Here is a 72089-nt window from a genome sequence, read left to right on the forward strand (position 1 = left end):
GATTTAAGAGCACGCATGTCCTGTTGCAGCTGGGACACATCGTCTACTAAGCTGGCCGTCTTGACGCCTTCTCGTTAACCCTGGTAAGATCCGCTCTTATTAGATTAACTTCAATAGACACTGTGTCCAGTTTGGAGTTCAAAGCCACCATTTGCTGTCCCAGGGAGGACTTAGTACTGTCTACGGCCGCCATGACATCGTGTAGCGTGATTTCCGCCTCTGGATCCGGGGACCCCCCGGCAGAGACAGCAGAGGACCCAGAGCTGGAAGGTGAGCCCTTCGGTATAGTGTACCAGTCCAACTTATTAGATTGCACTGTCTTCGGGGCCCTCGGTCCCCTGGAAGAATGTCTCTCTCCATATGGCTTGGACGCCATCTTCCGTGGTGATCACTAGACAGTCCGGTCACCAGAGCGACCACTTAGCGCCGGAAATTCCAACACTCCAAGTGCTCAGTCACAGCCTTCTCCCCATCAGGGCCTCCAAGCGAGCCTTTCACCAGTGGGGGACCTCCGCGTCAAACACTGTTTAGTTTAGTTTGGTTGGTAGTCACTAGCTCCAAGACACCTCCCTTGCCATCACTCCTCCCTAGGGCCACTGCAATTGTCAGCTCTGGGTGCGTCGCAGATCCGTTTGCCACTCCCCGGGGGGGGTAAGGGCCTCCCCTCAGTCACTTGGCTGCAATCAACTCTGTCCCCACTGATGGACACGGAGGAGAGTGTCCTCGACTTCACCGGGGCAGTCTCGCTGTCCCGCCGGGTCCAATTCAATAATTGGCTGGTGACCGCTCACTGGGGAAGAGTCCGGGGGGGCCCCACAGTGTGACCCCAGTCCACGCCTACCCCACCAAGGCCAGGACGCATCCTTTTGCTGTGTACCGTTTCTGTTTTTTCTGAACCCCGCCTTTTTATATTGTCCCTTAGCCACGTTGTTTGATTAGACACTGTATTTTTTGCACTGTTTGTGTAAACCTATGAGCGCCATTATTGTCTTATGATTGTTTGTCTAACTTTGTTAATAATAATAAACAAAAAAATTCTACTTCATTGAAATGTTGTATATATGGGTATCATGTGCCCAAATAATATTGGGCTGTCTTTTCTTCTCTCTCTTCTCCTTTTTTTTTTCTTATATGTCTCCTTTTTGGGTGGTTTAATTATTTGAGTGTTATACTTGAACCCTTGTTTGGATTCCAGTGTTATTTTGCCCCTGGTTCAGGTAATAGAGTTGCCCCTGTTGTATGTAACTAATTTGGTACAGCCGTAGGCTGTGAGGGCTTCTAGCCTTGACATTACGTCTAATTTGCAATGACTAATGTTAATCTTCCAACTTTTTCTGAGGAATACATTTAGAAAATTAAGAGTGGGCCTTCACTTTTAGGACCCGCGGACATCACATCAGTTGTAAGTGAGGCCCAAGCATTGCTGGTTGATTTGGAGCAATGTAGAAAGAAGCATGTTCCCACTACTCTTCATGCTTTGATGATCACAGAGTATTTGAAAAAGGATACAATCCCAGTGGGTTTGCAAGTACGTGTAATTTTAACTAACGATCTCAAGTTTAGAAAGATGTTCAGCCATAAAGGGGTGACTTGTTTCTGCTATTGACTTGTCCATTGTATAGATACGATTTTGGAATATAGTAAAAAGGAATTGGAGATCATTGCCGATCTGGAAAGGCGTCTAAGTGAAGGCAATGTGGTTTCTAATGGGAAAGCAGCATTAGAAAAAGTTAATAAAACCATTGCTGAATTTGAAAATATAAGCGCACAAAAAAAATCAACACGACTCAAAAGGATATTGCTAATTTTGATCAAGTGAAGGCACATCCAGACAATCTTGACAAATTTTATTCTCAGCCCAAACAACAATACTCTGATAACTATCAAACTTGGAGTCGTTTCAGGAGAAATACGGCTATTACATTCTCCGATTCCTCTGCAAGTTCTGCTGAGGAGTCTGACACGGGCTCTAGCCCAGGGCAGGGACCCTCAACCTCAGCCTACAATCCTTTTTTAGGCCAGCGCCCCGTGGGAGGGGTCGTGTGAAAACCAGCACTCCGCCCCAACAATGGAATTTCCAGGTGGGAGAACGACAAATCCGCCAGAAATTCTATCAGTGAGGCCCCCCTCAATAAATGATATAACCACAGGTGAAACAACAATTAACACAATTCTGATTTTTTATCTATCGGAACATATTTTATCCTCTGCCAAAATTACTTACTAATCGAAGGACTTAGTTTTGTACCTACTGAGAGGACTTGCCTTTTTGACACACAAATTGAATTATTGCATTCTTTCAGAATTTGCGCTTGAAATATTTTTTTCGTGATACTGAGTATAATGAGAGTTTTAATCCCTCAAAATTGAGACCTCCTTCAACATTCAATCCTCTAGCAAATAAAATGCCAGTTGAATTGCTGGTCTTTGAGGCCATGCTTTTAAAAGATGTTTTGTCTTTGGACAAGGGTTTTGAGTATATTCCCTACAATATCTATTTTTTGGAGCGACAAGCGTTATATACTCTGAAAACCAATCAGAAGTTAATTATAAAGCACGCCGATAAAGGCGGTGGTATAGTGATTTTACCTATTGACAAATATAAGGTAGAAATTCAAAGACAGCTCTCTAATGTAAATCAATATACCATGTTGAGGTCTAATCCTCTCCCTGAAATCCAAAGAATCATCCTGACGGTGACATCTGAGGTCAAATTGGCTGGTTTCTTGAGTAATAAGGAATTTGGTTATCTTAACATCAACGCTCCACAGACCCCTGTCCTGTATACCCTCATGAAGGTGCACAAAAATCTTACTGACCCTCCAGGACGACCCATAGTCTGGGGCTGTGGGTGGGTAGTGGAACCACTCTGTAAATACATAGATGTTTTCATCAAAGAATGGGCCCTCAGCACCCGTAGCTATGTGCGAGGCAGCAGTGATATTATTACTCAGCTGGAGAAAATGCACTTTATGCCTGAATCTGAATTATTGGTGTGTTTGGATTTTAAATCCTTATGCACGAATATTCCTCAAATGGAGGGTATTGAGGTAATCAGGCGGGCCTTGGACACTAGAGGTGGTCCTGCAAGTGTGCCCACTAGTTTCATTATTGATTTGTTGACCATCTCCCTCACTCGGAACTATTTCGAGTTTGATGGGAACTTTTTCCAGCAAATCAAAGGAACTTCGATGGGGGTTTCTTATGCCCCAACTTTGCAATATTGCATGTTGATAACTTTGAAGGACTTTCATTTATGATCCTGCCAATAATCCTTACTTTGAAAATGTCCACCTTTGGTGAAGTTATATTGACAACATTTTCTTTGTTTGAACTGGCAATACATAAAGCCTTGCAGTTTCTTTGGACTGGCTTGATTCACGTTCTTTGTATCTTAAATTCACGTCTCATTCCAGCAATGAATGTGTGGACTTTCTCGATCTTACCATTGTCCCCATGAAGGTAAATTAGCCACGAAACTTTACACCAAACCCACTGCCCGGAACACATTGTTGGAATACATCAGCCACCAACCCAAAACTTTGAAAGAGGGCCTTCCCTATGACAGTTTCTGTGGATTTGCAGAAACTGCCAATTCCAGGGAGGATTCTTTTTGTGAGGCAGACATTCTATCTAAAAAGCTGCAACATCTTGGCTACCCTAAGAGTCTTGTCAAACGTTCTTTAAAGAGGGCCTGTTACAATCAACGTGAATTTTTATTCTCTCCTCGGACACACAAAACTATTGAACTTATACCGTGTGTTACAACATTCAGCACACAGAGTAGCAAGAAAAGTAAAAAAAATACGGGCCTTTAATTCAATCCACTGGCATCACTAAGGAGTAACTCCTATTCTCCTTCATGAGAGGAAGGAATGTAGGTGACAATTTAGTTTGTGCTGCCTCACCCACTATTGATCCACCTCATTTGACCACACTATGGGTTCTTAATAAGATTGTAGGCCACTATCGTTGTGGCAACTGCCTTATGTGTGACTCAACTTTTAACACCAAACAGTTCATACACAGTGCAATAACCTACGATTTGTGTGACCACACTAATCGCAATTCACGAAATGTGGTCTATGCCATATTGTGTCCCTGTCAGCTCATTTACGTGGGGCAAACTACTCAACAAATTAATGTTTGTTTGTCTCAGCACAAAAGCTGCATTAGGTGCAAAATTGAACATGCGCCCCTTATATCTCATTGCATTAAACACAACCATATGCCTTCCGAACTACGTTGGCAGGTGATTGAAATGATTAAGAAACCATCTAGGGTTGGTGACATTGCAAATATATTGAACAAGTCAGAATGTCGCTGGATTATTCGATGCGACAGTATTAACAAAGGTCTAAATACCCTTGAGGAGTGCAATACCATAATATCTGGATGTGTTCTTTTGTATTTGTATATGTTCATCTGTTGTTCCAATAGGTTGGGTTTTGACTGTTGTGGTCTTTTGACGGGAACTATAATGTATGTAAATGCATAAATGTACACTATGATCCTTTATATGACTCTTGTGAACCTTTCTTCCTTGTTTTTTGAATGATCATTAAGTTAATCGAGGGTTTATTCTTTCATGAATGCTATCATTGTGTAAACTTATCCACAGGAATAGGATATTGTTGTTTGCGCAGATTTTCAGGTGCCCTTATTGTGATCTTTTGCAATCCTGATTACAAAACTCTGTATTTCACAATTATTATGTTAAATGTGTTAATTGTTTGAATTGATCAAAAAATTCATCTGAATGGAGCATTGCTATTTTGTTAAAATCTTATGTGCTTAAATTAGATTTTTCTTATACATCTAATTCGAATGATTTGCTCTTCACGATCTGACAATGAATTCAGTGTGTGTTGGATCCATTATGTTCTCACATTTGATCTTTCTTATATATGTTGTTTTTCTTATATATGTTATAAAACTAATCATCACCCTATGGATGTGATTGTTTGACATATAATGCTAATGATTTGCTCTTCACAAACTGCCAATGAATTTAGCGCGTTTTTGGATCCATCATTATTTACAGAGATTGATAGATTCTGTATTTATTTTGCTCTCTCTGTCTTGGTCTATAAATTCTACATTTGTTCTTTTCCTTTCTTAAGTGCTTGGTCGATATGGTCTTTAGATATTCCTACAAGGTTAGTTTAGATTGCCTGCTTTAAAATGCCAGATGTATTTTGATCCTCTGGTCACCATGAGATCGACAGTCTGCTTTCTTTGCCTATAGACTAAAATCCTAGTCCACTTTCTATGCCGCTATAAAATGGCCGTCATATTTTTGTCCTCTGGCCACCATGCTAGTCCGCTTACTATGCCTATAGGCTAAAATCCTAGTCCACTTTCTATGCCTAATAGCTAGGGAATATAAGAGCTCAGCGTCAGTTTGGTTTCACTTTTCTCCATCTGTTTTGCGGCTGAGTTCTTGACCATTATGCTGGTGGGACCAGGCAAAGCCAAGAGGGGCAGTGAGTACTATTCTGGTTTATCTTGCTTTAGTTTTTCTTTGCGAACTATTTTGTGCTCCTTTTGTTGCTATCTGTAATTGACTGCATTAAGTTGTATCTCTCCCCTTATAAAATTCAGGAGGGGCTGGTTCTTCTCATTACTTATTTTCCGTGCAATTATTGTGCACTCTATCAGTATGGCATACTTCGTTATGATTATTGCAGTGTGAACATCCTCCCTATGAGGTTGTCGTATTCATACCCTCTCTGTTTTCTGTTTACTCGGTACCTTTTGTACATTTCATTTACATTAATATAAAAATACTTTTTGACATAATTATTGCAGCATGAACATCCTGCATTATGAGGCCACTGCGTTCCTAAATGCTCATTTATATTTTATTTATGCTGAGTTTAGTGTCTGAGTGACCTTTGTGTACTAGTACATCCTTTTAAGTACACATATACTAAAGGATAATCCCCTTGACAGTACGTCCACCTCCTGACATTGGTATTTATACTTATTCAGATTAGGTGAGCCCGGTGCCTGTGATCTCCAATGCCAGCCCAGTTGTTTAATTCTTCACTAATTACATCTACTAGTCGGTATAGTATGTTTTGATTGTCCACTTCAGGGCAGCACTACTGGTTATTATGCAGTTCTTTATTTTAATTTTATTTACTTTGCAGTTTTGGACCCGTGGAGAACAGCTCATTTAGTCCTGTCTCCTTCAATAAGTTTTGAAGTCCTCTGAACTACTTTATCATCTTTGGCTCCGTGAATTGTCATAATTCAATGAGGCTGTCAGTATTTAGTTTAGGCAGCTCATTATATTGTGTGCCGGGTTGTCATTTTCTTTATCTTTCCTTCATCTTTTTCATTTTGCAGTTTTAATACAGAACGGTTCTATTGATATCCCTATGGAGTTTTGGCTCTTCATGTGATTTCTCATTTGTATTGGTTCCTGGATAAATCATTTAATAGGTTACACTCATTTAGTTCTCTCTTTGGAAATGGATTGTCTGACTTGACTGAATCGTTCATCGCACTGACTCTGACTTTACGCCGGTTGTGGGTCTTTGGGTTTTGGCTTATCCCTCATTTTTCTTTGGATCTTTTTCTTTGAACATTTATTCTAAACTTTCTTGCACTATATTTTCTAAATAGTGACTGTTGCTATTATAAATATTCCTGATACCCATGTACATATTTTCTTTTTTAGATGTCTTATTGAAAATTGCTTGGAAGCTCCTAAGTTTATTGTCTTTTCCTGATGGTGACCTTCTAAGTTCACTTTTGGTCAAACCACCATTGGCGCTTTAATGTGGTCTTAAATGAAGAGGATGCATTCTTTTGTTGTGTGCTGTTTCAGTTTTTTCTGAACCCCGCCCTTGTATTTTGTCCCTCAGCCACTTTGTTTGATTATGCAGTGTATTGTTTGTACTGTTTGTGTAAACCTATGAGCGCCATTATTGTCTTACGATTGTTTGTCGAACTTTGTTAATAATAAACAAAAAAGTTCTACTTCATTGAAATATTGTATATATGGGTATCCTGTGCCTGAATAATATTGGGCTGTCTTTTCGTCTCTCTCTTCCCCTTTTTTTCGTATATGTCTCCTTTTTGGGTGGTTTAATTATTTGAGTGTTATACTTGAAGCCTTTTTTGGATTCCAGTTCTAATGATATGGGCCATGTTGCTGGGATGTGTGCAATAACAATCATGTGTGTTCGAATAGAAGAAAACACATGATAACAGCTCGTGGTTATCTAAGTTTGAAGATTTCCTAAATTTCAGTCTACATGCATATTGAAATTCAATGGGTCTGGAGAAGTTCGCCTCCAATATTTGTGGCAGAAAGTATATCAAAAAGGATAATAATTATCCCCTTCCTCTATTTCTGGAAGGCTGCATAAACGGACATCATTCTGTCTCTCTCTATTTTCAAGTTCAGTTCTTTTCTGTTTAAAGTTCCAAATATATGTCCCCCAATCCGTGGACTCTTGTTTCTAAATTTTAATTCTTTGATAGCCATCGTTGTGGTTTATTCAACTGCCACAGTTGAACCAACTTCTACGGTGACTGTCAAAGAACTAAAATCAATGTGACCAGAAATGCCTATGATTCGTTAACAACTTGCATTTACAGATATTACACTATCTGATTTAGAAACAAGAGTCCAAGGAGTGGGGGACAGTGATTTGGAGGTTTTAATGTTTTGCCGTTCCTGCATTAACATATCTAGGGTTCATTTCTTGTCTGTGGGTTTACATTGTTTTTTTTTTTCTTTTTGAGCCTGCCTGCCTACAAAAGCACCTGCTTGTGTGATCATGGTCCGGACATGTGTATAATGTTGCTTAAGGATTGCAGACAGCCTTAACCATAAGTAGTAAGTAAGGTGGACTTAAATTGTATGCAATATTGTATAATATAGTTGCAGATATATTACAGATGCACGGTTTCATTTGGAGCGTAGCCCGAATCCAATATGGTCGCCATGTTTAGAAGTGTTAGAAGATGATCTGGAGTAGTTTGCTGTATTAAGGCAAGTGCCCTTACAACAATTTTGTTGCCCTGGTTTTTCTTTTTACTCCAAATTGTTTGTTGAATGATGGGCCTTTAGTTACATTAAAAATGGCGAGTCCTCAAACTATAAAGGCTGCATTGGCAGAGAATAAATCACTCCATGCACAAGGCAATCAAAAATCAGGGAATTAATCTGCAATATAAGTTCTTGAGTCTGAAATATTCCCAGCATGACCAGTTCTACACCAACATCATTGTTTTAACCAACTGTCGAGGTGGCCCATCAATGCATCTGTTGGTACCAGTACCTCTTCAGTTTCTATTTCAGCTAAGTTTCAAACAAGTTGTATTGTTGCAGATAATTTCCAAGAAAAGAAAGAAAAAAGAGAAAGTAAAATAAAATCTTTCTCCAGCCACAATTATTCTGCAGTACCTGCGGATATGGACTATCTCTGGTAACTGGGACTCAGTGAGCTCTTTGTCTCGTGTACCAGATCTGGTTAATGTATTCGTGAGGGTGGCTTGTCAGGGCAAGAAGTTGCCGACAGCACCAGCACCCTCGCTAAGATAGTTATCCAGGAGCTAGGGCCTGATTATCAGGAGGCGTGGAGGTCCCATCAGCATCTTTCTCCTACATTATATCATAAATAATAGACGCCTATTGGTCCCATCATGTCAGTAACAGCGGTGCAATCTCAAAGTCAATGGTCTTCAAATAAACATCAGGAGGATGATGATGCTCACCTGGGCTATCGTAGACCTTTCAGGATTAATTTTCCAAATTAAGTGAGATAACAAACAATACAGGTGCATCTCCGGCTGGACTCTTCTAGGAAGTGGCCATCTTACACCGAGGCCAAGCTCTGCCCCAGGAACATCTCTATAGTTCTCAAACCTTAAGCAGGTTTTTGATGTCTTTCTCCTATTGTAATACTTGATCATCTGGCAAATCTTTATCATATTGCTTTTGGTATATTGACATTCTGTCTACATATGTTCTATAGTTGTCAATGTTCAGATTTGAGCAATTCTGATAAGTTTAAATCTTATGGTGCTTTCTGGTCCATAAGTGGTATTGTGCTTCGGTTTCGCTCTACCTGGAACTTTAATTTTTGAGCCAAGACTTTGGATATTAATATTTAAATTCAAATGTTACTTCATATGATTGCTCATAATTTAGATAAGGCTAACACAGATTTGGTGTTACCCATGCAGACAGTGATAGTAACCATTTATATAGGAGAGTCCTGTTCATATGTCGATTTTACATCAAGAAAACAGTGTCTTGTATACATACTTTTGATACCTACCATTCGGTCCCAACCTTCTTCGATGCATCTAATTTCTGCAGGCAATCATTTATTATTTGATAATATGTCACATCACAGACAACACTGTAGGTTGTAAAGGACAATCCAAATAAAAGAAACGGAACATATTAACAAAAATAAAATTGAGCATCAGTATGCATTCTATTAGAGTCGTGGTGGAGCAAACTAGGCATTCTCCCTATGGCATGTCATATACCCTTAAATTGCAACTCCAGTACAAGAAAAGTATGTGTGGCCCTGGCAAAGCTTTTTTAGACATCAAAATCTACTAGGACCCTCATTTAGAGTCTAAACAGGAGACCTATAAACATCATTATATCAATTGGATGGTACACTGACAAAATATCAACATTTAAATTATCCCCATACAAACATATTGTGACGAAAATATCAATGCCAAAAAATACCTACATCCTATACTTACAATGGTAAGTACAAAAATTTCTGGAGAAAAATATCAATGTCATAAATGTAGTTGAACAAAATACTGTATGTATGTATGTATGTATATATATATATATATATATATATTCACTGAAAAAACCATAGGTTATAGACCATATATAGTTAGGAATTAGCATTTACAAAACCTTGAAAATTCACTGAAAAAACCATAGGTTATAGACCATATATAGTTAGGAATTAGCATTTAAAAAACCTTATTTTACTCACACAAAACCATTGAAATTCCATATATAGTTAGTTGCACTAACTATATATCGCGCACCCGCAATCCACTGCTGATCATGTCACATATTACATCATTCATGACATGGTCAGTGACATCACTGATGACATCACTGATGACATCTCAAATGACATCACTGATGACATCACTGATGACATCTCAAATGACATCACTGATGACATCACTGATGACAACATCCAGTGACTGTATGTTTCTGTAAAGTTAAAATATGTCTTACATATTGAAGAATGAGTGGATGTAGAAGTGTCTGAACAAAGGATTTAGTAGGTGCGTGACTGACTGTATGAGTGAGTGATTAAATGTGTCTCACTGAGTGCATGGGTTAGTGACTAAACTGTCTTAATTTGTGCATCATTATGTCTGTTGTTCTGTAAACTGCTGCATGTGTTGATCAGTAGCTATATGATTAACTATATGGGTTATTGATTGGTTGCCCAAGTATTTGTATGGGAGACTGAGAGTGTGTATGGGTGGCTGGGAGGTGTATGACTCTCTGCATAGATGTATGGGTTCAAAAGTGCATGTGGAAACAGCTGTATGGGCGGTTGACTGTGTGCATGACTGTATTGGTGAGTGAATAGATATCTCAGTGCTACATGTCAAAGTAAGTACATATGTAAAATACAGTACATGTGAGAGTTGACATATATAAATAACTGTGCATAAGAGCCAGTGAATGTGTGAGTGGCTGTATGGATCATTGTGAACTTGTATCCAGGATTGTATAAGTGAGTAAATATGTTTTAGTATATGTTTGAATAAGTAAGGTGTGTTTAACTGTATAGTTAAGGAAATGGAGGTGTGATTGATTGTTTGCATGACTGACTAGGTGTGTGTGTAACTTCATGGATGAGTGACAGTCTATGAGTGTCTGTTTACACTGAGTGTATCTAAGGTTATATTAGAGTCTGAAGAGGTTCATCGTATTATCACATGAATGATGTCATCAGTGATGTGATCAGTAATGTCAAATGAGATGTCATCAGTGATGTAATCAGTGATGTCATTTGAGATGTCATCAGTGATGTCATTTGAGATGTCATCAGTGATGTCATCAGTGATGTCACTGACCATGTCATGAATGATGTAATATGTGACATGATCAGCAGTGGATTGCGGGTGCGCGATATATAGTTAGTGCAACTAACTATATATGGAATTTCAATGGTTTTGTGTGAGTAAAATAAGGTTTTTTAAATGCTAATTCCTAACTATATATGGTCTATAACCTATGGTTTTTTCAGTGAATTTTCAAGGTTTTGTAAATGCTAATTCCTAACTATATATGGTCTATAACCTATGGTTTTTTCAGTGAATTTCATTGGTTTTTTAAAAGCTAATATCTACAGCTGTAAAATGTATTCTTCTTTAAATCCAAAAATATATTTTATATGTTTATTAATAATTTTTTTTTAATATTTTTTTTGTTTCGCTCCCGGTCCGCGAACCAGGAAGCTTCCCGTTAGCTCAATTCGATTCCGCGATCCGGTCCGCGAACCGGTAACAAATCAACATAGTTACGGTATCGCGTTGCCGCGTAATGCGTCTTATGACGTACTGCGTTAGCGCACCCGGAAGTGCCCCGGGGCGCGGACCGAGGCGCGAAACGCAACTCCCCGGAAGCGATCCGCGGCGCGAAAGCGCGACGTATCGCGTTGCCGCGAAATGCGTCTTGTGACGTACTGCGTTAGCGCACCCGGAAGTGTCCCCGGGCGCGGACCGAGGCGCGAAGCGCAGCGAACCGGAAGCTAACCGGGGAGCGTTCCGCAGCGCGTAACATGAAAGTTAGAGTCATGTGACTTGTTAATAAAGCTTTTCATTGGTTCATTTCACTTTTAGTTTCATAATTATGGAAGGCTAGGTCAGGTGACCTAAAAATAACACTTTTCATTGGTTGAGAACTATTGTTTTTCCCAAATGATGAAAACCCCTCCTTCTTTCCTCACTCTGACTTTCATCATTGTGAGAGGAAGACCTTTATTCATAGTAGAGCAATGGCTTCAGTACTTGCTTCAGCTGGTGCACCCCCACCACCACCTCCACCTCCTCATGGGAAGAGAGGACCACCTCCCCAGGTCATCACCAACACTGAGGAGGAAGAGGAAGAAATGGAGGAAGAGGAGGGAGAAGAACCACAGTTCTTGGAAGAGGTGCCCCGGGTTTCCCATAGGAAAGCCAGTTTCATCTGGCAGTTTTATTCAATCCCTCCAGGGCAAAAGAAAGTGAATGCGAGGTATGTGACCTGCCTCATCTGCAAAGAGAAATTATCAAGAGGGACTGATAAAAAGTATAGCTATGGGAACTATACCATGCATCGGCACATGACCAGGAAGCATCCACTTAATTACAGCCGGGCGGAAATACGGGATATGGAACAAAACCCAACAGCAACTCCTGTGGCCAGGTCAACATCGTCAATATCATTGACACCAGCAGAGGCACGGGAAACTGTGCCAAACATCCAAGAGAATTTTGGGCACATGAAACATACTTGTATGCACTGTGGTGCGTTGATATCATGTGGTAACATGAGTATTAATGCCATCAACCTGGCTTATGACAATCATAATTGCCCTAACCGCCCCCAGTAATTTTTTTTTGCTCCTGTTGAGCCCTTTTCAACGCCTGTTTTTTGTTGTTCCCCCCCCCCAAAAAAAACCCCAAAAAAATATAAAATCGTTCAAAAAATACAAAAAAAACAAAAAATGTTCAAAAAATACAAAAAAAATATAAAACAACAAAAATATAAAAAAAAAAGTTCTTTTCAGAACTACCTTCCCTTTCCAAAAAAATTGCTAGAATGTTTAGCACTCTGGCAAGCTCTATTTCTTTTGGTTCGCTTCCGGTTTAGCTTCCCGGTACGCGTACCGGGAGCTAACCAAAAAAAAAACTTTTTTAAAAAAAAGAGTAAGTATAAGGAAAGTAAACAGAGAGTGATGTTTCAAGAAAGACAGCTATAGGTAGTAAAGAAGAGATACTATTTAATAGATCTATTTACCAAAAAACAGACAGAAGATGGTATAATTGTGAAAAACAAAATAGATAACGAAGTGAAAGAAAAACAAGCATTGGCATAGCCAATAGGTATCGACTTTTGGACCTTCTAAGTCTTTAGTTATGCAGCATAATATCCTTGGTGCAGCAACATCAACTGTTGCATGGCTAAACACGTATAAGGTCCCAAAGGCGAGACCTATTGTCTATGCCAATGCTTGTTTCTTAAGTAGAATTGCAATACGTATGGCTCTTCCATGTAAAAAAATCTTATCTTGTGCTCTAAAGATTGCTAAAGTCTCGACAGAGAACAGGCTAGATTGTAAGTAGGGTAAATTGCGCTTGGTGATCTGTTTGAGGGAGCGTCTGCTTTGCCTGGTGTCTTTGGAGAGCAATTTTGATTGTTATACTGGACAATATAGCCCTAATGTAAATAACATAGGGGCATATTATCAACATAGGCAATAAAAGTTTTGCAGCTTTTATAGGCAGAAATGTGTCGCTAAAGCTGCTTTTGCGGCAGAAAACTGCCGCTAAAGCCGCTTTTGCACCAGTTTTCTGCCAATAAAAAGAGCAATAATTTTATTGGCTGCATTCATAATATGCCCCTTAGTGTGCTTCAACTACACAGAGAAAGCATTATGAACAAATAGTGATACAGTGATCAGTCAAAGACACTAAGAGTAATAGAGACGGAGTGAGTGAACAAGAGTGAGGAACTATGAAAAGAGAGGGACTGAGAAAAAAAATGGAAGGAGTTGAGTAAGTAGGTAATAGAGAAAGGAATGAGGGAAGTAGCAAAGGCAGGAAACTGAGGATTAAAGAAATGAAGCAGTGGAACTAATAGTAGTTCAATGTGATAGAAATGTAACGAAAAGAGTACAAAATACTTACCTTATAATTGTCGTTAAATTCCTCACTTTTTATTTTTATACTTTCAATCTGTGAAAGAGAGAACAAACATTTGAAAAATATAAAAACATGTATTGAAAAATTACAAAAGACAAGGGCAAAGATTGAAGGACAAACAGTTTTTCAATAACTTTGACACTTACAGAAGCTACACAGTCCTAAAGATATACATTTTAAAGTAACACTATCTTGATGCAGATGAAGTGAGGCCTATCTTAAAACATAGTGCATCTTTTGCATTGCTGTTCTCTCAGAAAAGTGTCGCAAGACACTAAAATTTAAAATAATTGCTTCAGGATGCCAATAAGATGTCTACTATCCAGAGTTTTGTTTCAGGTGAGGCCTACTCAGGGTTGCAGATGAAATTTCAAGTTGTTGAAGAGAATAGAAGACATAATACATGTGAAGGTCTACCAATGAAGTGAGTCATGTCCACTGCAATCTTCAACAAAGTCCAAACCTCCTATGTTTCCCTGGACAGACCTAAACTTGATCTGCACAATGTGATTCGTAATGATAGGAAACACAGGTGATGTAATTGAAATACATGCAATTTATTTTGCTCATTTCACAATCACATCACTTCTGTTTCCTTTGCTTAGGTATCTCATTGTGCAGATGTAGTCTAGCATATCAAAGAATACGCAGAAGTGCAGCACTGCATGCAACAACTTTGACACTTACAGAAGCCTCACCTTCTCCATGCCTTCTACACAGTTCTACATATACATCATAAATGGAAACATTACAGAATTAATTATACATGTTAAATGGTTTATTTTTGCTGTTCTCAGAATGTATCAAAATTCACTAAAAACAGTGACTTGAAGGTATTCATCATGTAACAGCGGGGAAAAAAAAACACAATCAAAATGATTGTGTTTAAAAAACCCATACAAGATCAGAAATCAAAAATCAGAACTCCTTAAAGTTAACTTACTTTCCATGACGTCCAAGGATGTCCTATGAATAGCTTATACTCTTTTGTGCTGTTATTACTTTCAGCCCACCAGTTTCTGAAAGAAAATCTCCATCGTTTTTAAAAACATGTTACATACAATAAATGACTTCTTGCTCTCTACCACAAGATTCCACAAGGCCAAATTTTGTCAGAGCCATGTATAACTCTTGGATTTCTTGTTAACCAATCCCATCATTTGGCATTCCCGCAACTTTCAGAATTAAAATGTTGAAGATCATTTTCACAATCCTGGAATAGTAATATCTTCCCCTTCTTGCTCAGTCATGTTCTACATTTCGTATGACACTGATACTGCTTAATATGAAGCAGACTTACACTACCTCTATGAGTACTACAATTATTTAATTCTCTACATCACTTTTAATCACAAAGTAATGTAAAACAGTAGACAGCATTGCAGACTTACATTCCCTCTACTCCATGTTTTGATTGGCTGCTTTAATTAGCTTATGAAAAGAAACAGTTTTTCTGAACTCATTTAAACTGCACATACATGTCCATGATGTCCAATCCTATGATTAGAAGTTATGTCTCTGAACTACACTTATCCTCAAGGCCAAATTGTGTAGGAGCCATTAGAACTTCTTGAAATTCCACAGATCATATCCCGAGATTATTTTCCTAAAATTTTGGTTTTAAAAACACCAGGTAAGAGTTTTTAAGGTCATACGGCAATTTTTTTTTGAAAATTACAACAGAATCATTACAGAATGACCAGCCATTTCTAGACTTTAAATAAGCTGTGTAATGTCCTGATGATATTGAAGGGCCGTCATGATATATAATTGCTGTAGTTACAAAAGTCCTTCCTGATATTGACAACTGCGAAGCTACAAAATTTTTTATTAAAGTTGTCAATTTTGTTCCATCAGGCCTACATCGTTGGAACATTAAAATGATGTACTGGCCATATGTTCGTATAAATAATGTGGACATCATTTCAGATTTACATTGGCTACACTCCATGTTGTGATTAGCAGCTTTTACTAGCTTATTAAAGGAGACTGATTTACTGTCTGGCAAAGTTAAATATACAAATCTTTCTGAGTCTACACTAGTAGTACTTGATACCATACAGTTCTCGCAGTCATGCTGCCATTGATAAGAAAGCCCAAACAGCTGATCTACATCTACACCTTCAGCATGTAATACATGAAGCATATACATTAAAAACTCCTGACAATCTTGCTGAATATTTTGAGAGAATTGTGTTTGGCCTGAACATCTATCTAACAGATTTCTAATTTCAGACACACTTTCTATGTTTCTTCTATCAGTGGTACATTTCTCTAACACAGAATTTAACAAACTGCAAAATCTTTGATCAGAATTGACCACAATCTCTTCTTTTACATTTTTTAGAGAAAACAAAACATTCATTACTACATTAGCATAGCAGTTGACACCAGAACTGTTTTCAAACTGAAAACCAACAACATCTTCAACAGAATCCTCTTTGTTTCTGCTTGTAATTTTAGGTTCATTCACTTTTTTTCTTTTTGCTACAACCTGCCCAGTATTGTTCTCATTTCTTCGTTTCCGGCCTACCAGACGTTTCTCAAACAAAGGAAACTGAGGCAAATGTGGCGCATACTCTCTTCTTAACCTATTGTATTCCTTAACACAATCTAGATCTGCACAAATGTTTCTGACATCACAGTCAATCAAGTACAATCCCGATAAAGTTCTAACTCGTGACAATGCCACATATGCCATACCCTCCTTGAACACAGAACTGCCAATATTCACCAATGCAGTGTCTACACTTAAACCTTGCGATTTATGAATTGTCACCGCATATGCCAAGCAAACAGGGAACTGCTTACGGCGAACATATAAGTCTTTTACAAGCAAAAATCTAGCAGAACAACGAGCAATTAGCTGTACTTCCTCAATGCCATCAAATTTAATTTTTAAAAATTCAATTCCATCTCTATTTCTGTATTTCACAAAATCAACAACATTACCCATTGATCCATTTACCAGACCTCTTTCAACATGTAAATTCCTTCTTAAAATTATACGGCAGTTCAAGCACACATTCAGAGTCTTTTCAAAACCTGCAGTTTTAGATATACTCTTCTCTAATGAATCCAATTTTGTTTTCAGATTCTCAGACAAAATAATTGTTGATCCCATATGCTCTACTCTATCAATAGCTTCCACTTTCACAATCTCTTGCTTTTCTAAATGCAACATTTTGTTGTTAAATTTTGCACATTCTGCAAGAGTTGGCATCAAACATATTCCAGATTTCTTATCAGTAATTTTCTGAAAAATATTCTCAGGCACAACATCTTGTTCTGGATATAAATTTGACAGTAATCGTGCATGTAAAGCTTCTTTCCCATGCTCGGTCACTTTTCCAATTCTAACATCTTGTAGAATAGTCTTGTAAACTTCATCCTTTGCCTGACGCATATTTTCATGCAGTTCAGCATAATTGAAGTTTAACCATATATTGACGTTGCCAATGCTGCCTAGGCACTTCCTGGTATCTTCATGCGTGAGCATTTTGAACACAGGTTGCCCTTTCACTGGTGTCAGCTGCAGAAGATCTCCAAAAACAATGATGTGTTTGCCACCGAATAACACATCATACTCTGTTTTGAGAACTTCTTGCATCCTCAAATGCACAAAGGCAAGCATGACATTGGAAACCATGCTTACTTCGTCAATGATAAGAAGTTTCATTTTCCTCAAGATTCTTGAAACTTCAAAACAAGCATCTCCAGATAGCTTGTGATATTCTAATTTGTTGTCATGCTCCACTGGCAGCATCAGTAAACGATGTAAAGTAATCCCTTTAATATTATGTGCTGCCAGTCCAGTTGGAGCAGTGACAACACAAGACAGTGATGACTCTGTCCTTTCCTGCAAATAGCATGAAATTGCTTTAATGAGGAAACTTTTTCCAGTTCCCGCTTCTCCACTCACGTACAGTCGGACAGGCTTCAACGACGTACATGAGCATTCTTTCTTATCATGACTTAATCCATGATCAATTTGCATGGTAACTTCGTCATATATTTTCCTCTGCTCAACGTTGAGTTGCCTTTCCAACTCTTCTAAGTTAACCGCATCCTCTTGAGCATGTGCCATGGCTCTTTCCACCTCATTCATAGCAGTGGCAGCTTCATTTTCAATAAGAGGTCCTCCTAGTGGATCCTGACTCAATGAAGCAGAACTCTGACTGTCCTGAGAACTGTCTCTGGCAATCTCGGCTGCAATCGTTGCTTCCTGCTCAATTTCCGCATTCAACATTTCTACATATTTGGGAAAAGCAGGACATTCTATGGTCTCCTTGGCGGCATTGAAAGAGTCTTCGTAACAGAGGAAATCTCCAAGCAGTTCCTCTTCTGCACGCCAAGGCTTGAAAAGTTGCAAAAGTGCTAAATAGAAAAACTCCTTTTTTTCAGGAGATTCGCCACTCAATTTTCGATGGTTTATCAAGTGGCATTTTCTTTGCTTGACCAGACATCCCTCACTTCCTATTACAGCATACACTCCTTTCTCAGTATCTTCTTTGATGTTCCTCTTGAACATGTAATTTTGCAGAACCTCATACAGACAAACATTCTCTAGGTGACTGCTTCGATTTGGATAATATGTATCCAACATGTTTGTCTTCAAAATGTCGGTACTGTTTGGCTCCTTTTCCGCCAAATACTCAATTTCCCGCACAGGTTTGAGAACTCGATTACGCGTTGCAGCAAGACCAAGACTCGCCCAAACGATACTCCTGGACTTGGCATAGAGACTTGCTGAAGACAACCGGTCAGAACATTCGTACGCTCCGATTTCTCGATGCGACAACATCTTCAGACTGAAACTGTACAACTTCTTGCTGAGGCTCTTTTCATGGGAAATGTCCTCCCACATATCCTTCAATTCTGTCTTCTCTTTTTTGGTGATATACGACGTCACATACCGAGCCACAGCCATACAGTTATCAGCCACAAACTGTATATCCATGTTAGCATTCCACATGGACAAAATCACCGGGTTGTAGTCGTTGATATACTTGGACTCTTCGTTCCTCTTCAAATTGTAAGTGTTTTTAGGTGATTTCTTCATCACATTATGTCGCAGCGAAGACATCAAACTGTTTACTCTTCCTTTAGAAATCACCGGTCGTGGGAAGCCGAAACGACATTTGGTGTAGAACTTGTCTTTGTTTCGGAATTTACGACGGCAGTACTTTCCACATCGATGGCTTTGGAAACGCAGAACTTTTTCTCTTAGGCTTTTCTTCTCCTTTGCGTTTGGAACAGCACACGTAGAATACTGTTGGATGAAACTCATCACTGAGTCTTCTGGATCCGTTCCAAATTTAGGTGCATCCTTGATCCACAGCAACATATGTATATGAGGAGCTCCTCTTGCTTGGTACTCCTTTCTCCAGAAGAAATCCAACACCTCTCCAAGAGGTGGATTCTTCTTATTCATGATGAAAGACATCATAGCTTCAAATCTATGATTGAAGTACCTACATACATTGACTGGATCCAAAGAGCACAGTTCTCCGGGTGTCTTGAATTCGATGTTTTCTACGTTAGCATTTGCCTCTCGTAGAAATTGAAGTAAGTCTTCCCAGCCATACTCGGCACAACTCAGAGTGAGGAACCATGTGGGAGTACCTAAGTTCCTCAGCATACATTTTAAATCACCATGACGACGGTACCAGTACTCATTAGTACCACGCTGACACGCCATGAGATTAATCAGGTGAGATTCCAAAATACTATCTTGGACATTCACTTTATCCATAAAATCACTTGCCGAGATGTTTTGCATGTGTATACCACTTTTCAAGATGTGGTTCACTGCATATGACAGTCCAGACAGATCGCTTTCAAACAGGAGATGAAACAAATAAGGAATGCATTGTCGAAACCTAGCATCTCCTGCATACAATCGCAAAGTCCGGTATTCAGAAGCAGGAATTTGATGAGGTCGCTCATCATATCTTCCTCCCTGACCTGTTGGAAAAAGCTGTGGGAAACACCGAGCTTCCAAACTTTCCTCCCAAACACTAATGGGACTCCCTTTGGCTTGTTTCATTTGAAACAACTCAATAGCATTCCCCATGACTTCCTTTGAATGCAAAGGATGAACACTATAATGTTCATATATTTCCTCACTAGTAGAGGGTTCTACTTTCTCAATTTGACCAGCACACAAATCGCTATCCTCTTCCTCACTTACTTCCTCTTCTGCAACATATACATTCTTATAGTATTTATTATTTTTTTTCAAATACAATGTTGCCTTTTTAACTTTCCTAACATCTACTAAATCTTGCCATATTTTCTTATTCTTTGTCGGAACCCCATTAACTAAGATAACCAGAGGTTCCTCTTCCACTTTTTCTACTCCAATTGTGTTAATGTTTTTCTTCAAATCTAGAGGCAAATAAACAACTCTTCCCTTTAATCCTCTCTGTAAATCTGATGGAGGCAATTTCCCTGTCTTTGGCTCCATTCTTACAATAGCCTGAAAGGGATGGATACTTTGAATCAAAATAGATTCATAAGTATTTAAATCCTTCAATTCAGAAGGAATCTCAACCAATTCCAGATTATTATGAACTGCTCTAGCAGGCATCTGGTTTTGTTTTAATTTGTTACAACAATAAGTACACACACGTTGATCCAATCCCAAATCAAAACAATTTTCTACCATCAAGTATGTTGCAAAATCCTTCCATTCACTATTATTTTCCCTTTCACTTTTTGCATATAAATCCACTAACTTAGTCTGATTCTTATAATAAGTGCGTCTACAACACACACAAGTGAAATTAGGCCTCTCACTTGATTTCATGTCAAACGTCGCAATTTCCCTCTGGAAATTATCTGTACTGGAAACCTGTACACTATCTTCCAAATGACCCTCTACTTCTTGCTCAATTTCAACATTCTCCTCTTTACTTCCAAAGTAACAAAACTCAATTTCTTCACATATATTCTTCACATCTATTTCAGAACCATGCAAAAGAGCAGCGCATAATTGTTTCAGCATAATTGCTGGACTCTTAGCATAATACAACAGTCTAACTAACTTCCTCACTTTGTTATGATGCACTGCTAGCATCCTGAAATGATGAAAAACACTCTGGCATACTCTCCTGGAAAGACAAGCCAGTGAATGACCATGCAAACCTGTCACTTCTCTCACTCTGCAAGGATCTAATTCTTGCAACAACCTTATTTTCTGCTTCAAACTTTTCTTGTTAAATGACCGTACAAAATCACAAAGCAAATTGATGGAATCCTGTCGCACACTGCAAATACTACTACACTTCCAGGTGTACACAGGACCCTTACCACGTCTTCCTAAAACCTCATTACCTAACAACTCTTCTGCCTCTGTTGTCACAAGTTTTTCTTTTTCAACTGGACAACCATCTTTCACTTCATAAGCACGACCACTGATGTCAACTGCATGCACCAAATCATTATCCTGGAAATAACTCTCTTCATTAAAAAATGCCTCACAGCTTGAACTATGTATCCATTCTCCAGAAAAAACTTCACAAAAATTACTACGATTAACTATTCTCTTCCATCTACTATTTCTTTTGAAATCAAAAATTGCCTTGTTTAGCTTCCTAATTCTATTGATTATCAAAATAAATAACTTACGTTTAATTTCAAAAGCCTGATCAATAACTTTCTCAACTTTTTTTTTTCTCCTATAAAAAACTAATTTCTGTTGACCTTTCTTAATATTTTTTAACAAATTGCCAATTATCCTGTTACGGAACATTCGTTTACGAATCTCCGTAAACTGTTGTTTCCTTCTACTATCATGCACAGATTTATCTCTTGCTCTAGCAGTAACATTTTCATTTGTCCTTTTCTTTCCATTTGATTTACTTGTGTTGTTATGGATTGAAACATTTTCTGTACTAATATTTTTTTTATTATAAATATTTCTTATGAAATATTTAGAGCTCTTACCCGGTGCTTTCTTCATCGCTTGAGAAATCTTTTTGTTAGAGGACTGCTGCATTTTTTTTTTCTCCTGCTGTCTTTGACGTTTTGCAGCCTTCATCTCTCTTATTTTTGTAGGCATAGTTGAATCTGAGGAAAAATATAATAAAAATGTTATTAAACATTATTATCAAACAGTAAATCAGTAATAGTGATCAAAAACATAACACACTACTTGACATTTTAAATAGAAGATTTTTTAGTCCTTGCAAATTTACAATACAGAAATAGCAGAAAAGAAATGAGATTTATATTTATGTTACCTATGCTATTTTATATGTGAATCTGATCTAATTTTATGAGCATATTTTAATATTTTATTGAAGACACTACACATAACCTGTTTTTGAAGGTGTCTTTATTTTTAAATTAAACGGTTTACCTTTTTACTTTTTATTGATTATAAATTTTAAAAATAAATGTTTATAATTCCAAAGGCTCAAGCAGGTCAGCTTCCCATCCTATATCATATAATTCGGACAAATCTGCATCCTCATCACGCTCTTCTTCATCCTCAGGATTTAAATCATCCAATGGATCAACATCCACTGATGTTTCAATTACAAGTTCAATGATGAGGTCAAAATCAACTGATTGCAGATTGTCGCTCATGTTGAGGTTGTCTTTATCTTTAAAGAAAGACAACAACAATGAGATGTTGCAGAGTAAGAGACAAATCTCACAGATTATAATAGTAAAATTATTTAACAAGAGTAACATTTTGCAGCTATTATTTAGCCATGTCCAGCGATGCTGAGCAGGTGAAGCCTATGTCTAATTTTTCACTGAACAGGACTCATCTGTTCTTAACCTTGGATAAGCCTCAACGACTCTGTGTCCCCTGCACATACTCAAATGTTAAAGTGCAGATTTATATTAAATGGCACATCCCCAGGCATGCACCAGTTAATGTGCACCACTGCTTTACCACCCATGGTGTGCCGCATTTACAATCAGATAGGAGAAAGCTGCTTCAAAACCCTGCGCCTGCTTGAAGCTGGCATAGGTCTTGACGCAGCATTGTATAGATGGGGCACCCCTGATCCTTGCTGGAGCTGCATCGCACTTACGATACAACTCCAGCAATGTGCCACCTTTACAGCACAGATGCGTCACGCATCTGTGCCTTTTTTGCCCCATGCTGCGCCGCATTGTAAATGCAGCACACCATGGGTGGCGGAACAGTGGCGCAGGATGACTGTCACATCCCTGGGGATGCGCCACTCATCATAAATCTATCCCTAAGCTTCTTATCTTGTTACAGATGAACTGCCATATGTATCATCAAAATATTTTACATATTATAAATAGCAAATTTTAAGGAATAAATAGCGATTCTTTACTATTCCTAATTTGCAATGAGCAAATTGCTAATTGCAAATTACCCATTCATTTCCATAGGCTAGGAGGCTCATAGGAATTAATGTTGCAAGTTGTGATTAGCAATTAGCTCATCACAAAATAGGATTTTTTTCAAGCGTGCAGGGGTATCTCAAGAACACCCTGCTGCACCCCTGAAAAAAGAAATTTGGGAGCACATGTTACATCTACATGCCCTAATGGCATGTATGGGCGTCATATGGGACCTTTTTTTTTTTTAAAAAAAAAAAAATGCTTTTTGAAAAGAATTCGCAAATTACCACAAACTAGAAGTTGGTGGTAGTTTCCAAATCCTTAATATCATTTTTTACATATTTTTTTTTGATACATTGCATTTAAGGAATCACAAATTTTGAATTATTGACATTTTAAGTAATTTCCACATGTGCACTGTTTTCTAAATATAATTTGAAAATCGTTTTTGGGGAAAAGTAATGGTTTGCAAATTTATGACAAGGACATAATGGTGTATGCTTCTCTATAAGGCATTTCAGTATCTCTAATGTCATTTTTCCCATATTACATTGTAAGACCTTTCCCCATGAAGCACATTCCTTGTAAATATGCTCCCACCAGTGCATTGCAAATTTAGATTTTGACTGTTTCAGACACATAGCCATGTTGAAAGTGACCCAAAAAAATTGCAAACGTTTTAAAAAAAAAACATTCATGTGTCTTAATGACATTTTAAGTCATTTCCCCATGGACAATGTTTTCTAAGTGGCACAAAAGAGGTATACACATATCATAAATCTGTCCCTAGCATTATAAATGATTAAATCAGGATGACAATAAGATGTGGCCTATCCAGAGGTTTGTTTAAGGTGAGGCCTACTCAGGATTGCAGATTAAAGTTATGCTTGATGAAGAATACAGAGGAGATAATTTATTGTAAAGGCCTACCAATGAAGTAAGTGATTTCTACTTCATTGCACCAGTCATCATAAATGTATCCATAAGCTTCTTATCTTGTTAGACATCAACCGCCATATGTATCATATAACTATTTTGCATTTCCAAAAAAGCGAATTTTAAGGAATAAATAGCGATTCTTTACCATTCCAAATTTGTTTGAGAAAATTGCTAATTGCAAATTACCCATTCATTTCCATGGGCTAGGAGGCTCATATAAATGAAGGTGCAATTTGCGATTAACAATTTGCTCATCACAAATTAGGAATTTATTCCAAAAGTGCAGGGGTGTCTCAAGAACACCCTGCTGCAACCCTGAAAAAGAAATTTGGGGGCATATGGCGAACATAAATTTTAACAACATTCCTTTACCTCAAAAACGATTTTCAAATCATAACTTCAAAACACTACACATGGGAAAATTACTTAAATTGTCCTTAAGACACATAAAAGCGTTTTTTGATTGGCTTTCCTGCATGGTAGGGTCACTTTTAACATGGCTATGTAACATAAACATTCAAAATCAAAATTTTCAATGTACAGGTGGGAGCATATTTACAAGCAATTTGCGCCACAAAGAAAGGTCTGACATTAAAATGGGAAAAATAACATCAGGGACAGTCAATTGCCTTATAAAGAACCATACACCATTATGTCCTTCTCATGAATTTAAAAACAATTCCTTTTTCCCAAAAACGATTTTCAGATCATAATTTCAAAAAACTGCACATGAGAAAATGACTTAAAATGTCATTGAAACACATGAAAGCGTTTTTTTTTTGGCTTTCCTGCATGGTTGGTTCACTTTTATCATGGCTATGTAACACAAACATTGATAATTAAAATTTTCATGCACATGTAAGAGCATATTTACAAGCAATTTGCGCCACAGAGAAAGGTCTTACACTAAAATGAGAAAAATAACATCAAGGACAGTCAATTGCCTTATAAATAACCATACACCATTATATCCTTGTCATGAATTTAAAAACAATTCCTTTTCCACAAAAACGATTTTCAAATCATAATTTCTAAACACTGCACATCAGAAAATGACTTAAAATGTCATTAAAACACATGAAATCATTTTTTGATTGGCTTTCCAGCATGGTTGCGTCACTTTTAACATGGCTATATAACAAAAACATTCAAAATCTAAATTTTCCATGCACATGTGAGAGCATATTTACAAGCAATTTGCGCCACATAAATCATAATTTTCTCCTTAAAGCACACTATTCTCTATCTAAAGTAAAGAAATATTTTCTCACCTTAGCAAATACTTTGAGTTTGAAAACAGTCTCAGAAACACACCAATTTGTCTTCAGCAGAGCAAAAGGTATGCACTCCAGAGTCTGCAGCTATCAAAAGCACAGAAATGGTGTAATTCTTCACACATATTTCTCATGTCACCCAATCAAAACTCTTCCCTCACTTTTTTTCAAATGAAAACCCTTCCCCCTCTGCCCTTTCTGCCTATTTTCCATAGCAACCACCTCTTGGAGAAACTCTGGTGTTTGCAAATTCACACAACAATGTTGCAATTGAACTCTGAACTCTCAGTGCACCTGCATATCCAGTGCTTTCTTTCATTTAATGATTTTTTATTGACCACTCAAAATACATCTTTCAAAGAACACATCTCTACACCCTAACTTTCTGTTTTCATCAATCAAAATCCACCAATCACTGTTACTACTTCATGAACACAGAAACTCCACAGTTTTTTTCATTTCAAACTCACATTTTTTCAACTGCCATTTCATTGCCACACTTCATCTGACTGCAGGAGAACCTTCTCTCACCATGTTTTCTGTCTGGATTGTTGGTCATAGTTATATTCACTGGGCTCAAAGGTACGTTGAAAGCAGGAATTTACCTAACCTCAATTTACAAGATGTGGAAATTAAGTGGTTTGGCCACAGAGGATTAAAATGTCACCAATTGATACCATTGGTGAAAACCTTTATGCATTTGCCCAAACCTGACCTGTTAATTGTGCACTGTGGAGGTAATGACTTGGGCACTTTGACTGGTGTAGGTCTGGAAATGCTTTTAAAGGACACCTTTGAGCAATTGATGGCACTTTTTCCTCAGACTGCCTTGGTATATTCAAATATATGCCAAAGACAGAAATGGAGGTGGTCAAACCAATTTTGTCCACAAATTGAGAAGTCGAGGAAGCATGTAAACAAATCTGTTTCAGCTTACATGAGAGACCATGGAATGGGCTCCCTGTACAACAATAACTTGCGTTACTACATGCAAGATATCTACAGAGGAGATGGAGTTCACTTCTCAGATGAGGGCAACAGAGTTTTCACTCTGAATTTAAAAATGTGCATTGGTACCTACTTATAAGTACCAAAATGTACCATAAACCCAAAAGCTCTTCTCAGAGCTACCCTACATCTAATCACTCACAATTATTATTTTACTCTAACTTTTTTTACTAATTTTCAACAAAGTACGCTCCCTGGGGCGCTACCCGGTACGCGTACCGGGAGCTAACCTCGCGAAATTTTAAAAAAAAATGTTTTTTTTTCGCACATATGGGCCTCCTCAGCCACCCTCACAAAACCTAGGGGGTCAAGATAAGTCTACCGTGCCCCCTTCTACCTATTCTGAACATTATTTGCCCTCCATCTTGTATCATAATTCGACCGAAACACAAAATGGTGGACTCCCGTTACGCTTAAGGTTCGCGTACCAGGGCGCTCACCGGTTCGCGTACCGGGTCGCTTCCTGGGAAGCGCACCATCAAAAAAGGTGGGAAAGTAGTTCACAGAAAAGCCACTGGAGACAATTTCACCAAATATAGATTAGCTCATACTACATACCAATCCCTACCATTTTCACAAATTTGATTGGAATTCCATTTAGCCGTTTAGCCTATAGAACTCACTAAATACCGTGAGGTAAATTACTTCACAAAACACATCTGAAGTGTTGGAATTGACAACCAATTAAAATGTTACTTTCATTTTCTACTTTTTTTACCTGACATTTGATTGGTTATGTACCCGAATATATATAAAGGAAGAGAAGGAAACACAGCCATTTTGACTACTACTTCCTGGTGTACATTTCTATTAGAATTTTCATTAATAACTTCAACTTCTTTTTAAAGGTAAGTTGTTATTTTTAAAACTGAAGTATATTGAGCACTTTAAGTTAATATGGCAAACTTTTTCTGTTAGTTATATACTATCCCTCTGTAGTACTTATAAATTTAGATACACTTTTTTATATTCCTACTTCCACTCTGATACTATACACTGCCCAAAGATAAATTCTCTGTTAAAAACTGCCTATCTAAAATTAATCCCAACAGTGCCCTACCTCTACTAATATATATTTTTTTTATGCAAATTTCAGGAAAAATGGAAAGTGAACAAAACATTTCATTTGAAATTGTCCTTCCAGAGTCCAACACAGAAATCATTGATCCAAATGAGATTGAATTTATGGATGAATCTTGGGACCAAGAACTACTGCAATGTGTACAAGCAGTAGATAACCTCCTTGCAAATGAGGACATTTTACAACCTCAGAGACTACAATCTATATTCCATGATTATGAAATTTCTGACAATGAAATGTTAGAAAGTTTATTAAATTATGAAACACAATAAAAAAAACTTTAAAAAAAAAAAAATAATCAACAAAACCAACAATCAATTAACATACAGCATTTGAAAAGTCTATCATTCATTTTTCATTGTGATACGCTCCCCAGAACGCTTCCCGGTTCGCGTACCGGGCGCTAACCACGAAAAAAAACAAAAAAAAATTATTTTTTTTTGCTTCGCGGGGCCCCTTTAAAGCCTCCACATCAAACCTAGGGGGTCAGGGAGGATCTACTATGCCCCCTTATAGTTATTTCCCCCTTTGTTTTGGCATCCTCTTGTCTCTCAATCCTACCGAGAGACAAGATGGCGGCCGCTCCGGACTGTTTAGAATGTTGACAGACACCGGAGAGCCAATCAGCTTAGCTACGCGAAGTTCCGGTACGCTTAAGGTCCGCGGACCGGAGCGCTGCCCAGAGCGCGCTTACAGATATATATCTTTTTTTAAACGTTAATTTCTCAAAATCCACTGGAGCACATATATTGAGACCTACAAAAGGCACATCGGGCTATCAGTCCCTAATATTTTGCCAAGTTTCGTGCAAATCCATTCAGCCGTTCGGGCTAAAAGTGAGGCTAACCGCCCTATGGAAAACTCAATGTTAAAAACACGTTTTGGGACCCCCCTTTTTTCTCGGCCCCCCCTGGACCAACTCCCCCCAAATTTCCAGTGGCTGCTCAGAAACAAAATGTTCCATTTTCCAGAAAATTTCAGCCAATTCCGTCCACAAACGCCAAAGTTATTAGACATAGAATTTTCAAAAATCCCATAGGGAAAAAATCCTAACTATATATACCTACTGGCGACCGCCAGTAGGTAATATATATATATATATATATATATATATATATATAAAAATATATAAATATATATATTTATTTAATAAATTAATATATAATTAATACATTAAAGAATAAAATGTATTTAAATAAAGAAATTAGATTTGATATACATTTTCACAAATATAACATATACAATTCATTTAAAATAGTTAAACACACATATATGATAATTAATATATATATTGACTTTAAAACAATTATTTAACTAATAATTTTAATGTATCTTATCACTTTAAAATTATCTAAAAATGTAACAAATAAATAAGTATATATATATATAAGTGACCAAGGCCTCGTGTAGGCCGAAACGTTATGCTGTCTGTTGCAGAATAAATAACTCACAGAAAAATTGGGTCTCCTGTTTCTTGGCGGTAGCGGTTGGAGGCGAGTCTGTGTGCTGCTTGCTGCTTGTGGAACCTGTGCTCATATATATATATATATATATATATATATATATATTCACTGAAAAAACCATAGGTTATAGACCATATATAGTTAGGAATTAGCATTTACAAAACCTTGAAAATTCACTGAAAAAACCATAGGTTATAGACCATATATAGTTAGGAATTAGCATTTACTAAACCTTATTTTACTCACACAAAACCATTGAAATTCCATATATAGTTAGTTGCACTAACTATATATCGCGCACCCGCAATCCACTGCTGATGATGTCACATATTACATCATTCATGACATGGTCAGTGACATCACTGATGACATCACTGATGACATCTCAAATGACATCACTGATGACATCACTGATGACATCTCAAATGACATCACTGATGACATCATGACACACCAATACCAGTTACTACATACGCACTCACTGATTCCTACGTCTACACACACATTCACTCATTCACCCATACAATAACTCATACATACAGTCACTTATTATTACAACACTATCATATGCACTCATACACCTATGCAGACAGTCACACACTGCCACTCATCCATGGAGTTACTCACACACCAAGTCAGTCCTGTAAAGAATCAATCACACTTCCATTTCTTCATCTATACAGTTAAACACAGAACACCATACTTCAGTGACATCACTGATGACATCACTAATGACATCTGAAATGACATCACTGATGACATCTCAAATGACATCACTGATGACATCATGACACACCAATACCAGTTACTACATACGCACTCACTGATTCGTACGTCTACACACACATTCACTCATTCACCCATACAATTACTCATACATACAGTCAGTTATTATTAGAACACTATCATATGCACTCATACACCTAGTCAGTCCTGTGAAGAATCAATCACACTTCGATTTCCTCATCTATAGTTAAACACAGAACACCATACTTTTCACACATATACTAACACATACTTACTCTCTTATACAATCACTGATACAAGTACACATTGATATGCACAGAGTAACACACCTCCCAGCCAGCCACACACACACTCAGTCTTCCATACATCCAGTCATTCTTCAATATGTAAAACGTATTTAAACTTTACAAAAACACACAGACACTAGATGATGTCATCAGTGATGTCATTTGAGATGTCATCAGTGATGTCATCAGTGATGTCACTGACCATGTCATGAATGATGTAATATGTGACATCATCAGCAGTGGATTGCGGGTGCGCGATATATAGTTAGTGCAACTAACTATATATGGAATTTCAATGGTTTTGTGTGAGTAAAATAAGGTTTAGTAAATGCTAATTCCTAACTATATATGGTCTATAACCTATGGTTTTTTCAGTGAATTTTCAAGGTTTTGTAAATGCTAATTCCTAACTATATATGGTCTATAACCTATGGTTTTTTCAGTGAATTTCATTGGTTTTTTAACAGCTAATATCTGTAGCTGTAAAATTTATTCTTCTTTAAATCCAAAAATATATTTTATATGTTTATGAATAATTATTTTTTTAAATATTTTTTTTTCTTCGTTCCCGCTTCGCGAATCGGGAACCTTACAGTAAAAAAATGTTCAGAAAAATAAAAAAAAAAGTTCTTTTCAGAACTACCTCCCCGTTATTAAAAAATTGGTACAATATTTGGAACTGTGCCAACCTCTATTTCTCTTAGTTCGCTTCCTAGTTCGCTCGCTGGTACGCGAACTGGAAGCGAACCAAAAACAGTAAGTATAAGGGAAGGAAACACACACTTATGTTAAAAGAAAGACAGCTATAGGGGAGTAAACTAGAGATACTATTACCCATAATCCACTACTGATGATGTCACATATTACATCATTCATGACATGCTCAGTGACATCATCAGCAGAGGATTGCGGGTTTTTTGGCAACATGCCTTATCGACGGTTTAATAACGCTGCCTTTTGCTTTATATAAGTTTTCAAATTGTATGAAATATATACCAATAGGTCTTTATGAACCTTTAGGTAGTGCTTTTGTTCATGAGGTCTGGTCGCTTCCATACACATACAGATGTTTCAAAGATGATCAAGAAGTTTATCTGAATGGAGAGGAATGCACTGAGACGCCAGATCATTCACTAATGTGTAGGCACATACAGTTACACGATTCATGCAACAAACAGCGACCAAATATGGCTTGCGTGATGCAAGGCACGCCAGTTCCTGCTATCATCCCCACGTTCAAGTTGTTGGAAAATGGTAGTTATTTGATGCTCAATAATGAAGATTGTTCTGAGTTAATTAAAAGTATTCCTTTTATCGTAACAGTAAGTGAACGGGTTATTTGCTGCAGAAATGTTCTATTTCCTCCCACACATGAACATAGGGAGTTTTCAATCTGGCCACAAATACCAACCTTGGGACACGTTTCAACAGCATGACAAGAATAAGAGCTCTTTTGTCTCAGAGAGAGGTGGCCTTGAGTTCGGCCCGTGAAACTTTCGTACTTCACATAGCGAACACCCGTACACAGGTTTGCCTTTCAATTTCAGCAACATGTTTCCGACTATCTTTAACGCATCCTCCACAAAATCCCTGGCACACTTTTTTAAAGTTGTTACCAGTGGTCTCGTGACTTCATTTGAGAAAATCTTTGGAGTCATCCCTACTCCCTTTCATTCCATTTTCTCCACTCTGGTTCGTGGATTGCATTTTTACTTGCATTACCAGCGGACGCTCTTGTACTTTTTTACATTTTTAAATATGGATGTCCCTCCTATGCAACCTCCGACCCTGCAGCTGCTGACACTGTTCCGCAATCGCATGCTAGAATATTATGGCACAATGCCGTTGGCGATATTAAGCACGGCATATGGATTATCTTTTCGGTTCTCCTACTTCACCTGTGTCCAGCCTGTATTTCACTGCCTGACCTGTGATTTCGATTGGGCCATTGATTTGTGTCTCTGCGGACCGGTTTCTCCTGACGTCGACTTTAATCAGCTGATGACTCCTATCATTACTCACGAGTTGATTTGTCCTGGCGAAAGGATTATGGCTGTGGCATTGATGCATGGACTACTTGGTCCCTGGAATTTACTGGCGGCAGCACAGTCTTTCTTGGAACACAGCTTTCTTGAAAACCCACCGAGCTGTCCTCTGATGGTGATAGAGGATCCGGTGCTGGGAGAGCACGTATGTTCTTTTCCGCTTTTAAATTGGATGGCTGAACTGTTTTCGGATGAAGACGGTGACTTCCTGTTGGAGGCTGTTGCAGCTTATTTTGCATACACAGTTATGTCATAGACCTTTTTCATGTTTCATATGCTGAGTACTAGCATTTCATTGACAATTCATTGACTTAATTGTCAAGTTTTTATTATTTACCTTGCCTATTGGCTTAAGACTCGATAAAGTACTTGGCTGTTTTATTTTTCTTTAGCATTGAATTTTCCTAGTTTTTAATGCTTTACCTTGCGGACCGTCCACATATAAACTTGCAATCTGCTCTCATGAGATGGCACTTCTATTATCTTATTCAGTTCGTTTCCGGATCATGAGGAGGTGTCATCTAGGTCCTGGATATCTTTACACCGTGTTAAGTTAGCATGGGCTCATTACCGGTTTAAACGCCATTTTTCCTTTTTTGCAACTTCTGCACACGACATTTAGTTGTTGCTTTAGCTTTCCACCTAGTAGTTCATCGTGGTTTACATGAGAATAATATGTTATTGCTCTACTATCTGCTTTGCTTGTTAAACTATATCTGTACAGCGAGTGCTAAAGTTTCAAGAACAACACGATACAGAATTGTTATGAGGTCTGATCTCCACGACTTCATACTCATAACATAAGTGCAACTTCTGCCAATTCTGGGCATGAGGCGGGTTTTATATTGCTTTGCCGAACACACATACACAACAGTTGATGCGGTTCACATGAAGAGAGAGCTGGTGTATGCTGATGTGATTCCTTCAAATCTAAGACACTAAAGTATGGGCACGCCCTAAACCAACACAAAGAGACCTTCTTAGCAAATAATATAATATGTGTATTAGGGAGGGTGAGATATAAGCAGCCGCGGGCCGTGGAGGGAGTTACGGTGAGGCAGGGAGGCGGGGAGGGGGAGAAGCAGGGTGGAGCCCTCTCTACCTTGCCCCTCCCCCTCCCCGCCTCCCTGCCCCACCGTAACTCCCTCCACGGCCCGCGGCTGCTTATAAGTGTTGCTAACTCTTATTCATTTACAGCATGTTAACATACTGTCACCATTCGCTTTTTATGTACTAGTAACTATGCTGGTAATTTTGCTACTGATAATATGTGTACTTGTATTCTCCACCCTGCTTCTCCCCCTCCCCGCCTCCATGCCTCACCGTAACTCCCTCCACGGCCCGCGGCTGCTTATAAGTGTTGCTAACTCTTATTCATTTACAGCATGTTAACATACTATCACCATTCACTTTTTATGTACTAGTAACTATGCTGGTAATTTTGCTACTGATAATATGTGTACTTTTATTATCTAAGGTACTACGCCTGAGAAGACGGCATTAGTAAATAAACATTTCAAATACACATGTGTTCTTCTTAACTCCATGTTCTGGTTTCTAAGAAATATATAACGACCGACTGTTCATGAGTTCCACGTATCCTGAGGTACTATAAGTTCATATTCTGGATTGTCTAAACATTGAGAGTTTGTTATATCCAATGTGACACTGTACCTAGCTTGCTAAATAGTTTTTGATTACTAACGTGAGTTTTGGGACACCCTAATTCGCCGAGGTTCCAATCCTCTGTCCACAGTTCTGTGTGAGAACAGAAACCCTGCGACAGGGGCACCCCCGACCCTTGCTGGAGCTTCATCACACTTGCGATACAACTCCAGCAATGCGCCACCTTTACGGCACAGATACATCACGCATCTGTGCTGTTTTTGCCCCGTGATGCGCCGCATTGTAAATGCAGCACACCATAGGTGACGGAACAGCGGCACAGAATGACTAACACATCCCTGGTGATGCGCCAGTCATCATAAATCTATCCCTATGCTTCTTATCTTGTTAGAGATGAACCGCCATATGTATCATCAAAGTTATTTGCATTTCCTAAATAGCGAACTTTAAGGAATAAATAGCGATTCTTTACCATTCCTAGTTTGCGATGAGCTATTTGCTAATTAGCCGAATGTAGCCCAATGAAGCCCAATGTAGCCCAATGTAGCCCAAAGATGGCCGCCAGACACACAAAAAAACAAATGTAGCCCAAATATCAGCCAGATGTAGCCCAACTATAGCCCAGTGACAGAATGACCAATCAGCTTCGCAAACCTCCGTTACGCGAAGCGGAGCGCTGTTACAGATATATATCTTTTTTTGAACGTTAATTTCTCAAAATCCACTGGAGCACATATATTGAGACCTAGCAAAGGCACATCGGGCTACCAGTCCCTAATATTTTGCCAAGTTTCGTGCAAATCCATTCAGCCGTTCAATTATTATTTTTATTATTTTTTTTTGCCCCGCGGGGCCCTTTTAAAACCTCCACATCAAACCTAGGGGGTCAGCGAGGATCTACTATGCCCCCTTATAGTTATTTCCCCCTTTGTTTTGACCTCCTCTTGTCTCTCGATCCTACCGAGAGACAAGATGGCGGCCGCTACGGACTGTTTGGAATGTTGACAGACGCCGGAGAACCAATCAGCTTCGCTTCACAAAGCTCCGTTGCGCGAAAAGTCCGCGAACCAGAGCGCTAACCGGTCCGCTGTTACAGATATATATCTTTTTTTAAACGTTAATTTCTCAAAATCCACTGGAGCACATATATTGAGACCTACAAAAGGCACATCGGGCTACCAGTCCCTACAATTTTGCCAAGTTTCGTGCAAATCCATTCAGCCGTTCGGGCTAAAAGTGAGGCCAACCGCCCTATGGAAAACTCAATGTTAAAAACACGTTTTGGGACCCCCCTTTTTTCTCGGCCCCCCCTTGACGAACCCCCCCCAAATTTTCAAGGGCTGCTCAGAAACAAAATGTGCCATTTTCCTGAAAATTTCAGCCAATTCCGTCCACAAACGCCAAAGTTATTAGACATAGAATTTTCAAAAAACCCATAGAGAAAAAATCCTAACTATATATACCTACTGGCGACCGCCAGTAGGTAATATATATATATATATATATATATATATATATATATATATATATATATATATGCTTCACCAAAGGACGCCAGAATAAACACACGCACTCCACGGACTTCGAAATAAACGATTTATTTCAGTGCCATTTCCCCTTCACCAACGCGTTTCACCCGACAGGGCTTGTTCACGGTGCAATCTATCATCTATCTATGAGTGATGTCACTGACCATGTCATGAGTGATGTAATATGTGATGTCATCAGCAGTGCATTGCAGGCGCGCAAGTTATAGTGAGTCCAACTAACTATAACGTGGGAATTTCAATGGTTTTATGCGAGTAAAATTTCCAGCTAACTATAACTGGTGTGAAACCTATGTTTTTTTCAGTGAATTTATTAGGTTTTTTAAATGCTAATTCCTAACTATAACTGGTGTGAAACCTATGGTTTTTTCAGTGAATTTCAATGTTTTTTTAATAGCAAATCTCTATAGGTATAAAAAGTAAAACATTTTATAACGAATTTTATATTGTATAATTATGTTTTTTTATTTTTTGCCCTGGGGCGCTCCAGGGGCGCGTACCGGTGAACGCACGGGTAAGCGCAATGTTACGGCGCGCCCCGGGGCGCGTACCGGGGAGCGTCCCGTTAGCGCTATTCTCGCGAACGAAAACAACATCGTGACGTTTCGCGTAACCGTGTGATGCGTCATATGACGTACTGCGTAAGCGCACCCGGAAGCACGCGAGCGCATACGATCGTGCAACGTCCTGACGCGCTTAAGCTACGCACCCCCGGGCGCGCCCCGTAGCGTGACTACGGGCGCGCCCCGGGGCGCGTAGCATAAGCGCGCCGGTCATGTGATCTGAAAATAACACTTTTCATTGGTGCAGATCAGTTTTGGGACACCCCCGCGCCGCACGGCCACCAGCTGCTGCGTGTGCCCCTTGCCTCCCTGTGCCTCGCTGCTGCCTCGTTTACCGATTGCCGCCGCTGCGGTTGTTTTCCCGTTTGTTTTTACGTGAATTTGTGCCTGCTTGTCTTAACCTGATTTTTCCCTTGTTTTTTACGATTCTTTGTGCCTGTTTTGTTTGAATCTCTTTTTCCCCGTGTTTTGCCTTCCTTCCTTTGTTGCCCGCCGCCCTCAGCCCTCCCTTCCCGCCAACGCCGCTTTTCCCCGCCCTTTTTGTATTCTGTACCCTCCCCGCTCCCGCCTCCCAGCTGCTCCGCCCACCCGCGCACTTGGCCTTAAATGGCGACCGTGCGAACGCGCAGCGTTGACGCGCAGCGGGCGCGCCGATTGTGCGCCGAAGGCGCGCCAAAGGTAAGCCCGTCTGCGCCCGTCCGCGACCGGATCGCGACCAGCGCCAGGACCCCTGGACCTCGACGATCCCGACCGACCCGCCTGACGTACTCAGCCGCCACCCTCAGCGCACTCAACACCGGCCGACTTCCAGACTGCCACCAAGCCACCCCACGACGTACCCACGGACCTTTCAGCTGCCACGGCTGCAAGTTCACCTGCATCCGGACCTGCCTCGCACCAGCACCCACCAAGACGAACACCAGCAGCACCCACCTCAAGTGCATCCTGATCAACACCCGCTCCGTCCACAGACACGCCATCGAACTCTGGAACCTCCTAGACGCCACAGCCCCTGACGTTGCCTTCCTCACGGAGACCTGGATGAACGCATCCTCAGCTCCCGACATCGCCATCGCCATCCCAGAGGGCTACAAGATCGTCCGGAGGGACCGAAACGCCAACCAGATGGGAGGAGGCATCGCCATCATCCACAGGAACACCATCCGTCTCACGACCAGCACCGACAACACCCTGACCAGCGCCGAACACCTGCATTTCCAGATCCACACCAACCCGAACACCACCCTCAGAGGCACACTGATCTACCGACCCCCCGGACCTCGCACACAATTCAGCGAGGACATCGCCGACTTCGTCAGCCCGCATGCCCTCCCCTCCGCTGACTACATCCTCCTGGGAGACCTCAACTTCCATCTGGAAAACAACAACGACCGCAACACCACCACCCTGCTCGACAACCTCGCCAACCTTGGACTCAAGCAACTGGTGTCCACCCCCACCCACCTCGCCGGACACACACTCGACGCAGTCTTCTCTTCCAGCACAGACATCGAGTTCAGCCACGCCACAGAGCTTCAATGGACGGACCACAGCTGCGTCCACTTCACCTTCAAGAGAACGACGACCCACCAACACCAGCAACAGGCCGCCCGCAGAAGCTGGAACAAGATCACAGCAGACCAGCTCGCCACCTCCCTGAGCCAGCACCCTCCTGCCAGCTCAGCGAACCCCAGCCAGGCCGCCGACAACCTCACGAAGTGGATCAGCAACTGCGCGGACGAACTCGCCCCTCTGAGGACCCCGCCTAGCAGACCCGGCAGCAAGAAGGCCCCATGGTTCACCAACGAACTCAAGAGCTCCAAGAAGAACTGCCGAGCCCTCGAGAAAGTCTGGAAAAGGGAACCGACACCGGACAACAGGACCTCCTACAAACTGGCCACCCGGAAACACCACCAGCTGATCCGCGCCGCCAAGAAAACAGCATTTAAGGACCGGTTGGACAACAACGCACACAACTGCAAGGAACTCTTTAACATCGTGAAAGAGCTTTCCAACCCCAGCGCAGGAAACAACGACGTCACCCCATCGCAAGACCTCTGCAACTCCCTCGCTTCATACTTTCACAACAAGATCACGGACATACACAGCAGCTTCAACAACCAACCAACGCACACCGTGACCGAACAACCACCCCCCACCACCATCCTCCACGCCTGGACCCCGATCAGCACCGAAGACACCATCCGCACAATGAACTCCATCCACTCCGGATCACCGATCGACCCCTGCCCTCACCACGTCTTCAACAAGGCCGACGCCGTCATCGCACCCCACCTGCGAGACATCATCAACACATCCTTCGACACCACCATCTTCCCGGAGAGCTGGAAACACGCCGAACTCAGCGCTCTACTCAAGAAACCAACAGCGGACCCCACCGACCTCAAGAATTACCGCCCCATCTCGCTTCTCCCGTTTCCAGCCAAAGTCATCGAGAAGACCGTCAACAAGCAGATGGCCGCCTTCCTCGAGACGAACGGATCCCTCGACCCCTCACAGTCCGGCTTCCGAGCCAACCACAGCACCGAGACCGCCCTCATCGCCGCCACCGATGACATCCGAGCCCTGATGGACAATGGAGAAACAGCGGCCCTCATCCTCCTGGACCTCTCCGCGGCATTCGACACTGTCTGCCACCGCACCCTAGTGCAGCGCCTCAGCAACGTCGGAATTCAGGAGAAGGCTCTGGAATGGATCGTCTCCTTCCTCGACGGAAGAACACAGAGAGTCCGCCTACCACCGTACAAGTCAGAGGCCTCCGAAGTCATCTGCGGCGTCCCCCAAGGATCATCTCTGAGCCCCACCCTCTTCAACGTCTAAATGAGCCCCCTCGCGGCCATCGTACGCAAACACAACCTCAGCATAATCTCCTACGCCGACGACACCCAGCTGATCCTATCCCTGACCAACGACCCCGCCGCCGCCAGAGCCAACCTGCACGAAGGGATGAAAGAGGTAGCCGAGTGGATGACGATCAGCCGCCTGAAACTGAACTCGGACAAGACGGAGATCCTCATCCTGGGCTCCTCACCCTCCGCCTGGGACGACTCCTGGTGGCCTCCCGCCCTGGGCACCGCACCCAAACTGACAGACCACGCACGCAACCTGGGCTTCATCCTGGACTCCTCCCTCTCCATGACCAGGCAAGTTAACAAAGTCTCCTCGACGTGCTTCAACATCCTACGCATGCTACGGAAGATCTTCTGGTGGATCCCCACCGAGACCAGGAAGACCGTCACCCAGGCCCTCGTCACCAGCCGTCTGGACTACGGCAACGCCCTCTACGCCGGTACCACCGCCAAGCTCCAGAAGAGACTCCAGCGGATCCAGAACGCCTCAGCCAGACTCATCCTCGACATCCCACGAACCAGCCACATCTCCGGACATCTGAGAGACCTTCACTGGCTCCCCGTCAACAAAAGAATCACCTTCCGCCTCCTCACCCACGCACACAAAGCCCTACACGACCGAGGCCCGAGTTACCTCAACAGCCGAGTCAACTTCTACGCTCCCAAACGCCACCTCCGTTCAGCCAACCACGCCCTCGCCGCCGTCCCCCGCATCCGAAGAGCGACCACAGGAGGAAGGTCTTTCTCCTACCTGGCCGCCAAGACCTGGAACTCCCTCCCTCCCGACCTGCGCCTGACCCAAGACCACCTCTCCTTCAGGAAGAAGCTGAAGACCTGGCTGTTCGAGCAGTAGCGGCACCCGCCCCCCCCCCCCCCCCCCCCAGCGCCTTGAGACCCTACGGGTATGTAGCGCGCTCTACAAGTGTCAGTGAGTGATTGTGATTGATTGGTTTGGTTTCCAAATGATGAAAGCCCGGATCATGTGACTTGAAAATAACACTTTTCATTGGTCAAGAACAGTTCTGTTTTCCAAATGATGAAAGACTCCACCTTTTTTCCTTATTCTGACTTTGTCCTTTGACTGAGGAAGACCTGTTTCAACAACAAAGAGAATTATTTTGTACTTTAAAATGGCTACAGTAGCAGCAGCAGCTGGAGCATCTGCACCACCACCACCACCACCAAGAGGACCACTACAACATTACATTGGTGGTCAAGAAGAGGAGGAGGAGGAAGAGGAAGAGGAGGAGAGGAGAAGATGGCTGGCTGAAGACAATACCCCATACCAGCCAAGGCCACACATTGTATGAGAGTTTTTTTCAATCCCAGAGGGCAAGAAAAAAAGTCAATGCGGCCAAGGTAACTTGCCTAATCTGTGGCATGGAACTCTCAAGGGGCAACCCAAAAAATAAAATATTCTTTTGGTAATAATACCATGATTAGACATATGACCCGCAAGCATCCAAACAACTATGATGCTGCAGAGATCAGGGAACTGGCCAGAAACCTCCCCCAGTCTTCAAGGACCACCTCCAAAAGAAAGCAACCCACTCCATCGGGACCAGAAACAACGGAGACGATGCCTTGCATTCAACAACGATTTGAAGATTTTAGAGTAACATGTATTTATTGTGGTAAGCTCATCTCCTATGGTGAAAAGAGCGTAAAGCTCATCGTCCTTGCTGGTGACAACCACAATTGCCCCAAGAAACCCTAATTTTTTCCGTTTTTGTTTTTTTGCTCCAGTTGAGCCATTTTCAATTCCCTTTTTTTTGTTTCTCCCCATAAAAAATACAAAAAAAATAAAACTGTTCAGAAAAGCCAAAAAAAGTACAAAATGTTTAAAAAAACATTAAAAAAATATAAAACAACAAAAAGAAGAAAAAAACCAGTTATTTTTAGAACTACCTTTAATTTATAAAAATAAACCTATATTTTTAAAGAATCTCTGTCAATTTTTTTTCCTCAGGGTACGCGCACCGGGGCGTGCACCCAAAAAAAATTAAAAAAAATTAATGAAGGAGTTAGCATGAGGGACGAACACAAAGAGAGAAATGTTAAGAGAAAGAGAGCTAGAGGGAGAAACACAGAGGGATTGTTTATTACATAGTAAAAAACAGAGAAGGTGTAATAGGGTGAAAGTGAGAAAAGTAAAATGAATAAGGGAGCGAAAGAAGGGAAGAGAGAGGAAGAAGACTAAAGTAGAAATAGTGGGAGAATGTGAGTGGGTGTTGAAAGAAAAAGAAAGGACAGTAAAAAATGGGGAATGAAGGGTAGTGACGGAACCGGGATAAATGAACAACGGTGAGGGAGGGTGAGAAAAGAGCAGTGAGTGTAAGAAAAGAGGGGTGAAAGAGGGTGAAAAATTGAATTAGGATAAGACATGGGGAGTGACAAAGAGAAAGGACAGAGAGAGTAAAGGAAACAGTGCCTGAATGGGTCTGAGTGAAACAGCAAAGAAAGGTAAGTAATGCAGTGTGTGTGACTTATAGGGAGTCAGTGGGTGTAGGTCAGGGTGTGGGTGTGTAAGGTGTGTCTGTGGGTGTGGGTGTGTGGGGTGTTTCGGTGTGGGTGGAGGTGAGGGTGTGTGAGATATGTGTGAGGGGTGTGTGGGTGTGGGGGGTATATGTGTGGGATGTATGTGTGTGTATGGAATGTGTGTGCGTGTGTGAGGAGTGTGTGTGGGGGGTGTGTGTGTGTATGAGGTGTGTGTGTGGTGTGTGTGTGGGGTGTATGTCAGAGGTGTGTGTATGTGGTGGGAGGGGGATGAGGTGTGTGTGTAGGAGTAAGGTAAATAATTAAGAAAAACAGAATGAGTGAAGAAGCAAAGGAAGGGAACAGAGGGTAAGTGAAGTAAAGAATAGGGACTGAAAGAAGTTGAATATGAGAGGGGAAATAGGGAAATTGGAGTAAACATGGAGAATAAGAATAAGTGAGGGAAGCAGAGTAAAGAAACAGGAGTGAGGTTGGTTGAGAAAATATTAGTGAGCTTAAAGCAAAGGGTGATGACAAACTACATTTTTTTAGTCACACTTACCATATAATAAATGTAACTTTAATTACATTTTTTTTACTACACTTTATATCTGTGAAAGAGAGAAGAAAAAATAAGTTATAATTAGTAAAATATGTATTTTAAATTAAAAGAGACAAATGAAGAGGTTAAAAAGCATAACAGTGTATTTAGAAATAAAGTAAGAGTGAAGGACATAAAAAGGGAAATAAAGTAAGGTAGAAGGACAAAAAGAGAGAAAAAGAACTAGAAGGAGAGCAAATTAGTAAGAGTAAGGCATATAGATTCACTGACAGAGAGGAAGAAAAGAACAGAGAAATGAACTGTAGGTAAGAAAGATACTAAAACAATGTGAGTTAGCAAAACTAAGTCAGGAAACAGTAGTAAGTAAAAAGATAATGACAGAGACGGAAAAGAGTCTAATTAAGGATGCATTTAGAAGAATGAGGAATAGAAGATAACTGAGAGTAAGTGAAGAACAGTCATAGAGTGAAGGGATGAAGGGAGAGAGGATAATATACAATGATTAAGGGAAATGGAGTGAGGAAGTTCGTAGACAGACACACTAAGAGAAAAACTGAGTGAGGTGGAGTACAATGAGTAAGCAAAGGAAATGAGTAAGGGAGCAAAAAAAGGAAACAGAGGAGAAGACGACTAAAACAGTGGTACTGAGAGAAAATAATTTGGTGATGAAAGTAAAGAGAAGGACATTGAAAGAAAGGAAATGAGGGATAGTAATGGAACCAGACTAAAAGAAATGGGATGAAGAACGATGAGAGAGGAGCAGTGAAGTTGTTATAAAAGAAATGATAGAAATAGATAAACACAAGTGAACATAACACAAGGAGAGTGAGGCACTGAGGACATAGAGGTAGTGAACGAAAAATAGAGAGAAGAGGTCAAAAGAAAAGAGCAAACAAAGATAAGCGAGGGAGAGTGGGTGATTTATGGTGATAGAGTGCGACAATACTGCTGAGTGAGTAAAGAGGAATCACTACAAGAGCAAAGGAGGAAAATATGGAAAAGGGAAGTAAAGCAGAGAGACTGAAAGCTGAAAAGTTATGCAAGGGAGAGAGGGGATGCAGACAGTTGAAATGAGAATGAGGGGTTGTGAAAGAAGTGGAGTAAAGGAACGGGGGTTACAGAAAGTGAGAGAATGACATTATAAGTGAGTAAAAAGAGCTGGAAGAGGATAGAAAAAGGAAAGTGAGTGTCAGACAATGGGAATACAATTTAATTTACACAATCCAAAGTATAGAATAACTTGTACAACATGTGACATAGTTTATTTTTGCTGTTCTCAGAATATATTGAATTTCACTTAAAACAGTGAGTTAAAATTACTCATCATATGACAGCGGGGAAAAAAAACACAATCTAAAAGATTGTGTTTTTAAAAAAACCTTAGATACTGACAAATGACAAATGTACACTAATCTTTGATTCACATACTTTTCCTTTAGGCCAAATAGTATATCATGAAGGTCCTTTTCTCGTTGGAAAGTACTCTAAAAAATCCATTTCATCAACTTTCTAGAAGAAAAGCTCCAAGAACATCTGAAATATTTTCATTATTTTCAAATACTCCTTTTTTCAGTCATGACTCTTTACTCATTCCTTCACCATTCCTTAAGGCCAAATAGTGTCAGATGTATCTGTATATTTTCAAATTACTTAAAACAAACTCTAAAATTACCATTTTTCCGACGTTCTGAAAAAAAGACTCAAACAACATTTTCACAATATTTAAATTTTCGTAATTCTATCTCTGACTCACTCATGTTCATCATTTCCTATAATACTGATATCACTTACTATGAGATCCACTTACAGTACCTATATGACAACTCAATTCTTTATATTATCTTGATCAATTTTACTCAGAATATAATTTTAAACAGCAAACTAACCTTTATTAACTGCTCCCGTCTTCATAGGCCAATTACCTTTACTTAATTTTTGGTTGTAAAAACACTAGATATGAATTTTTTAAGTCAAAAGGCAAACGTTGTTTTAAAGTCAAATGAGTGTCATTACAAAGGGTCCAACCTTTACAACTTTTTAAATAGCATGTGTAATGCCCTGATGTTGTTGAAGGACCGTCATGATAAATAATAGCTACAGTTGCAAACGTTCTTCCTGAAATTGATAATTGAGAAGCCACAAAATTTTTAATAGAAGTTGTCAATTTCGTTCCATCAGGTCTACATCGTTGGAACATTAAAATGACATAGTGACCATAACTTCGTAGAAATAATGTGGACAGCATTGCAGACTTACATTGGGTACACACCATATTGTGATCAGCTGCTTTAACGAGATTATTAAAAGGCACTGATTTGCAGTCTGGTAAACTCAAATATATAAATCTTTAAGTGTCTATTATAGTACTACTTGATAAAGTACAGTTATCACAGTCATGCTGCCATTGATAAGAAAGGTTAAAAAGATTTTTTATATCTACTCCTTCATCTTCCAATACATCAAACATATACATTAAAAATTCCTGACAATCCTGCTGAATTATCTGTGAAAATTGATTTTGACCAGAACATATGTCTAGAAGATTTCTAATTTCTGAAACATTTTCTATTTTTGCTCTATCACTGCTACATTTCTCAAACACAGAATTCAATAAACAGCAGAATGTTTGATCCCGATTTTCAACAATCTGTTCTTGTAAATTTTGAAGAAAAAAAACAACATTAACTACTACATTAGCATAGCAGTTGACACCAGAACTGTTTTCAAACTGAAATCCAACAACATCTTCAACAGAATCCTTTTTCTTTCTCCTTACAATTACAGTTTCATCTACTTTTTGTCTTTTTGCTAGTACCTCACTGCAATTATTCTCATTTCTTCTTTTTCGGCCTACCACACGTTTTTCAAACACAGGATATTGAGGCAAATGTGGAGCATACTCTCTTCTTAACCTATTGTATTCTTTAACACAATCTAGATCAGCACAAATCTTTGTTTCATCACACTCAATAAAGTACAATCCTGATAAAGTTATGACTCGTGATAATGCCACATATGCCATACCCTCTTTAAACACAGAACTTCCAATGTTCACCAAAGCACTATCTACACTTAAATCTTGAGATTTATGAATTGTCACTGCATATGCCAAACAAACAGGAAACTGTTTTCGGCGAACATATAAGTCTTTCACAAGCAAAAATCTAGCTGAACAACGACAAATTTGTTCTATTTCGTCAATGCCATCAAATTTAATTTTTAAAATTCCAATTCCATCTCTATTTTTGTAATTCACAAAACCAACAACATGACCCATTGCTCCATTTACCAGACCTCTTTCAACATTTAAATTCCTTCTCAAAATGATACGACAATTTAAACACACATTCAGAGTCTTTTCAAAACCAGCAGTTTTATATATAGTCTTCTCTAATGAATCCAATTTTGATTTCAAATTTTCTGACAAAATAATTGTTGCTCCCATATGCTCTATTTTATCTATAGCTTCCAGTTTCACTATCTATTCATTTTCTAACTTTAACATTTTGTTGTTGAACATGGAACCTTCTTTCAGAGTAGGCATCAAACATATGCCAGATTTCTTCTCGTTAATTTTCTTAAAAATATTCTCTGGAAGAATGTTTTCATTTGGGTACAAATTTGAAATTAATCGTCCATGTAAAGCTTCTTTCCCATGCTGACTTATTTTTCCGATTCTCACATCTTGTAGAATATTTTTATAATCTTCATCCTTTGCCTGCCGCATATTTTGGAGTAGTTCTGCATATTTTAAATTTAACCATATATTAACGTTTCCAATGCATCCTAGGCACTTCCTGGTATCTTCATGCGTGACCATTTTAAACATTGGTTGACCTTTCACTGGGGTCAACTGCAGTAGATCTCCAAAAACAATAATGTGTTTTCCTCCAAATAAGACATCATAGTCTGTTTTAAGAATTTCTTGCATTCTCAAATGCACAAAAGCAAGCATTAGATTTGAGACCATGCTTACTTCATCAATGATAAGAAGTTTCATTTTCTTCAGGACTCTGGAAACTTCAGAACACGCATCTCCAGATAGCTTGTGGTATTGCAATTTGTTATCATGCTCCACTGGCAGCATCAGTAAACAATGTAATGTAATCCCTTTAATATTATGTACTGCCAGCCCAGTTGGAGCGGTAACAACACAAGACAGCTGTGATTCAGTCCTTTTCTGCAGATAAGTTGCAATTGCTTTACTCAGAAAACTTTTTCCAGTTCCCGCTTCTCCACTCACGTACAGTCGGACAGGCTTAAATGATGTACATGAGCACTCTTTCTTCTCATGACTCAATCCATGTTCAACCTGTTCTGTGAGTTCGTCATTTATCTGTTTCTGCTCAAGGTTTAATTGTTTCACCAAATCTTCTAAATTAATTACATCCTCTTGAGCTTGCTCCATAGCTCTTTCCACCTCATCCATGGCAGTGGCAGCTTCATTTTGGATAATTGGTCCTCCTAGTGGATCCTGACTCAATGAAGCAGAACTCTGACTGTCTTGAGAACTGTCTCTCGCAATCTCTGCAGCAATTGTTGCTTCTTGCTCTATTTCTTCATTCAACATTTGCAGATAATTTGGAAAAACAGGACATTCTATGGTATCCTTCATTGCATTAAAAGAGTCTTCATAACAGAGAAAATCTCCAAGTAGTTCCTCTTCTGTACACCATGGTTTAAAGAGTTGCAAAAGAGCCAAATAGTAAAATTCTCTTTTGTCTGGATTTTCACAACTCAATTTTCGATGATTAATCAAATGACCTTTTCTCTGTTTCACTAGACATCCTTCACATCCAATGACAGCATATATTCCATTATTGATATCTTCTCTGATGTTCCTCTTATAAATATAGCTTTGAAGAACTTCATAGAGACAGGCGTTCTCAAGGTGAGGACTTCTATTTGGATAGTATGTATCCAACATGTTTGTCTTCAAAATATCTGTACTTTCTGGTTCTTTCTCCGCCAAATACTCTATCTCTTGTACAGATTTCAAAACTTGGTTTCGTGTTGCAGCAAGACCTAGACTTATCCAAATGATGGTTCTAGATTTGGCATAGAGACTTGCTGATGACAATCGATCAGAACATTCATATGCTCCAATTTCTCGATGCGACAACATCTTCAGACTGTAACTGTATAATTTCATCCTTAGACTATTTTCATGTGAAATGTTCTCCCACATTTCCTTCAGTTCTGTCTTTTCTTTTTTTGTGATGTAAGACGTCACATATCGAGCCACAGCAATACAGTTGTCAGCAACAAATTGAATATCCATGTTAGCATTCCACATGGACAAAATCACTGGGTTGTAGTCGTTGATGTACTTGGACTCTTCCTTTCTTTTTAAATTGTATGTATTTTTGGGTGATTTCCTCGTCACAGTATGTCGTAGAGAAGACATCAAATTATTGACTCTTCCTTTAGAAATCACTGGTCGTGGAAAGCCGAAACGACATTTTGTGTAGAACTTGTCCTTGTTTCTGAATTTTCAACGACAGTTCTTTCCACAACGATGGGATTGAAAGCGTAAAACTTGTTGCCTTAAACTGTTTTCTTCGGTAGTTTTCGGAACAGCACATGTTGAATACTCTTCAATGAAGCTCATCACTGTCTCATCCGAATCTGTTCCAAATTTGGGTGCATCTTTAATCCACAACAACATATGTATATGAGGAGCACCTCTCGCTTGATACTCCTTTCTCCAAAAGAAATCCAAAACCTCTGCAAGGGGAGGATTTTTTTTGTTGGTAATAAAAGACATCATAGCTTCAAATCTATGATTAAAATATCTGCATACATTCACTGGATCCAAAGAACACAGTTCTCCAGGTGTTTTGAATTCTATATTTTGCATATTTGCATTTGCCTCTCGTAGAAATTGAAGTAAGTCATCCCATGCATACTCGGCACAGCTAAGAGTGAGGAACCATGTAGGAGTTCCTAAGTTTCTTAGCATACATTTCAATTCCCCATGACGACGGTACCAATACTCGTTTGTACCACGCTGACATGCCATGAGATTGATTAATTGAGATTCCAAAATATTATCTTGCAGATTCACTTTCTCCTTAAAGTCCCTCGCCGAAACATTTTGCAGATGTGCTCCACTTTTCAGTATATGGTTTACTGCATAAGAAAGCCCAGACAAGTCACTTTCATACAGTAGATGAAACAAATAAGGAATGCATTGACGAAACCTTAAATCTTCAGCATATAATCTTACAGTTCGATATTCAGATGCAGGAATTTGAAGTGGTCGATCGTCATATCGTCCACCTCGACCTGTTGGAAATAAATGTGGAAAACAACGAGCTTCCAAACTTTCTTCCCATACACTAATGGGACTTCCTTTTGCCTGCTTTCATTTGAAACAAGTCAATTGCATTCCCCATCACTTCTTTGGAATGCAACGGATGAACAGTATAATGTTCATATATTTCTTCACTTCTAGACACATCAACTTTTTCAATTTGGCCAGCTGAACAATCACTGTCTTCATCTGCAGCTGTTTCCTCTGCTTCAACACATACATGTTTGTAGTACTCATTGTGTTTGACCAAATACAACGTTGCCTTTTTGACTTTCCTAACATCCACTAAATCTTGCCAGATTTTCTTACTCTCTGTCGGAACCCCATTAACTAGAATAACCAGAGGTTCCTCTTCCACTTTCTCTACACCAATGGTATCAATATTTTTCTTGAAATCTAGAGGCAAATAAACAACTCTTCCCTTTAATCCTCTCTGTAAATCTGAAGGAGGCAATTTCCCTATCTTAGGCTCCATGCGAACAATAGCCTGAAAAGGATGCACACATTGAATCAAAATAGACTCATATGTATTTAAATCCATCAATTCAGGAGGAATGTCTACCAACTCCAGATTATTATGAACAGCTCTAGCAGGCATTCTGTTTTGATTTAATTTATCATAACAATATTTACAAATACGCTGATCAGAACTCAAATCAAAACAATTCTCCACCCACAAATAAGTTGCAAAATCCTTCCACTCATAATTATTTATCTTTTCACTTTTTACGTATAAATCAACTAATCTAGTTTGATGCTTATAATGAGTTCGTCCACAACACACACAAGTAAAATTCGGCCTTTCACTTGATTTCACCTTAAACCTGGTAATTTCCTGGTCAAACTTTTCTGTACTTGAAATCTGTACATTGTCTTCCACATTACCTTGAATTTCTGTCTCAATTTCTAACTGTCCTCTTTTTCACCAAAATAACAAATCTCAATTTCTTCATAAATCTTCTTCACATCTAATTCAGTTCCATGCAAAAGAGCACTGCTTAATTGTTTAAGCTTAAGTGCTGGACTTTTTGCATAATACAACATTCTCACTAATTTCCTCATTTTGGTATGATGCACTGCTAACATCCTAAAATGATGAAAAACACTCTGACAGACTTTTCTAGAAAGACAAGCCAGTGAATGCCCTTGCAAACCTGTGATTTCTCTCACTCTGCAAGGATCTAAGTTTTGCAACAACTTAATTTTCTGCTTTAGACTTTTCTTACTATATGTACGTAAGAAATTACAAAACAAATCAATTGATTCCTGTCGCACACTACAAATACTACTACACTTCCAAGTGTACACTGGACCCTTAGTACGTCTCCCTAAAACTTCATCAGTTAACACCTCTTCTGGTTCTCTAGGCACAAGTTTCTCTTTTTCAATCGGACAACCGTCTTTCACCTCATATGCTCGACCACTGGTGTCAACTGCATGCACTAAATCATTCTCCTGGAAGTAACTCTCCTCATTAAAAAATGGTTCTCAACTTGAACTGTGCATCCATTCTCCTGAAAAAACTTTACAAAAATTAGTCCAATTAATTACTCTTTTCCATCTACTGTTTGATTTGAAAACATCAATTGTCTTGTTAAGTGTCCTAATTCTATTGATTATTAAAATAAATAATTTTTTCTTAACTTAAAAAGCCTGATCAACAATCTTCTCTACACTTTTCTTTTTCTTATAAAAAGCAGCTCTCGGTTTACCTTTCCTAATGTTTTTTTAACAAATTTAAAACCACCCTATTGCGAAACATTCGTTTACGAATGTCTCTAAACTGATTCTGCCTTCTATTCCTATACATATTATTCTCTCCTGCTCCAGTTGTAATATTTTTTGAGGGCATCTCCTTCCTTTTCAAATTTACTCTCTCATTCTCTTTTTCTACATGCTGTCCAACATTTTTTTTTGATCTACATATGTTCCGTAAGAAAGACTTAGTTGTCTTACCAGGAGCTTTTTTCCTGTTTTTTGAAGTATTTGTTGTGTAAGAGTGCTGTAATTCCATTGCTGTTTTTGTTTTTTGGCGCTTATCATCTTTTCTTCTCCTTTCCCTTGAGGGCATCTTTCCTAACTCTTGAAATCTTGATTTCAATTTGTGTTAAAGAAAAAAATAGCACATTATAGACCACTATTACCAAACAACAAAGCAATGACAAAAAGCAAACGGTCTATTCAGGGTTACAGATCAGGTGAGGATTCTCCAGGGGTGCAGAAGAGGTGAGACCAGTATTGAAGAGTGTAGTGGAAGAGAGGTCTGTCCACATGTACAAAGAAGATGAGACCTGTGTCTAAGAGTGCAGTAGGGGATAGGCTTCATGAAGTCTAGTCCACTGCACTCTTATGCACAATCTACTTCCTAATCTGAGGTAACACAGGTGACATTATTGTGCAAGGTTCAAATATATTTATTTAATCATGCACACACTATTTATTCCTTCTCAAAAACCTAAAAGCCATTAATTTTCCCCAAAATCGTTTTTGAAATCACATTTAAGAAACACAGCACAGGTCCTATATACAAGCATTCCATGTCACTACTGAAACTTCACAATTTTACACAATACAATTCCTCTATGCAATCAAACTCAATGTCCTTCCTACACTGAGTTAACACAGGTAACATCATTGTGAAAGAGTCAAATTGACACCTGTGTCCAAGAGTGCAGTGGACAAGACTAAACTGGAGTAGTGTGCAAAAAAAGATGAGCCTTATTTATGACGCCCTGCGTCAGTTTTGCACTGCTGATGCGTCACTTTTTGTGACGCATCAGCGGCATAAAACATGTGCCTTGTTACGCCATATTTAAAAAGTGACGCATGTAGGTAGATGTGTCACTTTTTAAACCTCTGCGTCACATTATACCTCTGTCAGGTGTAATGTACACAGAGGGGGCACTCCCCCGCAAAAAGCCTCGTAATAGTGACACAGTGAAATCTATGAGATTTCACTGCATCACTTTTAGGAAACTATTACGCCAAAATCTTGCGCCTGCCTCACAGCAGGCGTAAGACTGAGGCAAACGCTTTCACATGGGGCTTTCCCCATGTGAAAGGATGCATTGCTGGAGTTGCGTCACTTTTGTGACACACTCCAGCAATTCGTCACTTTTACGCTTACAGATACATCAGAAATACTGACTTATCTGTAAGTCCTTGCAACATGATGCGTCATACATTAAATATAACGCATCATTGGTGTCACAAGGAGTGCGCAGTGAAAAATGACGCATCGCTGTTTTCATAAATAAGGCCCTCAGTGTGCTTCCTAATCTGAGGTAACACAGCTGACATGATTGTGAAAGGTTCACATTTTTTATGTAATCATGCACACACTACTTATTCCTTCTCAAAAATCTAAAACCAATTGCTTTGCCCCAAAATCGATTTTTCAATAACATTTTAGAAACACAGTGCAGGTCCTATGTACAAGCATTCCATTTCAGTACTGAAAAGTCTCTATTTTACAAAATACATTTCCTATCTCTTGCAAACATTCCTACCAAGCATTACCCAAAAAATGAAACAAACCAACAGCAAAGAAACTCAGTCTGCTTCCTAATCTGAGGTAACACAGGTGACATGATTGAGAAAGGTTCAAATATTTTTATGGAATCATGCACACATTGAATCAAAATAGACTCATATGTATTTAAATCCATCAATTCAGGAGGAATGTCTACCAACTCCAGATTATTATGAACAGCTCTAGCAGGCATTCTGTTTTGATTTAATTTATCATAACAATATTTACAAATACGCTGATCAGAACTCAAATCAAAACAATTCTCCACCCACAAATAAGTTGCAAAATCCTTCCACTCATAATTATTTATCTTTTCACTTTTTACGTATAAATCAACTAATCTAGTTTGATGCTTATAATGAGTTCGTGGACAACACACACAAGTAAAATTCGGCCTTTCACTTGATTTCACCTTAAACCTGGTAATTTCCTGGTCAAACTTTTCTGTACTTGAAATCTGTACATTGTCTTCCACATTACCTTGAATTTCTGTCTCAATTTCTAACTGTCCTCTTTTTCACCAAAATAACAAATCTCAATTTCTTCATAAATCTTCTTCACATCTAATTCAGTTCCATGCAAAAGAGCACTGTTTAATTGTTTAAGCTTAAGTGCTGGACTTTTTGCATAATACAACATTCTCACTAATTTCCTCATTTTGGTATGATGCACTGCTAACATCCTAAAATGATGAAAAACACTCTGACAGACTTTTCTAGAAAGACAAGCCAGTGAATGCCCTTGCAAACCTGTGATTTCTCTCACTCTGCAAGGATCTAAGTTTTGCAACAACTTAATTTTCTGCTTTAGACTTTTCTTACTATATGTACGTAAGAAATTACAAAACAAATCAATTGATTCCTGTCGCACACTACAAATACTACTACACTTCCAAGTGTACACTGGACCCTTAGTACGTCTCCCTAAAACTTCATCAATTAACACCTCTTCTGGTTCTCTAGGCACAAGTTTCTCTTTTTCTATCGGACAACCGTCTTTCACCTCATATGCTCGACCACTGGTGTCAACTGCATGCACTAAATCATTCTCCTGGAAGTAACTCTCCTCATTAAAAAATGGCTCTCAACTTGAACTGTGCATCCATTCTCCTGAAAAAACTTTACAAAAAATAGTCCAATTAATTACTCTTTTCCATCTACTGTTTGATTTGAAAACATCAATTGTATTGTTAAGTGTCCTAATTCTATTGATTATTAAAATAAATAATTTTTTCTTAACTTAAAAAGCCTGATCAACAATCTTCCCTACACTTTTCTTTTTCTTATAAAAAGCAGCTCTCTGTTTACCTTTCCTAATGTTTTTTTAACAAATTTAAAACCACCCTATTGCGAAACATTCGTTTACGAATGTCTCTAAACTGATTCTGCCTTCTATTCCTATACATATTATTCTCTCCTGCTCCAGTTGTAATATTTTTTGAGGGCATCTCCTTCCTTTTCAAATTTACTCTCTCATTCTCTTTTTCTACATGCTGTCCAACATTTTTTTTTGATCTACATATGTTCCGTAAGAAAGACTTAGTTGTCTTACCAGGAGCTTTTTTCCTGTTTTTTGAAGTATTTGTTGTGTAAGAGTGCTGTAATTCCATTGCTGTTTTTGTTTTTTGGCGCTTATCATCTTTTCTTCTCCTTTCCCTTGAGGGCATCTTTCCTAACTCTTGAAATCTTGATTTCAATTTGTATTAAAGAAAAAAATAGCACATTATAGACCACTATTACCAAACAACAAAGCAATGACAAAAAGCAAACGGTCTATTCAGGGTTACAGATCAGGTGAGGATTCTCCAGGGGTGCAGATGAGGTGAGACCTGTATTGAAGAGTGTAGTGGAAGAGAGGTCTGTCCACAGGTACAAAGAAGATGGGACCTGTGTCTAAGAGTGCAGTAGGGGATAGGCTTCATGAAGTCTAGTCCACTGCACTCTTAGACACAGGCCTCACCACCTATGCTTCCCTGAAAAGGCCTCTCTCCCACTACAGTCTTGAACATAGGCCTCACCTCCTCTGTACCTCTAGACATGCCTCACCTCAACTGCACAATCTACTTCCTAATCTGAGGTAACACAGGTGACATTATTGTGCAAGGTTCAAATATATTTATTTAATCATGCAAACACTATTTATTCCTTCTCAAAAACCTAAAAGCCATTAATTTTCCCCAAAATCGTTTTTGAAATCACATTTAAGAAACACAGCACAGGTCCTATGTACAAGCATTCCATGTCACTACTGAAACTTCACAATTTTACACAATACAATTCCTCTATGCAAACAAACTCAATGTACTTCCTACACTGAGTTAACACAGGTAACATCATTGTGAAAGAGTCAAATTGACACCTGTGTCCAAGAGTGCAGTGGACAAGACTAAACTGGAGTAGTGTGCAAAAAAAGATGAGCCTTATTTATGACGCCCTGCGTCAGTTTTGCACTGCTGATGCGTCACTTTTTGTGACGCATCAGCGGCATAAAACATGTGCCTTGTTACGCCATATTTAAAAAGTGACGCATGTAGGTAGATGTGTCACTTTTTAAACCTCTGCGTCACATTATACCTCTGTCAGGTGTAATGTACACAGAGGGGGCACTCCCCCGCAAAAAGCCGCGTAATAGTGACACAGTGAAATCTATGAGATTTCACTGCGTCACTTTTAGGAAACTATTACGCCAAAATCTTGCGCCTGCCTCACAGCAGGCGTAAGACTGAGGCAAACGCTTTCACATGGGGCTTTCCCCATGTGAAAGGATGCATTGCTGGAGTTGCGTCACTTTTGTGACACACTCCAGCAATTCGTCACTTTTACGCTTACAGATACATCAGAAATACTGACTTATCTGTAAGTCCTTGCAACATGATGCGTCATACATTAAATATAATGCATCATTGGTGTCACAAGGAGTGCGCAGTGAAAAATGACGCATCGCTGTTTTCATAAATAAGGCCCTCAGTGTGCTTCCTAATCTGAGGTAACACAGCTGACATGATTGTGAAAGGTTCAAATTTTTTATGTAATCATGCACACACTACTTATTCCTTCTCAAAAATCTAAAACCAATTGCTTTGCCCCAAAATCGATTTTTCAATAACATTTTAGAAACACAGTGCAGGTCCTATGTACAAGCATTCCCTTTCAGTACTGAAAAGTCTCTATTTTACAAAATACATTTCCTATCTCTTGCAAACATTCCTACCAAGCATTACCCGAAAAAATGAAACAAACCAACAGCAAAGAAACTCAGTCTGCTTCCTAATCTGAGGTAACACAGGTGACATGATTGAGAAAGGTTCAAATATTTTTATGGAATCATGCACACACTACTTATTCCTTCTCAAAAATCTAAAACCAATAGCTTTGCCCCAAAATCGATTTTTCAATCACATTTTAGAAACACAGCACAGGTCCTATGTACAACCATTCCATGTCACTACTGAAACTTCACAATTTTACAAAATACAATTCCTCTATGCAAACAAACTCAATGTCCTTCCTACACTGAGTTAACACAGGTAACATCATTGTTAAAGAGTCAAATTGACACCTGTGTCCAAGAGTGCAGTGGACAAGACTAAACTGGAGTAGTGTGCAAAAAAAGATGAGCCTTATTTATGACGCCCTGCGTCAGTTTTGCACTGCTGATGCGTCACTTTTTGTGACGCATCAGCGGCATAAAACATGTGCCTTGTTACGCCATATTCAAAAAGTGACGCATGTAGGTAGATGTGTCACTTTTTAAACCTCTGCGTCACATTATACCTCTGTCAGGTGTAATGTACACAGAGGGGGCACTCCCCCGCAAAAAGCCTCGTAATAGTGACACAGTGAAATCTATGAGATTTCACTGCGTCACTTTTAGGAAACTATTACGCCAAAATCTTGCGCCTGCCTCACAGCAGGCGTAAGACTGAGGCAAACGCTTTCACATGGGGCTTTCCCCATGTGAAAGGATGCATTGCTGGAGTTGCGTCACTTTTGTGACACACTCCAGCAATTCGTCACTTTTACGCTTACAGATACATCAGAAATACTGACTTATCTGTAAGTCCTTGCAACATGATGCGTCATACATTAAATATAACGCATCATTGGTGTCACAAGGAGTGCGCAGTGAAAAATGACGCATCGCTGTTTTCATAAATAAGGCCCTCAGTGTGCTTCCTAATCTGAGGTAACACAGCTGACATGATTGTGAAAGGTTCAAATTTTTTATGTAATCATGCACACACTACTTATTCCTTCTCAAAAATCTAAAACCAATTGCTTTCTCCCAAAATCGATTTTTCAATAACATTTTAGAAACACAGTGCAGGTCCTATGTACAAGCATTCCATTTCAGTACTGAAAAGTCTCTATTTTACAAAATACATTTCCTATCTCTTGCAAACATTCCTACCAAGCATTACCCAAAAAATGAAACAAACCAACAGCAAAGAAACTCAGTCTGCTTCCTAATCTGAGGTAACACAGGTGACATGATTGAGAAAGGTTCAAATATTTTTATGGAATCATGCACACACTACTTATTCCTTCTCAAAAATCTAAAACCAATTGCTTTGCCCCAAAATCGATTTTTCAATAACATTTTAGAAACACAGCACAGGTCCTATGTACAACCATTCCATGTCACTATTGAAACCTCACTATTTTACAAAATGCAATTCCTCTATGCAAACAAACTCAATATCCTTCCTACACTGAGTTAACACAGGTAACATCATTGTGAAAGAGTCAAATTGACACCTGTGTCCAAGAGTGCAGTGGACAAGACTAAACTGGAGTAGTGTGCAAAAAAAGATGAGCCTCATTTATGACGCCCTGCGTCAGTTTTGCACTGCTGATGCGTCACTTTTTGTGACGCATCAGCGGCACAAAACATGTGCCTTGTTACGCCATATTTAAAAAGTGACGCATGTAGGTAGATGCGTCACTTTTTAAACCTCTGCGTCACATTATACCTCTGTCAGGTGTAATGTACACAGAGGGGGCACTCCCCCGCAAAAAGCCTCGTAATAGTGACACAGTGAAATCTATGAGATTTCACTGCGTCACTTTTAGGAAACTATTACGTCAAAATCTTGCGCCTGCCTCACAGCAGGCGTAAGACTGAGGCAAACGCTTTCACATGGGGCTTTACCCATGTGAAAGGATGCATTGCTGGAGTTGTGTCACTTTTGTGACACACTCCAGCAATTCGTCACTTTTGTGCTTACAGATACATCAGAAATACTGACTTATCTGTAAGTCCTTGCAACATGATGCGTCATACATTAAATATAACGCATCATTGGTGTCACAAGGAGTGCGCAGTGAAAAATGACGCATCGCTGTTTTCATAAATAAGGCCCTCAGTGTGCTTCCTAATCTGAGGTAACACAGCTGACATGATTGTGAAAGGTTCAAATTTTTTTATGTAATCATGCACACACTACTTATTCCTTCTCAAAAATCTAAAACCAATTGCTTTGCCCCAAAATCGATTTTTCAATAACATTTTAGAAACACAGTGCAGGTCCTATGTACAAGCATTCCATTTCAGTACTGAAAAGTCTCTATTTTACAAAATACATTTCCTATCTCTTGCAAACATTCCTACCAAGCATTACCCAAAAAATGAAACAAACCAACAGCAAAGAAACTCAGTCTGCTTCCTAATCTGAGGTAACACAGGTGACATGTTTGTAAAAGATTCAAATATTTTTATTTAATTATGCACACACTATTTATTCCTTCTTAAAAATGTAAAAGCCATTGATTTGCACTAAAATCGTTTTTCAATTAACATTTTAGGAACAGAGCACATGTCCTATGTACAAGCATTCATTTTCACTACTGAAACCCATTGATTTGCACTAAAATCGTTTTTCAATTACCATTTTAGGAACAGAACACAGGTCCTATGTACAAGCATTCATTTTCACTACTGAAACCCATTGATTTGCCCTAAACTCGTTTTTCAATTAACATTTTAGGAACAGAGCACAGATCCTATTTAAAAGCATTCATTTTCACTACTGAAACTCATTGATTTGCACTAAAATCGTTTTTCAATTAACATTTTAGACACAGAGCACAGCTCCTATGTACAACCATTCAACTTCACTACTGAAACATGACTATTTCACAAAATAAAAATCCTCTATCTTGCTAATATTGAAACCATGCATTTTCAAAAAGCATCACAGAAACCAACAGCAAAGAAACTCAATGTGCTTCTTAATCTGAACTCTCTTTCTATATTGAATGAATCATAACTCACCTTTACAAATGCTTTAGGAGATTGAGAACAGTGTCAGATACACACACCAATATTTCTTTAACAGAGCAAAAGGTATGTTCTCCAGGCACTGCAACCATTAATGGCACAGAAAACCTCTAATTCTACACACATATTGCTCATGGTAACCAATCAAAACTCTTCCCTCTCTATTTTCAAACCAACACCCTTCCCTCCCCCCAGCCCTTTCTACATGTTACCATAGCAACTCCCTCCTCACTGAGCTCTCAGGGTTAAAAGTTTATTCTAAAATGTTGCAAATGAACTCAGCAAGGATGTTTGACATCTCAATACCCCAGCTTATGAGGTGCAATGTTTCTTTAAATGACTTTTTCTTAACCATTCAAATTACTTCTTACACAGAACAGAACCATGCACCCTAACTTTCAGTTTTCAACTTTCTGAATCCACCAATCATTGTTTGTGATTCAAGAGCACTGAAACTCCACAGTTTTTTTTTTGCAAACTCCTACTGTTCCAACTGCCATTTCATTCCCACACTTCATCTGACTGCACCAGAACCTCCTCTTACCATGTATTCTGTCTGGATTATTGGACATAGCGACATCCACTGGGCTCAAAGGTATACAGCTACCAGACATTTTCACAACCTTGATTTACCAAATGTGAACATTAAATGGATTGGCCAGAGAGGATTGAGATGTCATCAATTGATACCATTGGTGAAAACCTTTTTGCATCTGCCACACCCTCACCTCATAATTCTGCACTGTGGTGGAAATGACTTAGGCACTTTGACTGGGGTAAGTCTGGAAATGCTTTTAAAGGACACCTTTGAACAATTGATGGCACTTTTTCCTCAAACTGCCTTGGTATTTTCCAATATATGCCAAAGACAGAAATGGAAGTGGTCCAACCAATTTTGTCCACAATTTGAGAAAGCACGGAAACATGTGAATAAATCTGTTTCTGCTTACATGAGAGACTATGGAATGGGTTCAATATACAACAACAACTTGCGTTACAACATGCAAGATATCTACAGAGGAGATGGTGTACACTTCTCAGATGAGGGGAATAGAATATTCCTCCTGAATATAAGACTGTGCATTGGAACCTACTTGTAGGTACCTAAATCAGCCACAGAACCCAAAAGCTCTTTTCAGAGCTACCCTACCTCTGATCACTCAAAATGATTATTTTTCTCTAACTTTTTTCACTATTTTTCACCAAAGTACGCTCCCCGGTACGCTTCCCGGTGCGCGTACCGGGCGCTCCTCCCACGAAAATTAAAAAAAAATTGTTTTTTTGGGCCTATATGGGCCTCCTAAGCCCCCCTCAGAAAAACTAGGGGGTCAGGGAGTGTCTACCGTGCCCCCTTTTACCCATTCCCAACGTTGTTTGTCCTCCATCTTGTGTCTCAAATCTACCGAAACACAAGATGGCGTACTGGGGTGCGCACCGGTAAGCGCTCCCAAAATTTTTTAAAAGTTAATTTACATAAAAACCACTGGAGAGACTTTCCCCAAATATAGAATAGGCCCTACTACATACCAATCCCTACCATTTTCCCAAATTTGGTGGAATTCCATTGAGCCATTTGAGCTGTAGCATTGTCTAAATATCCTGAGGTAAATTACATGACAAAAACACATCTGAAGTGTTAGAATTTACAATTAATTAAAATGTTACTTTCATTTTCTACTTTTTTTTCCTGACATTTGATTGGTTATGTACATGAATATAAATGAAAAATGAGAGGGAAACACGGCCATTTTGACTACAACTACCTGAGGTACATCTTGAAAGGATTTTCACATTTTTTTTTCTTCACCTCTCTGTAAAGTAAGTTGTTAGTTTGTAAGGGGCACTTTAAGTTAATTTGTAAAAACGTTTTCTGATAGTTATTTACTGTCACTCTGCTATAGTTATAGATAGAGAGAGGCTCCTCTGTTCTATTTATTGATTGACTTAGGCTTTTCTGCTATAATTATGAATTTACTTACGCTTCTTCACAGGCACTTTTTTATATTTCTACTTCCTGCCTGATACCATACACTGCCCAAAGTTAACTTCACTGTTAAAAAATCAGAACTACCTGTCTGAACTTAAACCCAACACCGCCCTAACTCTACTGATATATTTATTTTTAATACAATTTACAGCAAGAAAATGGAAGGAGAAGCAAATATTTCTTTCGAAATAGTTCTTCAAAACAATCCTGAGGAAGACTTGGACTTTATGGATCAGTCTCTAGACGAAGAATTAGTTAATTGTGTGGAAGAAATCGAATCATGGACTGAAAATGAGGACTTTTCTGACGAAATAATGTTGGAAGTGTTGTTACATTTTGAAAAATCAGAGCAATACATTTTTATTTATTAATTAAAAATTGCTCTAGACATTATTCTTTTTTATATGTAATTCATGAAATAGTACCAAAATGATTATGTTTATATTGTAGTATAAAGTGAAACTTACAGTATACTGTGCAATTTTAAAACAACATAAGGGAGCAGGGTAGACTACCCATGATCCCCTAGGTCTTCTCAGGGAGTACTTAAAGGATCTGTTTCTGCTTTCCTGACAGACTATGGTATGGATTCCATATTCCACAATAACTTCTGTAACAACATGCAAGATATCTACAGAAAAAACGGTGTACATTGAATTTAAGACTCTCCATTGGTACCTACATGTTGGTACTTAAATCTCCCACACAACACAAAAACTCTATTCAGAGCTATCCTACTTCTAAGCACTTTAAATTATTATTTTATTGTTTCACTGAGTTTTCTTTATGTGTGGGGGAAGGTGTGTGTGGGGGATGTGTGGGGTGTGTCTGTGAGTTGTGTGTGTGTGTGTGTGTGTCTGGGGGGTGAGGTGTATAGTTGTGTGTAGGTGTGTGGGGTATGTGGGTGTGGGTGGGGATGTGGGTGTGTAAGGTGTGTGTGTGGGTGTGGGTGTGTGGGGTGTTTGGGTGTAGGTGGGTAGGTGGGGGTGTGGGTGTGTGAGGTGTGTGTGGGGGGTGTGTGGGTGTAGGGGTATGTGTGTAGGATGTGTGTGTATGTGTGGGATGTGTGGGTGTGTCTGTGAGGTGTGTGTGTGTGTGGGTGGGGGGGAGGGGACGTGTGTGTGTGGGATGTGTGGGGTGTGTCTGTGAGGTATCTGTGTGTGCGTGTGTGTGTGTGTGTTGGGGGGTGAGGTGTGTGTGTGTGAGTGTGGGTGTGTGGGATGTGTGGGTGTGGGTGTGGATGTGTAAGGTGTCGGTGTGGGGGTGTGGGGTGTTTGGGTGTGGGTGGAGGTGTGCGTATGTGAGGTGTGTCTGGGGAGTGTGTGGGTGTGGGGGTGTGGGGTTGTGTGCATGTGGGTGTGTGTGGGACGTACTTGTAGGTACCTAAAACAGCCACAGAACCCAAAAGCTTTTCAGAGCTACCCTACCTGTAATCACTCAAAATGATTATTTTACACTATTCAAAGTACGCTCCCTGGTACGCTCCCCGGTGCGCGTACCGGGCGCTCCCCTTGCGAAAATCGGAAAAACAGTAAAAAAATGTTTACCCGCGGGACCCTTTTATGGCCCCCACATCAAACTTAGGCCGCTCCGGACTGTTTGGAATGTTGACAGACACCCGAGAGCCAATCAGCTTTCCGTGCGCAAGTCGCGTGGCGCGCCCGGAGTGCTCCCCGGTGCGCGTACCGCGGCGCGGCTATAGATATATATATTTTTTTGAACCTAAATTACTCAAAATCCACTTGAGCACATATCTTGAGACATAGCAAAGGCACATCGGGCTACCAGTCCCTACAATTTTGCCAATTCAGCCGTTCGGGCTAAAAGTGAGTCCAACCGCCCTATGGAAATTAACATGGGGAAAACACATTTTGGGACCCCCCTTTTATCTCGGCCCCCGCTTGACGAATGTCCCCCGAACTTTCAGGGAAGGAGCGGAGAGCCGCGAGGTAAATTTAAGGAAAATTTCAGGCAGATTCCTCAACCGGCGCCAAAGTTATTCACAATAGAATGTTGCGATGTCCCTATGGAAAACAATCCTAACTATAACTACCTACTGGCGACCGCCAGTAGGTAATATATATATATATATACTGGCAGGCACCCGCCTTGGAGTGCGACAGGCTGGTGCAAGGGAAGCCGATATTTGAATTCCTGTTGCACCGTGGATTCAACGCAGAATATACGAGCAGTTCTTTCAGCTACAAGGACGCTGGTTCACGAAGGAAACAATTGTAGCGCGTCCCCGGATGCTACCGGGTAAGAGATGAACTGCCTGTAATTCTTAGATACATTGTTGAAATACCACTGGCGAGATAGATACATTTTACGTGGTCACGGCTGTAACCACGTGGGGCGAAAATGTTTGATGAAACCGAGAGACGCAAAGCTGAAGAGGGCATGTTTAAAAATAAGAAGAAGGCCATGGGAGCGCAGGGAGCAGCGTCGGAAATCACAGACAAAAACGCGAGTGATTTAAATATGAAATTATCTGCGTTAGAACGTCTTTATGAAAGGGAATGCAGAAAATGGTGGGAAGCCACGTCATTGCAGAACTACATAGACGTTAATCGTGTGCCCAGAGGATTAAGGATCTACACTATCCCTGCATACGAGAACCCTGATCCTGAACTATTGGACGCATGGGCGGAGCACACTGCCCAATCATGTAAGGGAAGTCTTATGATATTGGTACGCTTCGCCTGGTCCGATAGGGAGAAAGCCCTGGCCGCAATCAAAGACATAGAACATGACCTGTCTAAAGAGCAAGATCAACCCAAACTGGAAGAAAAACGTGAAGCAATGAAAAAAAGATTAAAGAAATATGAGGAGAAAATCAAACTGAGAAAGGAGGAGAAATTCGAGAGGGATGAAAAGGACTATCGGATGGGAAGGGTACTTACCTTCTCAAAGAAGTATGACCAACCACGCAAAGAACTCAGAATGAGAAAGAAAAAGCAATCTGGGGCTAGTACTCTTGTGCCCGAAACCTCTGAATCTTCTCTAACTGGAGAGGAGGTGTCAAGCGAGGATGGTCAGGACGAGGTAATCGAGTCCTCGGGTTTTCAGGAGGAGTATCAAGTCATGCGCACGAAGCAGTATCCTGGAGGAATGGGCAAACCCCCAGAAAGAAGAACACAAAGAGGAAGACGAGGAGGGGGGGCTGGAGCCACAAAAACCGCAGGCTCGCCACCAATAACCAGGAGCATGAAGAGTGCTTTCAAGAAGAAAACCTAGGCACCGAAGATAATCTCACGATTGTGAACTTGACTCCTAAAATCCTGACTACCGAGGAGAAACATATCCTGAAATTGGGATTGACCTTTTGCCCCGAAAAGAATTTCGAGTTCACACAGACACGGATAGATCTGTTTAAATACACCCGCAAACTCAAGCTGTTTAAATACTTCAAATTGAAACCTCCCTTACCCAAACCAGCGGCTGCTGGAGAGACAGATGAGAGCACGATACTGTGTAAAGATCTGGAGGGTATTCGATCCCTGGAAGAATTAAGAAGGGAGATAGACGAAGATGATTCTGTCAATTTAAGTGATACACAGATGTTGACACATATGGAGGTACAGCAAAGAGGGGGTGCAACGAACTTTAAACCAGGTTCTACCTTTATGCCCATTATGGGAGCAGATGCGATAGATACCTTTTCAGAAGCTGTAATTCAGGACTTGAAAATTCTCAGAAGTAGACATAAAACTGATCATGGTAAATCTAACTTCACCTATAAGCAAAGGATGTCTTTGAAAAAATTATGTGAGGATTCTTCCCTGGTGTGTAAGCCCTCGGATAAGGGGGGCAACATTGTACTGCTTACTAAATTGCAATATGAACAAGAAGCACTGCGGCAGTTGAGTGATCCCAATACATACATAAAGGTGAATGAGTCAACATACAATAAGAGCATCCAGGATTACCACGACATGATATTTAAGTGGTACAACAGAAACATGCTAAACGGTGATGAACACTTATTCTTGAGATGTTTAAATCCTACAACCCCGACCTTTTATTATCTACCTAAGATACACAAGGATCCGGTAAATCCACCTGGGAGGCCTATTGTTGCCTCTCAAGGCAGCCTAACTGAAAACCTGTCTATCTATGTGGACTCCTTTCTCTCACCTCATGTGGTCAATTTAAAATCCTATCTGAAGGATACAAAACATTTTTTGAACTGTATTGAGAATATAGTTTGGTTAGAAGGGTATACCATGATGGTCATTGACATTGCCAGCCTATATACGTGCATTGAGCACGAAGAAGGATTACAGGCCATTTCCTGGTTCCTTGGGAGTAGACCAGTGAAGTATTACGAGCACAATAAAATGTTAATGTAATTTCTAAGATTTAGCCTCATGAACAACATTTTCCTGTTTGGAACCAACCTCTACAGACAGCTTACAGGCGTGGCTATGGGCACTTGCTCTGCCCCAAGCTTCGCGAATTTATTCGTGGGGCATTGGGAAGAGCAGGTAGCTTGGTCCAATACCAACAAAAAATGGAACGAACTGGTGAAATGTTGGTATCGTTACATAGACGACCTGTTCATTATCATTGAAGGATCAGTGGAGCAAGCTGAAGAATATCTGGAGGTACTCAATGATAATGAGAATAATTTGAAATTTACAGGAGAAATCAGCCAAAAGGAAGTGAACTATCTAGACTTGACTGTTTTCATTGAAGGAGGCAATCTGCATACCAAGCTCTATCGTAAAGCCACCGCTGGCAATTCAACGCTACATGCTACCAGTGGGCATCCTAAGAGCTTGGTTCACAGTATACCCTATGGTGAGCTTTTAAGGATAAGGAGGAACAATACTAAGGACGATGAGTTCAAAAAGGCCGCCAGCGATTGTATAAAAAGATTTAAAGCAAGGGGATACAATGCTATAACTTTACAGCAAGCATTGAGCAAAGTTGAAACCCTGAAAAGAAGTACATTGTTGGAAGACAAAGATAAGAACAAACAATCGCAGACTGGGCAATTCAGATTAATAACCACATACTCGAGGAACTCTCATGACATCAAACGCATCCTGCGGAAACATTGGAACATTTTGATGACGGACAATGTCATAAAACATGATCTGCCCTCCTATCCTATGATAACATTCAGAAAAGCAAGAGCATTGAAGGACTATTTGGTCCATAGTCACCATGATGAATCCAAACCTAAATCCAAAATTGAACCTATGAAGGGTTTCTTTCCCTGCGGAAGATGCAAGGCATGCAAGGGAAGTAAACGAGTAACTCAATACAGCATCCCAGGGGTCAAAGAGCCTAAAAGAATTTTGAAATTCCTCACATGTTCCACGCCTTACGTGGTGTACTGTCTATCATGTCCTTGTGGGAGAAGGTATGTGGGCAGTACCACCAACCCAGTAAAATTGAGGATACTGGAGCACCAAAGAGCAATACAGAATGCAGATGCAACTTATCCGGTTGCGAGACATTTTGATAAGGAGCATGCTCGCAACAGGGAATTGCTGACATTTTTCTGCTTAGACTCTGTCCCGGTGAGCGTAAGAGGTGGCGACAGACTCCAGAAATTAAGGCGTTTGGAATCTCGATATATAATTGATTTGCTAAGCAAAACGCCGGCCGGATTGAATATGCATGAGGACTTAGCCGTGCACCTGGGATGAATTGATTCATATTGACTGTAACTTTGCTTCACGTTTATTTACTGTATATATATATAAGGATGTATGAACTTCTATTATGTAAATAACTCAATTCCATTAGGGTTGTGTACGTTGTTGAAATCGTAATGGATTTATGCCCATCTTGGGCAATATAGCATAAAGATTGGAGAGAAACCTCTTATATGGGGTATGCCCATACAGGGCGTTAGGATTTGGTTAATTGGTTGAATTTTGTGTAAATATATTGCGATATTGCTCTTTGAATATATATGTGTAATACACATTGCAACCTTTACAAAATGGCGACCGCCATCTTATGATTGAATTATCTTTTAAGGTTAGTCCTACCTTTATGTTGATTACCCGTGCAACGCGGGAGTTTAAATACAATCGACTGTTGATTCTCAGCGTCTCATACCTGACGAAGGCCGAGTGCCGAAAGCGCTTGTGAGATTAAAATCTTTGCATCTATCTTTGGAGTGCTGCCTCCTAATTCCCAAGGATTGTGGGGAGGGATTGTCGGAGCTGACATATATATATATATATATATATATATATCCAAAACCACTTCCTCCATTACACCGGGACCCAGAACCGCGGTGCAAATCCAGGGATAGAGGTCACCCTGTAAATATAAGATTCTCACCCAGCACAGCAGCCGCTGTGCGAAATGCACTTCCAATCCAGCCTCATCACAATATCAATCCATAAAGCGCGTGTGCTCTCAAGTTGAAATTTTATTCATTTTGGTTCCAGCATGTTACAAACGGAAACATGTAGCAAACCCAACGCGTTTCCGCGAGTAGCACTCACCTTGGTCACGGGTGGCTAGTTTGTTAGAAATGAACTCATTAAATAAAGTTACTACTTTTCAAAAGTGCACATGTGATTTCCTCAGTGTGAAAATAAACAAAGGACATGGAACCTCTACATTGGCGGCCATCTTACAGTGGTGTGGATTACAAGTAACCTATATACTGCATTATATACACATTAGATATACATTCTCTTATCTCCACATTATTACATCATAATGTGAAACACATTATATGCCATTCCCAGTGGAAAGTGTTCCCATATTTCAGCAAAAGGGCTCCGATGAGTATAACTTCTTGTGATATACACTTCAAAATGTTGGCATGTCACAGAACATATAATCCCCTTCCCTCCGGAATGAGGTCATAAGATCACATGGATCTCAATTTTGGTTCCCCCATATTGTGTCAATACACACATAGCAATAAAATATTGCAATTTCTATATTAAATGTTTAAAGTCGACTGAGTAACCATATTAATAAAACAATTAAACGCCAGTGCGTCCATTGCTACACCTGCAGCCCAAGTGGGATAAGTGTCACTCGGTAAAAAAAATTACATTGCTCATAAAGAATCATAGGGTGTATCTATCCTGCCCCCTTTTTGTGTTCTTCACGTTTGTTTTTCTGCTTTCTTGTGCCTCGGTCTATCTACACACACACATATACACATATACATATGCATATATATGTGTCTGTTCTCCCTGTGAACGTGGCTGGAGCGTTGGGGACTCGAGGGACCTCCGATTCTACAATTAAGGAAGCTGCTTGCCACTACATGGCCCCCCCCTGACTGGGTAATTCAGCGCTTCATCCCGCCTGATCACTTACCTTGCTATTGCATGCTGGGAACTGTAGTCGTGGATTGGACTGCAGGTGTTCCCAATAAGACGGGTCAGCTGATACCGGAGGATTTTCAGGGGAGGAAAGGGCGACATCCTGTTGCAGTCGGCGTCTGAAGAAGGCTGGGAAAGCCGAAATGCATTACGCTATGCAATGAACTGAAAATAAAGAGGTCCTTCTTGTATCCCCCTTGTGTCCTTGAAATCCTTCAACAGAGGTGGTTTTGTGCTACTTATATATATGTATGTGTATATATATATACATACATATATAAACATATAATCTGCATATCTATATAAATACAAATATAAATGCATGCATACATATACATATATGCATACATATGCATGTCATTTACATGAAAGTTTGAAAAACACTATTAAAATCAAAGCTAAAAAGCCACCTTATAACAAACAGAATGGCTTTAACTTAAACGAGGGCGAGATCTATTGCATTTTCAATGCTTTACTTAAGACTCCTTAGCACACGTTTTGTATTTTTAGTTTAAGCAGTATACATGTGTTTCCACCATACATCAGTCATTCATTCATAAATAATTCAGATCCTTTTAGTCAGGATTGTTAGGGGACTTTGTTCGTTGCGTATATTTCCTTAGTTGAAACCAGTGTGTTGGTTTTCTCAGTTGGTCAGCTTTCGCTGTAACCTTCGTGTTTGGACCTCAGTCCCCTCTGCCGGATGTATGACAAACAAAGTCCCCTAACAGAACCCCTTTGAGGGTTGGAATTATCACCTCAACAAATAAAGAGCGACAAATTGGAGAATAGCCTTGAGAAAGTCGTGGCTTACATTCCCATAACGACGAAACACGTGTTGGCTGTGACGTCTCTAGAAATTAAACAACATCAACGACAATCCTGACTAAAAGGATCTGAATTATTTATGAATGAATGACTGATGTATGGTGGAAAACACATGCATACTGCTTAAACTAAAAATACAAAACGTGTGCTAAGGAGTCTTAAGTATAGTGTGGCCCTGGCCAAACTAGAAGAGATAGTGTGGTTCTCTTCTCCTTGTAGCACCGTCCTAAGAAATATCTCTCTATAATCACTTAAGGTGGATATTCCCTTGTGGTGCCATAACGTAGAAAAATACCACTAGCCGAGTCCAAGAAGCATTTTCAATGCTTGTTTACTTTGGTTCCATCAAGAAGGCATTCAGATGTGTCACACATTTGCCATAAATTCTAAATGTTAGCACTCTAGTTGCTCATTATATCACTGTAGTAAAGCTACTGCTCACCAGGGAAGTCTACTGCTGGTATTCAAAGTGCATGTTTCAGTCTGCATGTCAGAATTTTTTTAATGAAATAGAAAAGGATTTGAGAAGTCACTCAAAATATGCCCTAATTTTTCTTTCTGAAGCACTAATCATACTTTCTATGGCAAAATGAACCCGCTCATTTTGTTCCTTTTTAAATTAAATGTTTTCAGACTTACCACTTCATTCCATTCAAGATGGCTTCTGGTGTGCCATACGTTTGTCATAAGTAAGACTGTTAGCACTCTAGTTGTTCTTTAGAACACTCTGGGACATTCTGTCATTGGGCTATACTTGGGTTACATCTGGGTGCTATTTGGGCTACATTTGGGCTCTTTTGTCACTGGTGGCCATCTTGGGAGACTGCATGTCAGAATTGTTTAATGAAATAGAAGAGGATTTGAGAAGTCACTCCAAATTTGCCCTAATTTTTCTTTCTGAAGCATTAATCATACTTTCTATGGCAAAATGAACCCCCTCATTTTGTTCCTTTTTAAATTAAATGTTTTCAGACTTACCACTTCATTCCAATCAAGATGGCTTCTGGTGTGCCATACTTTTGTCATAAGTAAGACTGTTAGCGCTCTAGTTGTTCTTTAGAACACTCTGGGACATTCTGTCATTGGGCTATACTTGGGATACATCTGGGTGCTATTTGGGCTACATTTGGGCTCTTTTGTCTCTGGTGGCCATCTTGGGAGACTGCATGTCAGAATTTTTTAATGAAATAGAAGAGGATTTGAGAAGTCACTCAAAATGTGCCCTAATTTTTCTTTCTGAAGCACTAATCATACTTTCTATGGCAAAATGAACCCCCTCATTTTGTTCCTTTTTAAATTAAATGTTTTCAGACTTACCACTTCATTCCAATCAAGATGGCTTCTGTTGTGCCATACTTTTGTCATAAGTAAGACTGTTAGCGCTCTAGTTGTTCTTTAGAACACTCTGGGACATTATGTCATTGGGCTATACTTGGGCTACATCTGGGTGCTATTTGGGCTACATTTGGGCTCTTTTGTCTCTGGTGGCCATCTTGGGAGACTGCATGTCAGAATGTTTTAATGAAATAGAAGAGGATTTGAGAAGTCTCTCAAAATGTGCCCTAATTTTTCTTTCTGCAGCACTAATCATACTTTCTATGGCAAAATATACCCCCTCATTTTGTTCCTTTTTAAATTAAATGTTTTAAGAGTTACCACTTCATTCCAATCAAGATGGCTTCTGGTGTGCCATACTTTTGTCATAAGTAAGACTGTTAGCGCTCTAGTTGTTCTTTAGAACACTCTGGGACATTCTGTCATTGGGCTATACTTGGGATACATCTGGGTGCTATTTGGGCTACATTTGGGCTCTTTTGTCTCTGGTGGCCATCTTGGGAGACTGCATGTCAGAATTTTTTAATGAAATAGAAGAGGATTTGAGAAGTCACTCAAAATGTGCCCTAATTTTTCTTTCTGAAGCACTAATCATACTTTCTATGGCAAAATGAACCCCCTCATTTTGTTCCTTTTTAAATTAAATGTTTTCAGACTTACCACTTCATTCCAATCAAGATGGCTTCTGTTGTGCCATACTTTTGTCATAAGTAAGACTGTTAGCGCTCTAGTTGTTCTTTAGAACACTCTGGGACATTATGTCATTGGGCTATACTTGGGCTACATCTGGGTGCTATTTGGGCTACATTTGGGCTCTTTTGTCACTGGTGGCCATCTTGGGAGACTGCATGTCAGAATTTTTAATGAAATAGAAGAGGACTTGAGAAGTCACTCAAAATGTGCCCTAATTTTTCTTTCTGCAGCACTAATCATACTTTCTATGGCACAATATACCCCCTCATTTTGTTCCTTTTTAAATTAAATGTTTTCAGACTTACCACTTCATTCCAATCAAGATGGCTTCTGGTGTGCCACACTTTTGTCATAAGTAAGACTGTTAGCGCTCTAGTTGTTCTTTAGAACACTCTGGGACATTCTGTCATTGGGCTATACTTGGGATACATCTGGGTGATATTTGGGTTACATATGGGCTCCTTTGTCTCTGGTGGCTATCTTGGGAGGCTGCATGTCAGAATGTTTTAATGAAATAGAAGAGGATTTGAGAAGTCACTCAAAATGTGCCCTAATTTTTCTTTCTGCAGCACTAATCATACTTTCTATGGCACAATATACCCCCTCATTTTGTTCCTTTTTAAATTAAATGTTTTCAGACTTACCACTTCATTCCAATCAAGATGGCTTCTGGTGTGCCACACTTTTGTCATAAGTAAGACTGTTAGCGCTCTAGTTGTTCTTTAGAACACTCTGGGACATTCTGTCATTGGGCTATACTTGGGATACATCTGGGTGCTATTTGGGCTACATTTGGGCTCTTTTGTCTCTGGTGGCCATCTTGGGAGACGGCATGTCAGAATTTTTTAATGAAATAGAAGAGGATTTGAGAAGTCACTCAAAATGTGCCCTAATTTTTCTTTCTGAAGCACTAATCATACTTTCTATGGCAAAATGAACCCCCTCATTTTGTTCCTTTTTAAATTAAATGTTTTCAGACTTACCACTTCATTCCAATCAAGATGGCTTCTGTTGTGCCATACTTTTGTCATAAGTAAGACTGTTAGCGCTCTAGTTGTTCTTTACAACACTCTGGGACATTATGTCATTGGGCTATACTTGGGCTACATCTGGGTGCTATTTGGGCTACATTTGGGCTCTTTTGTCACTGGTGGCCATCTTGGGAGACTGCATGTCAGAATTTTTAATGAAATAGAAGAGGACTTGAGAAGTCACTCAAAATGTGCCCTAATTTTTCTTTCTGCAGCACTAATCATACTTTCTATGGCACAATATACCCCCTCATTTTGTTCCTTTTTAAATTAAATGTTTTCAGACTTACCACTTCATTCCAATCAAGATGGCTTCTGGTGTGCCACACTTTTGTCATAAGTAAGACTGTTAGCGCTCTAGTTGTTCTTTAGAACACTCTGGGACATTCTGTCATTGGGCTATACTTGGGATACATCTGGGTGATATTTGGGTTACATATGGGCTCTTTTGTCTCTGGTGGCTATCTTGGGAGGCTGCATGTCAGAATGTTTTAATGAAATAGAAGAGGATTTGAGAAGTCACTCAAAATGTGCCCTAATTTTTCTTTCTGCAGCACTAATCATACTTTCTATGGCAAAATATACCCCCTCATTGTGTTCCTTTTTAAATTAAATGCTTTAAGAGTTACCACTTCATTCCAATCAAGATGGCTTCTGGTGTGCCATACTTTTGTCATAAGTAAGACTGTTAGCCCTCTAGTTGTTCTTTAGAACACTCTGGGACATTCTGTCATTGGGCTATACTTGGGCTACATCTGGGTGCTATTTGGGCTACATTTGGGCTCTTTTGTCTCTGGTGGCCATCTTGGGAGACTACATGTCAGAATGTTTTAATGAAATAGAAGAGGATTTGAGAAGTCAATCAAAATGTGCCCTAATTTTTCTTTCTGAAGCACTAATCATACTTTCTATGGCAAAAGGAACCCCCTTATTTTGTTCCTTTTTAATTTAAATGTTTTCAGACTTATCACTTCATTCCAATCAAGATGGCTTCTGTTGTGCCCTACTTTTGTCATA

This window comes from Lissotriton helveticus, chromosome 4_1 (genome assembly GCF_964261635.1).
Source record: "Lissotriton helveticus chromosome 4_1, aLisHel1.1, whole genome shotgun sequence".
Taxonomy (NCBI): Eukaryota; Metazoa; Chordata; class Amphibia; order Caudata; family Salamandridae; genus Lissotriton; species Lissotriton helveticus.